Consider the following 63,122-nt stretch of genomic DNA (forward strand, 5'->3'; position numbering starts at 1 on the left):
GAAACCTAAAATAAACGTAAGGGACCAAATTGATACTTTTTAAACGTAAGGGACCAAATTGAAACCTAAAATAAACGTAAGGGACCAAATGTATAGTTAAGCCTTTGTTTTATTTTGGATTTTAAATACGACATGCGTGTCGTGCCTTATCTCTCAATCTCTTGATGTAATTCTCTTCTCATCTTATTCCCTCGTATGTAAAGCGAGTATTCTTTATGTAATGTAAATATTTGAAGAAGAATTCAAGAACAAAGGAGGATGACCTTGGAGATCATGCTTGGAGAAGTATAGATCGTTATTAGGTTAGCTTAGGTTCTCTCATTGGCTTGAGAGAACAATTGCGCTAGGGGCCATAACTGTTTCATTTATTTATGTATGTTGATGCATGTATATCTATGTATGTTGATGCATGTGAGAGACGATTTATATGATAAATAAGCCGGTGAGATCAAACTAATTAAAATTCCCTCAAGGTTAATATTAAGTTTATGCTTTCCGTATTTTAGAACTCGTCAAGACTATTGTCAAATATTGTGGGTTCGTCCAACGCGAAGTGCATATTTTACATTAGTAAGGCGCGATGGGATAAACGTAATATCCAATTTCTAAAATATTGGGTCGAACTTAACTAAGCTAAAATATAATGAGATTATATATGTTTAGAAGCAAGAATTGGGAATGATCCATAAGATGGATTAGAATAAGGAGTTATTCACCCAATTGAAATATTCGAGAATTGTATAAGATACAATTGGAAGGAGTTCCTACCTAAATAGCTATGTTTTGGGTGATCAGCCAACGCTGACTCAAAAAATAGTGAAATATGGATCTCGATCCACTAGAAGATCTTCCAACGGGATTTTCTGAATCAAATGATGAGGGTCATTTGTTTTGAATAAAATAGTGGAAGCGTATTTAATTAAATGCCTAATTGAATATGTTAATGATACTTATATTTTTCACTTCTTTAAATGTAGATTACCATGACAACCAACACTTCTAACAACATTTTGCGATCAATCCTTGATAAAGAGAAATTGTCTGGGACAAATTTTCTCGATTGGCACCGTAACTTGAGGATAGTCCTCATGCACGAGAAAAAGCTGTATGCTATTGAGGAACCCCACCCTGATCCTGAGGAGGAACCTGCCCCAAATGCTCCTAAGGCCCAAAGGGATGCTTATCAGAAGCGTCTTGATGATGCCTTGGATGCAAAGTGTCTCATGCTGGCTACCATGACCTCTGAGCTTCAGAAGCAACATGAGGAAATGAATGCGTTCGATATGATCGAACATTTGAAAACGCTCTACCAAGAGCAAGCCAGAATTGAGTGGTTTGAGGTTTCCAAAGCCCTTTTTCAAGCTAAGTTATCTGAGGGATCTCCTGTAAGTCCACATGTGCTCAAGATGATTGGGTACGTGGGGGACTTGACAAGATTGGGATTTCCACTCGGAGATGAGCTTGCGACTGATCTTATCCTGCAATCGTTGCCGGAAAGTTTCAATCAGTTTGTGCTGAATTTCACCATGTCTGACATGGAGAAAACTCTACCACAATTGTTAAGCATGTTGAGACAGGCTGAACAGAATTTGAAGTCAAAAGGGAAGTCTAATCATGTCCTGATGATCGGCAAAGGAAATCACAAAAAGGGCAACAAAGTGAAGGGCAACAAAGGGAAGGGCAAAGAAGTTGTCAAACCCAAATCTGCCCCTCAAGCTTTGAAGCCTACTGGTGGCATTGCAAAGGAGGGTAAGTGCTTCCACTGTAACAAAACTGGACATTAGAAGAGGAACTGCCCAAAGTACCTGGAAGATAAGAAGAATGGAATAGAGAGTTCCAATTCAGCAGGTATCTTTGTTATTGAAATTAATTTATCTACTTTTTCTACATGGGTATTAGATACCGGATGTGGTTCTCACATTTGTACTTATGTGTAAGGGCTGCAAAGGAGTAGAGGATTGGCTAGAGGAGAAGTCGACCTACGAGTGGGAAATGGAGCAAGAGTTGCCGCATTAGCCGTAGGAGTTTATGTTTTGACTTTACCTAGTGGATTAATAATACAGTTAGAAATCTGTTTTTATGTACCTGCCATTAGCAGGAATATCATTTCTATTTCTTGTTTGGATAAACTTGGTTTTTCATTTATAATAAAGAACAATTGTTGCTCTATTTATTTGAATGATATCTTTTATGCCAATGCACAAATGAGTAATGGATTATATATTCTTGACCTTGAAATGCCAATTTATAACATTGATACAAAAAGGATGAAACCTAATGAGTTAAATCCTACATACCTTTGGCACTGTCGTTTAGGCCATATAAATGACAAACGCATTTCCAAGCTCCATAAAGATGGACTCTTGGATTCATTTGATTATGAATCTTTTGAAACATGCAGATCTTGCTTATTGGGAAAGATGACAAAGGTCCCATTCACTGGTAAAGGTGAAAGGGCTAGTGATCTCTTGGGTCTCATACATACTGATGTATATGGACCACTGAACACACTTGCCAGAGGAGGTTTTCAATACTTCATCACATTTACTGATGACTACAATAGATATGGATATGTGTATTTAATGAAGCACACATCCGAATCCTTTGAAAAGTTCAAAGAATTTAAAAATGAAGTACAAAACCAACTAGGAAAGAAAATCAAAACACTTCGATCAGATCGGGGAGGTGAGTATTTAAGCCTAGAATTTGATGACCATCTAAAAGAGTGTGGGATCCTATCCCAACTCACTCCTCCGGAACACCACAATGGAATGGTGTATCTGAGAGGAGAAACCGAACCCTTTTGGACATGGTGCGGTCTATGATGAGTCATGCTGATCTTCCAAACTCCTTTTGGGGACACGCTCTATTAACAGCAGCTTATACACTAAACCGCGTTCCTTCTAAAACGGTTGAGAAGACACCATATGAGATATGGAGTGGCAAGAAACCACACATGTCTTACATGAAGATTTGGGGTTGTGAAGTTTATGTGAAACGACAACTCTCAACAAAGCTTGAGCCCAGATCTGACAAATGCCTATTTGTGGGGCATCCTAAAGAGACAAAAGGGTACTACTTCTACAATCCTTCAGAGGGCAAAGTGTTTGTCGCTCGAACCAGAGTCTTCTTGGAAAAGGAGTTTATTTCCAAAGGAATCAGTGGGAGGAAAGTAGAACTTGAAGAAATTCAAGAACCACAAAGCATTGAAGAACCTATGGAGGAACATGAGCAGGAACCACAAGTAGTTGTGGAAGAACAACCTGCTCATGTAGAACAAGAACAGCGGAGGTCAAACAGGATACGTAACCAACCAGAGAGATATGGATATCTCATAACTGATCAAGGTGACGTATTACTCATGGATCAAGATGAGCCTGTGACATACCAAGAGGCTATAACTGGCCCTGAGTCTGAGAAGTGGCTAGAAGCTATGAAATCTGAAATGGACTCCATGTACACAAACCAAGTTTGGAACTTGGTGGAACCTCCTGTGGGAGTTAATCCTATAGGATGCAAGTGGGTCTTTAAAAAGAAGACTGACATGGATGGTAAAGTACATACCTATAAGGCAAGACTGGTTGCTAAAGGTTACAAACAAATTCAAGGAGTTGACTATGATGAAACCTTTTCACCAGTTGCCATGATTAAGTCTGTTCGGATTTTACTTGCTATCGCTGCATATCATGATTATGAAATATGACAGATGGATGTCAAAACAACTTTCCTTAATGGAAACCTCCTTGAGGATGTGTACATGATGACACAACCTGAAGGATTTGGCATACTAAAGGAAGACCATAAGATATGCAAGTTGCAGCGATCAATCTATGGATTAAAGCAAGCTTCCAGAAGCTGGAATATCCGTTTTGATGAAACTGTAAAACAGTATGAATTCATCAAGAATGAAGATGAACCTTGTGTCTACAAGAAGGTTAGTGGGAGCATGATCGTTTTCTTGGTCTTATATGTAGATGACATATTACTCATTGGAAATGATGTCCCTACCTTACAACAAGTTAAAACTTGGTTAGGGAAATGCTTTTCTATGAAGGACCTTGGCGAAGCAGCCTATATATTAGGAATAAGAATCTATAGAGATAGATCACAAAGACTGCTTGGCCTAAGTCAAAGTACATATATAGATAAAGTGCTAAGGCGCTTTAGTATGCATGATTCCAAGAAAGGATTCATACCTATGCAGCATGGGCTGTGTCTGTCAAAAACACAATCCCCTTCAACAAAAGAAGAAAGGGATCGCATGAATGAGATTCCATATGCGTCTGTAATTGGATCTATCATGTATGCCATGTTATGTACTCGTCCAGATGTCTCGTATGCTTTAAGTGCAACGAGCAGGTACCAATCTGATCCCGATGAGAGTCACTGGATAGCTGTCAAGAATATCCTTAAGTACTTGAGAAGGACTAAAGATTCATTCTTGATATTTGGAAACATGGAAGAGCTTGCGGTAGTTGGATATACCGACGCTAGTTTCCAGACAGATAAGGATGACTTCAGATCGCAATCTGGTTATGTGTTCTGCTTAAATGGTGGCGCTGTAAGCTGGAAAAGTTCGAAGTAAGAAACAGTTGCTGATTCTACGACCGAGGCCGAGTATATTGCCGCATCAAGTGCAGCAAAGGAAGCTGTTTGGATCAAGAAGTTCATAAGTGAACTTGGCATAGTCCCTAGCATTGTGGATCCCATTGATCTCTACTATGATAACAATGGAGCTATCGCACAAGCTAAGGAGCCTAGATCTCACCAACGATCCAAACACATACTCAGGCGTTATCATCTCATCCGAGAGATCGTTGATCGCGGAGATGTGAAAATATGCAAAGTACCTACACTTGACAATATTGCAGACCCACTGACAAAGCCTCTTGCTCAGCAAAAGCATGATGGACATACTAGATCTATGGGTATTAGAGGAATGCCTGATTGGCTCTAGTGCTAGTGGGAGATTGTTGGTGTAAGCCCTAGAGGCCAATACTTTTGATGCTTGTATCAATCTATTATTAATAAATAAAAGGCATTTCTTTATTATGTTTGTATGTCCAAAATGATAAAGTCCCTAGAATAGTTGAATCCATTTAACTATTCTTAAAGTATCCGTAGTCGAGTTTTATTATGAATTGGGATAATATTAAAACATAGAGACTATTATGAAGATAGACTGATGATCACATCTCATAGATCATAGGATAAGGAGTTATCAAGTCTTGACATAGGTATAAATATTAGGAGTAATATTTATACTGGATTGACCCGCTATGAGAGTACTACATATAATGTTATGCAAGATGTTATAAGTTGCTCTCATGGTGATAGTGGTGTATACCACCGTCCGACCTGAAACCACTATGGACCCTAAATGTAGAGTCAGGTACTTTGTTGCTGATCAAACGTTGTCCGTAACAGGATAACCATAAAGACAGTTAATGGGTACTTCACAAAGCATGCTGAGGGACATCAGTGACCTAGATGGAATTTGCCCGTCCTGCATAACAGGATAAATGTCTAAGGGCCCAATATTGAATCGAACAAGGGTGACACAGTGTATGCCTTGTGTTCAATATAGACATAGGGGCAAAAGGGTAATTATGCACATAAGCATTATCACGGATAAGGTTTGTCAGATCACAAGACAATTCTGTGACTTGGGTAGCAGTGATGTGTTGCTAAATACCGCTCACTGTTTGTTACAATTAAATGTATAACTGCCAACGTTACGGAAATCTACAAGGGTCACACACATAAGGACAGCCTAGTGTGAGATAAGAAACACCGTAAGGTACGGTGTACCTCAGAGGAATATGGAGATGTGATAAGGGTATCACGGTAATTAAATAAGCGGTACACCATATGGTATGGTGAGGGAGCGTCCATATGTACATGACACATGGGGCAATCGCCCTTTTGGTTATTTAATGAAAAGGGGTTTAGTGTAATTTGGGCCCAATGACAAGTGTTTTTGTCTTGGTGCACAAGACAAGGAATTCTATAAATAGAACCCTTGTGATAGTGAGAAAATGACTTGAAGCAAATTCTCTTACTAAACCCTAAATCATAATTCCTCCCACCTCTCACTAAAAACCTTCATCCTTGGAGCTAGCACTCTTCTTGAAGGTTGTTGTTCGTGTGGACTAGCTAGAGGCGTTGCCGTTCATCTTCAACGCTCGTGATCAATTTTGATTGTGAATCAAATCTCATCCTTCACAAGAGGTAGAAGTTCTTAACACGAATCATGCTCATTCGTAAGGATTAACAAAGGAAAATTTTAAATTCCGCTGCCCCTTTTAATCACTATTTTCCTTCACATATGTGATGTAATTCAATTCTAACTAAATTTTGTGCTATTTTTTAAAATGAAGTATTTTGAAGACCACAAATGTCGAACACTCTAAGGATAAGTTGCATGAAGTGAAGGAGGAATGGACAGATTATATGGTCACAAATATTCTTCCTGGGGCTAAATGTTTAAGGTAGGAAACAGAAACTTGCAAAAACGCATTGTTATCTTATATGAGCTTGTTTCTGTTAATATTTTGGTATATTTTCTATTCATATATATGGTTCCTTACTTAAAATAGAGTTTCCTTGAATCAAGCTATTCATATATATGTTATAGGTTGTTTCAAGTGATTTTAATTTACTTTAAGGAATTAGTGTCCGTAGATTCTCTCTATGCATTGTCTCTTAATTGATATTAGAGCATTTGGTTGTTAGTTACTTTATGTTTTTCCCCTTTCCTTTTTATTCTATTATGTTAATTATTTTTGTTTTTGATTAGTTTGTTCTTGATTGCGAGACCGCGCCCTTCAAAGTTCAAACCCTCTCAGCGAAGTTGCTCCCCTTCAGTTTGTTCTTTTTTCTCTGCTCTGTGGCAAATTTTCTGCTCTGTTAGACTATAATTTTCGCAGGTGTTTTGATGGAGTTTGTGGCTGTCAATAATAAATCATGGTCTAATGGACATAGGTATTTGAGTTGTTGGCCTCTGTAACGACCCAATTTTCAAATTATTAATTTTTATGTGTTAAAATATTTTATTAACGTAGAATTTTAATTAAGTTAATAACTTGAGTTATTTATCGAGTACTTTAGTTATTAAGCGAGTAGTGAGAGTTAACGTGTTATTGGGCCAAGCCAATTGGGCTTGAGGCCCAATGGGCCTTGTGTGTGTGAGGGGCGCCCGTATGGGCATAGTGAGGAAGAGAAATTCATTTTTCTCATGTTCTTTGTGTTCTTGAGAGAAGGGAAAGCTTGGGAGCTAGGGCAAGAAGAAGAGCTAGAGATTCGAGATCTTCGTCGTGTTTTCTTCGAATCCAGGTATGAGAGTAGGTTCCTTAATCGTGGGTGACTCGAGGAAGGGGAGAATGTCGATTTCTCCTCACTCGAACTTCCTCCACCCCATTTTCGTTTTAGCTTAGAACGGATTTTCTTGATGGAAATCGTTCCTAAGGTTCTTAATATGTTTAACATGCTTTTAACATGATTAATGAACGAAAATAATGGTTAAAAACGAGTTTTATGAAAGCTTAAACTCAAGAACTTTGTGTTCTTGAGAGTTTTGATGAAAAAGTGTTCAATCTTTACTTTTTCGATGTTTATGATGTAGATATGAGAAATGAACTGTCCTTTTGTGTTTATCCATGTTTGTTATGTTTGAATACAAACTCTTTTGGGATTTATAACATGAAAAATGGGATTTTTGGGTGATTTGGCGTAGAAAACGCAGGTTTTGAACTGTCCTGACAGGAGACACTCGCTAGGCCTTCGCTCAGCGAACGTGTGGCGAACAGCTCGCCACAGCTCGCTGCAGCTCGCCATGAGCAGGTGATCCCCTGGTGAGGTTCGCTTAGGCTCGCTGAGCCTTCGCTCAGCGAATAGTTCGCTAATGCTCGCCGTGAGTCAGTGACTTCCTGACGTTGTTCGCTGAGGCTCGCTGAGCCTTCGCTCAGCGAAGGCCACTGGGAACAGCAACTTTTTGTTGATGATTGTAAGTGTAATTAGACACTTGTAACATGGTTTAATGGTATTCTTACATGATTGTTGATGCTTGTTGATGCTTGTTGATGCTTATAATGATTGTTAATCATGTATGAAGTTGTAAATGACGAATATTAAGGTTTTGTTAATCTTAATAATGACGTATGTTGGATAGTGTTCCACATAGTAAATGACGAGCTTTATGCTAAATTATTGTGAGTGAATTCATGAAAAATATATACATGCATTCATGAATTGTTGTTGTATATTGGATATTCCAATAAAGACGGATATCGTATTATATTTATCCGATAAAGACGAATATTAGAGGTGAGATACTCTAATAAAGACGAAACGGTACCACATGCATTAGATATGTCTAGGGTGACATTGCATGAAGTTGAAGCATTAGAATGCATTAGGTTATGTGTACATTTATGTGATAAGTGATATGTGACACATACTTGGATAATTGATAATTGATTGTGTGAGTATTCGATTATATGTGTTTATGTACTTATAATTGAACGGTAGATTGTTGATGAATATGTATGAGTGTATGATATATGCATGATTATTGAAGAAGTGTTTAAGTACTCTTTTACTTGCACTTGTATTTTGATTATGTGATCTAACTCTCATGCTTTGTGTTATGTGCTGGACCGTTGGGGGTTCAGATTCTCAGGTTGAGGATCCCGATCAGAGTTAGAGGATTGCTCGTGCTCGTGGTAGTGCGCTTTTTGGTGAGGAGTTTAGCTTAGACTACTCCTTAGATATATTTTGTATATCTTTTTGATTGGGTTGTATAGAATTGCTCTGATTAGGTATTTACCGGGTCGGGTTATTCGTTTGAATTGTATTAAGCCCGTGATGGCATATTTGACCTTGCTAATCCTTTACTTTTTGTTGTAAACATAATATCCTTGTTGTTGATATGGCCTAGAGCCTAGAGATATTGTGTGAACAATTATGATATTGTATGATATACACTATGATCGATATTGCTTTTAATCTCCGCTGTGCTAGCATGATTTTAATTATGCCGTGATTTTGTATTATAACATGTGACGCCTAGATTTTCTTAAGTGTTTTATTTATTTATATTCAATAAATTCGCGTTAAGGGGTTTGGGTGTTACAATAGTGGTATCAGAGCAAGGTCGGTTCATGTGGAACCAATTAGGATTAGTTGGCCATATATTCAACTTGTGTAGAGATAATACTGTTGATATTACCTTTCTAAGTCTGTTCTTGGATTGGTTGGTTGTTCAGGATCATGGCTGGAAGAGGTAATGGAAGGGGTAACAATCAGATGGCAGATGCGATAGCTACTTTGACCAACATCGTGGCTAGAGATCATCAACCCGGGAGGGAAGATGAGATGAGGTTGGAGCGGTTCATGAAGCATAATCCGAAGCTTTTCACTGGAGGCTATGCTCCGGAAGCTGCTGTCAAGTGGATAGAGGAAGTTGAGATTGTCTTTGAGGCTATGGGGTGTACCGAGGAGAGTAAGCTAACCTTGGGTACCTATGTACATCGTGAAGAAGCTAAGAAGTGGTGGAAGAATGCTAAGCTGAGGATGGGAGCTGGTGGTGTGGTAATCACTTGGGAGATGTTCAAGGGAGAGTTCTTGAGGAAGTACTTTCCGGCTGATATTCGGAACAAGAAAGTGGTGGAGTTCATGGAGCTCAAGCAAGGGAACATGTCTGTGGCGGAGTATTCCGTGAAGTTTGAAGAGTTGTGTGCGTTTAGTCCACACTACAACACTGTGGAAGCTGAGAATGACAAGTGTGTCAAATTTGAAAGTGGGTTACGCCCAGACATCAAGCATCTTATCGAATTTTCTCAAATCCGAGACTTTGCAACTTTGGTGGATAAGTGCCGTATTTGTGATGATGATGGAAAAGCCAAGACTAACTACTACAAGGCTATGAGTGACAAAAGAGGAAGAGGTCAAGACCGTGGGAAGCCCTATGGTGACAAGGGAAAGAAAGTTGTTGAGACTAGTGGTGGGAAGAAGAAAGGTAGCGGTCAATGCTATAGGTGTGGAGAAGTGGGCCATAAGTCTTATGAATGCCCAAGGAAAGGAGACAAGTGTTTCAATTGTGGAAAGTGGGGACATAGGTCCGATGTTTGTCAAGTGAAGGTGACTTGCTTCAATTGTGGTGAAGAAGGTCACAAGAGTCCTATGTGCAAGAAGCCGAAGAAGACTATGGGAAAGGTGTTTGCTTTGAGTGGAGATGATGCAAATCAGGGGGATAATCTCATTAGAGGTATGTGTTTCATCTATAACACTCCTTTAATTGCGATTATTGATACGGGAGCAACACATTCTTTTATATCCGTTGATTGCATAAAGCGTCTTAGTATACCTGTGTCTGAAATGTCTGGTCGTATGGAAATAGAAACTCCTGCTAATGGTTCTGTAACTACCCGTCTCGTATGTCGTGACTGTCCCGTAATCGTGTTTGGTAGACACTTTGGAATGGATCTAGTGTGTATCCAACTTAGTGGAATAGATGTGATCTTTGGTATGAACTGGTTAATATTTAATCGAGTCCATATCAACTGTTGTGAGAAGACTGTTGTGTTTCCTAAACCGGAGGAAAGTTTGCATTTGATGAGTAAGAAGGAAGTAGTAGAATCGCTGAAGGAACCTGTAGAGGTGTATGCGTTGTTTGCATCCTTGAAGATGGAAGGTGAAGTTAAGATGGAAGAGTTACCGGTTGTTTGTGAATTTCCCGATGTATTTCCGGAAGACGTGTCAGATGTACCTCCGAAAAGAGAAGTAGAGTTTACGATTGATTTGGTACCTGGTACTAGTCCGATATCTATGGCACCATATCGAATGTCAGCGTCAGAGTTGAATGAGTTGAAGAAGCAACTAGAGGAACTACTTGAGAAGAAGTTTATTCGACCTAGTGTATCGCCGTGGGGTGCACCTGTGTTGTTGGTTAAGAAGAAAGAAGGAAGTATGAGGTTGTGTATTGATTACCGACAGTTGAACAAAGTGACGATCAAGAACAAGTATCCACTTCCGAGGATAGATGATTTAATGAATCAATTGGTTGGAGCTTGCGTGTTTAGTAAGATCGATTTGAGATCCGGATACCATCAGATTAGAGTGAAAACGGAAGATATACCAAAGACTGCTTTTAGGACGAGCTATGGTCATTATGAATATTCAGTGATGCCTTTCGGTGTGACCAATGCACCTGGTGTTTTTATGGAGTACATGAATAGGATTTTTCATTCATTCTTGGACAAGTTTGTTGTGGTGTTCATCGATGATATTTTGGTTTACTCAAAGTCTGAAGAAGAACATAAGGAGCATTTGCGGATTGTTTTGCAAATTTTGAAAGAGAAGAAGTTGTATGCCAAGTTGTCGAAGTGTGAATTTTGGTTGAAAGAAGTAAGTTTTCTTGGTCATGTGATTTCAAGTGGAGGAATAGCGGTTGACCCAACGAAAGTTGATGCCGTATTGCAATGGGGAACGCCGGAGTCCGTTTCTGAGATAAGAAGTTTTCTTGGATTGGCTGGTTATTATAGGAGATTCATTGAAGGATTTTCGAAGTTGGCTTTACCTTTGACGCAGTTGACTAGGAAGGATCAAGCGTTTGTTTGGGATGTGAAGTGTGAAGAAAGTTTTCAAGAGCTTAAGAAGAGGTTGACTACCGCGCCTGTGTTGATTTTACCGGATGCTAACGAGTCTTTTGTTGTGTATTGTGATGCTTCGAAGATGGGACTAGGAGGTGTGCTTATGCAAAAAGGTCAAGTGGTAGCGTATGCGTCGAGACAATTGAAGGTTCATGAGAGGAACTATCCGACACACGATCTTGAATTAGCCGCAGTTGTGTTTTCATTGAAGGTGTGGAGGCATTACTTGTATGGATCGAAGTTTGAAGTCTTTAGTGATCACAAGAGTTTGAAGTATCTATTCGATCAAAAGGAGTTGAATATGAGACAAAGAAGATGGCTCGAATTTTTGAAGGACTATGACTTTGATTTGAGTTATCACCCCGGAAAAGCTAATGTGGTGGCCGATGCGTTGAGTAGGAAATCGTTGCACATGTCATCACTAATGGTGAAGGAGTTGGAGTTGATTGAAGAGTTCCGAGACTTGAGTCTAGTGTGTGAAGTGACTCCTAAGAGTGTGAAATTGGGAATGTTGAAGTTGACGAATCCTTTTCTAGAGAATATCAAAGAATGTCAAAAGACGGATAAGAAGTTAATGGAGAAGTTGGCACTAGTAGTTGAGGAAGGAAAATAAGCTAATTTCAAAGTTGACGAGAATGGAGTTGTGAGATTTCATGGAAGAGTGTGCGTGCCCGATGTGCCCGAGATGAAGAAGATGATTTTGGAAGAAGGTCATAGGAGTGGAATGAGTATTCACCCGAGAGTAACCAAGATGTATCAAGATTTGAAGAAGTTATTTTGGTGGCCATGAATGAAGAGGCAAATTTCTGAGTTTGTTTATGCTTGTCTAGTTTGTCAGAAGTCAAAGATTGAGCATCAGAAACCGTATGGTTTGTTGCAACCTTTGTTTATACCGGAATGGAAGTGGGATAGTATCGCAATGGATTTTGTGGGAGGTTTACCCAAGACTACGAAAGGTTATGAAGTGATTTGGGTGGTAGTAGATCGTTTAACGAAGTGTGCGCATTTTGTTGTTATTAAGAAAGGTACCTTGGTGCCTAAGTTGGCCGAGATTTATGTGGAGCAAATTGTGAAGTTGCATGGTATTCCGTCGAGTATTGTTTCGGATCGAGATCCGAGGTTTACTTCGAGATTTTGGGAAAGTTTGCAAGAGGCTTTAGGGACTAAGTTGAGGTTGAGTTCGGCTTATCATCCTCAAACGGATGGCCAATCGGAAAGGACAATACAATCTTTGGAAGATTTGTTGAGAGCTTGTGTTTTGGAGCAAGAAGTAAGTTGGGATTCGTGTTTGCCGTTGATCGAGTTCACGTACAACAATAGTTTTCATTCGAGTATTGGAATGACACCTTTTGAGGCTTTGTATGGAAGGAGGTGTAGAACATCGCTTTGTTGGTTTGAATCCGGAGAGAGTGTGATTCTTGGTCCGGAGATTGTGCAAGAGACTACGGAAAAGATTAGAATGATTAGAGAGAAGATGAAAGCGTCTCAGAGTCGTCAAAAGAGTTATCACGACAAGAGGAGGAAGGACATTGAATTTCAAGAAGGTGATCATGTTTTCTTAAGAGTTACATCGACTACCGGAATTGGACGTGCTTTGAAGTCGAGGAAGTTGACGTCGAAGTTTATTGGTCCTTATCAGATTTTGAAAAGAGTGGGGAAAGTGGCGTATAGGATTGCTTTGCCGCCATCATTGGCGAATTTGCACGATGTGTTTCACGTGTCACAATTGAGGAAGTATGTAAGAGACCCGTCACATGTGATTGAGTCGGATGATGTTCAAGTGAGGGATGACTTAACGGTCGAGACTGTGCCTTTGAGGATCGAAGGTAGAGAAGTGAAGAGGTTGAGAAACAAGGATATCGCCTCGGTGAAGGTGGTATGGGGAGGACCTGCTGGTGAGAATGCGACTTGGGAATTGGAGAGCAAGATGATGAGTTCGTATCCAGAACTATTTCCAGGTAATTTTCGAGGGCGAAAATTCTGTAAGGAGGGTAGAGTTGTAACGACCCAATTTTCAAATTATTAATTTTTATGTGTTAAAATATTTTATTAACGTAGAATTTTAATTAAGTTAATAACTTGAGTTATTTATCGAGTACTTTAGTTATTAAGCGAGTAGTGAGAGTTAACGTGTTATTGGGCCAAGCCAATTGGGCTTGAGGCCCAATGGGCCTTGTGTGTGTGAGGGGCGCCCATATGGGCATAGTGAGGAAGAGAAATTCATTTTTCTTTGTGTTCTTGAGAGAAGGGAGAGCTTGGGAGCTACGGCAAGAAGAAGAGCTAGAGATTCGAGATCTTCGTCGTGTTTTCTTCGAATCCAGGTATGAGAGTAGGTTCCTTAATCGTGGGTGACTCGAGGAAGGGGAGAATGTCGATTTCTCCTCACCCGAACTTCCTCCACCCTATTTTCGTTTTAGCTTAGAACGGATTTTCTTGATAGAAATCGTTCCTAAGGTTCTTAATATGTTTAACATGCTTTTAACATGATTAATGAACGAAAATAATGGTTAAAAACGAGTTTTATGAAAGATTAAACTCAAGAACTTTGTGTTCTTGAGAGTTTTGATGAAAAAGTGTTCAATCTTTACTTTTTCGATGTTTATGATGTAGATATGAGAAATGAACTGTCCTTTTGTGTTTATCCATGTTTGTTATGTTTGAATACAAACTCTTTTGGGATTTATAACATGAAAAATGGGATTTTTGGGTGATTTGGCGTAGAAAACGCAGGTTTTGAACTGTCCTGACAGGAGACACTCGCTAGGCCTTCGCTCAGCGAACGTGTGGCGAACAGCTCGCCACAGCTCGCTGCAGCTCGCCATGAGCAGGTGATCCCCTGGTGAGGTTCGCTTAGGCTCGCTGAGCCTTCGCTCAGCGAATAGTTCGCTGATACTCGCCGTGAGTCAGTGACTTCCTGACGTTGTTCGCTGAGGCTCGCTGAGCCTTCGCTCAGCGAAGGCCACTGGGAACAACAACTTTTTGTTGATGATTGTAAGTGTAAACACTTGTAACATGGTTTAATGGTATTCTTACATGATTGTTGATGCTTGTTGATGCTTGTTGATGCTTATAATGATTGTTAATCATGTTTGAAGTTGTAAATGACGAATATTAAGGTTTTGTTAATCTTAATAATGACGTATGTTGGATAGTGTTCCACATAGTAAATGACGAGCTTTATGCTAAATTATTGTGAGTGAATTCATGAAAAATATATACATGCATTCATGAATTGTTGTTGTATATTGGATATTCCAATAAAGACGGATATCGTATTATATTTATCCGATAAAGACGAATATTAGAGGTGAGATACTCTAATAAAGACGAAACGGTACCACATGCATTAGATATGTCTAGGGTGACATTGCATGAAGTTGAAGCATTAGAATGCATTAGGTTATGTGTACATTTATGTGATAAGTGATATGTGACACATACTTGGATAATTGATAATTGATTGTGTGAGTATTCGATTATATGTGTTTATGTACTTATAATTGAACGGTAGATTGTTGATGAATATGTATGAGTGTATGATATATGCATGATTATTGAAGAAGTGTTTAAGTACTCTTTTACTTGCACTTGTATTTTGATTATGTGATCTAACTCTCATGCTTTGTGTTATGTGCTGGACCGTTGGGGGTTCAGATTCTCAGGTTGAGGATCCCGATCAGAGTTAGAGGATTGCTCGTGCTCGTGGTAGTGCGCTTTTTGGTGAGGAGTTTAGCTTAGACTACTCCTTAGATATATTTTGTATATCTTTTTGACTGGGTTGTATAGAATTGCTCTGATTAGGTATTTACCGGGTCGGGTTATTCGTTTGAATTGTATTAAGCCCGTGATGGCATATTTGACCTTGCTAATCCTTTACTTTTTGTTGTAAACATAATATCCTTGTTGTTGATATGGCCTAGAGCCTAGGAATATTGTGTGAACAATTATGATATTGTATGATATACACTATGATCGATATTGCTTTTAATCTCCGTTGTGCTAGCATGATTTTAATTATGCCGTGATTTTGTATTATAACATGTGACGCCTAGATTTTCTTAAGTGTTTTATTTATTTATATTCAATAAATTCGCGTTAAGGGGTTTGGGTGTTACAACCTCTGTTTTAGGCGCTAGATCTTTCTTTTACAGGTTCATTCAGCATCGTTATGATAGAGTGTTTAAGTACCGTTTTACTTACACTTATACTTTGATTATGTGATCTAACTCTCATGCTTTGTGTTATGTGCTGGACCATTGGGGGTTCAGATTCTCAGGTTGAGGATCCCGCTCAGAGTTAGAGGGCTTGCTCGTGCTTGTGATAGTGCGCTTTTTGGTGAGGAGTTTAGCTTAGACTACTCCTTTAGATATATTTTGTATATCTTTTTTATGGGTTGTATAGAATTGCTTTGATTAGGTGTTTACCGTGTCGGGTTATTCGCTTGAATTGTACTTAAGCCCGTGATGGCATATTTAACTTTGCTAATCCTTTCTTTTGTTGTAAACATAATATCCTTGTTGTTGATATGGCCTAGAGCCTAGGGATATTGTGTGAACAATTATGGTTATTGTATGATATGCACAATGAAATATATTTGCTTTTAATTTCCGCTGTGCTAGCATGATTTAACTCTGCCGTGATTTTGTATTATAAGGGGTTTGGGTGTTACAGCCTCTGTTTTAGGCGCTAGATCTTTCTTTTACAGGTTCATTCAGCATCGTGGCGAAGATCTTGTGTATGGTTTGCATAGCTTTGCCTGGTTGTTGCTAGTTCTTTGTATCAAGTAATCTTTATCTTTAAGCTTCTTTTTATTTGAGGTGTAAGGCCAAAGGCTTATGTTAAGATTCTTGCTTTGTTTCTTCTTTGGTTCCTGTTATTGCAAGTTTCTACTTGAATCAATTGAAATGTTTATATTTTGAGGTGTTTTTGTGATGCTCCCAGGGATGATATAGTCAAATGGACAAGAAAATTAAAGAACCATTACGCCTGTTTTAGACATGAACATAGAGGAGAAGGAGAGATCTTGTATATGATGAATTTGTGATGCTGCAAAGTCCATACCGTGTTCAATCAATTTTTTCTTTTTATTTTTTTTTTGTGATGTTAAGTGCTTGATAGGGTGGTGATTATGTCTGTGATTAGTGGCATGCTACTTAACTTGTGTCATCATACAAGTGTTGTAATATATATTAATTTATATTGTTTGAGAATTTTAACCAAAATTTTGTATGGTACATTGTTTGAATGACTTATGTAGTGTGTTTTATTTTCTGATTAATAAAATTTGTGCAGCTCTTTTTAATTAAAAACGATTGGATAAGCATTATATAAAAAAAAAAAACGATTGGACAAAAATAAGGTTTTTTTTTTTTAAAACAAAAAGGATCTTTAATAGCGCTTGTTTGAAAAAGCGCTATTAAACGTAGACCTATAATAGCATTTTAGAGCACGGGCGCTATTAAATGTTGTTTACATGAAGATTAATAATCGCGCTTTATGCTCGGGCGCTATTAAAGATACGACAATAATAGCGTTTTTAAAATAAAGCGTTATTAAATCCCATTTCCGAAGCACTCTCTGGCAACGGCAGTTTACATATGACAGCGTTTTTCAAGAGAAGCGCTATTAAATGTCCATATTTGATAGCATTTTAAAGCGCTATTATAGCCACTCAGACATATAATAACGGTAGCAGTAATAGCACTTTTAAGCGCTATTAAAAGCCAAAACAAGCGCTATTAAAGACCTTTTTTGTTGTAGTGGCCCTTGATATATTGTTCTTTTATTTAGATTTAGATGAATGAGATTTAGGCTCTGTTTGGTAAAAATAAGCTATAAGCTAGCTGATAGCTGATGAGCTAGCTTATAGCTGAAAAGCTAGTTTATAGCTGATAACTGATGGCTGGTAGCTTATAGCTGAAAAGCTAGTAGAATAAAATTAAAGTGTTTGGCAAATTTAGCTGTTGTAAGTACAAAATGACATAAAAATACATGGTTAGTGGGTAGTTTTTGTTTTTGGTAAGTGTTAGTGGGTAGTTATTATAATTTTTAAAAAATAAATAAATAAAATTAATTAGGGTAAATATGGAATAAAATGAAAAGACTATAAGCTATAAGCTCATACGCTACTTGAAATAGCATCTCAAAAAACGCTATAAACTAGTTAGAGAAGCTCGTTATCAAACACTTCACATTTTTTTCAAACAAGCTTATAAGCTAGTTCAATAAGCTATAAGCTAGCTTATTGGACTTGTTGAGGCAAAATCCACTTTTGATGTTTTAAAGATTACAAACATCTTTAATTATATTTTAAATGATTCTGATCATTTTGTTATCTAACAAGTGCTTTTGAGTGGCATAAGATTAAATAGATTCTAACAAACCACTTGCAAAGTAAAAATCCTGCAAAGCTGTTTCAAGACCATTCTAAGAACATTCTTAGCAGACAGACTGCAGTTTTGACAAATAAGCACGTTTTGGAATAAGTGCTTTCTGGTTTTTCAAGTCAACTAAGAACAAAACAAATAAGCACTTTACAATGGATTTATGGACCAAATCACTACAGGAGATAATCTCTTTTGGGATCAACAACATGTGATGGAATTTAAGTATATGCTTTCCTAGTCACATATCATGAAGAAAACCATGAGCTTGATCAATTATGGTATTGGCCACCCAATGAATACATCTGATATAATATCATGGACCAATCACAATGGAACAACCAGAGTTTAAACTATGAGTTGTATTGTACTTATGAAAAGTACACAAATGGAACATTCTTCCATGGTTTGTCATAGAAGTACAATTTTGTCTTATATACTTTGTACAAACTCCAGCTGGTTTTATTCTCAAGCTAAGGCTACTACTGATCAGCCCTTAGAGCTATTATACAGCTGCACACCACAAGGAAGGAAGGATGAAGGTTCATCACTTTGGCTGGTGCAGTCAAGACTGTTCCAAGACTGAACAGAGAATCTGCACATTATGCAGAAGTTGTCTGCTGAAGGTAGAGCACTGAGTAACAGCTCTATTTTGCCCTCTAACTGATATACTTGAAGGCCAAGTTTCAATCTCAAGCAAGCATCTATAAAAGGCAATCAAGTCCAAGGGAAAGAGCAAGAGTTTTCAAGCAATTCAAGTGATATAAATCTCATTCAATCTCTTTAGCTCATAGTCCTTTTGAAGTCACTCTTTTGTATCATAATCTGAGTTCCAATCTCTTTAGAGTGCTTTCATCTAAGCTTCTCTTTTATAGTGAGTCTGAAATTAAGCTTAGAAACAAATCATCTATATTGTAATTGCTCAAGTCAATACGTGACTATTGATTGAGTGTTGATTGGTCAAGGTGACTAGGAAAGTTCAAAGCTCTAGGAGCTTTGTTAAGTTGTTGATCTTAGGTCAAGATCAAGGTGAATTTGTAAGTATTGGATCTGTAACTTTTAAGTGATTCTAGTGGACAAACTCACAGGAGGTGGGGACTGGACGTAACCCAAAGATTAGGGGTGAACCAGGATAACTCTTTGTGTTTATCTTCTTTCCCTTAAACTTTTATTTTCTGCAACTGTTTTTACACAGCACAGATCATTCTTAGAACGATCTCACTAAGCACAAAAATAATTTTATCACTAACTATTTATTTTGTGACTTGAGTTTAAATTTTAAAAGGGTCACAATTCAAACCCCCCCCTTTCTTGTGAAAAACTTTGCTACTTCAGGACTTACCAAACAATGCCTTAATTCAGTGTACTAGTACGTGCTATTCTAGTTGTTTGATTCCGCATACCCATGTCAGTTTGGTCATACTTGATTACAACTTCTGTTTTCGTCAAATCTAAACATATGTAGGTGGGTCGGGTCAGTTAGGGGTGCTCGCGATTCGGTTTGGATCGGTTTTGTGGCAAAAATCCATCCGATCCAAAGTTAAAATTACTCGCGGTTCGGTTCAGTTTTGGATGGCTAATTAAAAAAATCCAATCCAATCCGATCCAATTTTGTGCGGTTTAATTTGGATCGGTTTTTGGATATCCAAATTACAAGTTAAATTTTATTTAATTAAATATTAATATTATAAATAGATGGTAAAATAATATATTTGATGTAAAATATAAGACATAATATGTTAAAAATTAATATTTTGCAATATATCATACTAATAAATTGTTAAATAGCTATTAAAAATTATGTATGCGGTTTGCTTCGGTTTGGATCGGTTTTGAAAAATCAATCCAAAATCTGATCCGATCCAGCGGTTTTCACAAAATGACATCCAAACACATCCAAAAATATTCGTTTTTTTGCGGTTTTCGATTTTTTTGGATCGATTTGCGGTTATTTTTTAAATTGGTTTGGATTTGAGCACCCCTAGGGTCAGTTGACGGACAGAAGAGAGTTGGGTCATATACGGGTTTATTTGTATCATAGCTCATATAATGTTTTCTTGCCGTGCCCAAAAGCTATTAAATTATATAACTTTTTAAATTAATTATAAAATTTTAGTCAAAAAAAATTAATTATAAACTTTAGGATTAAATATATTTTTAATCTTCGATATCAACTTTTCATTTTTTGTCCCCTAATTTTTTTGGTCATAAAATGGTCCTTTAAAATTTTCTATCATCAATTTTGATCTTGTTGTCAAAAAATTTTGATCACTAATATTACTCCTTCGGGTCACTATTATAAAAAATAAAATTATTTTTTAAGTTCATTAAAAAAATTCATGTATCTACCAACTGTTGGAACAAAATTGATTTAAAAATGTTTGCCCCTAAATCTATAAAGGTTTTGATGATAACAAAGTATTAATAAACAATTGGAAGGACTAAAAATTTATTTTAAGTGCGCAGATATAAGCATCAGATAAGCTCTGAGTGAAGCTCAGAGGATGTGAATTCAGAAGTTCACAAGCGCTCAGAAGATGTTGGACTTCAGAAGTTACAACCTTCAGATGATGAAGTCTTCAGAACTTCTCGAGTGACTAAAGCTTCATCAACCTCTGAAGATCTTTTTGAAAGCTGTAAAGATTCCCTTTGCAAGTCAACTCTTCTACCAATGAAGAAAAGGACCTTTCAAGCCTGATCAGAACAGCTAATCTCGTTTTGTCTGTCCTTACTTGAGAACGTGGGTCTTCAGACTTGTTAGCTGAATAAGGAAAGTCTACTCTGCAGTAGTCAAAGTATCTGAAACTCTTACTCAGTTTAGATACAAACAAACTGCATCAAGACAGGCTGCTTGAAGACAAAAGATTATCAACTCCAACGGTTCTTTTTGCAACGACTCTTTTCTGGTGGTATATATACTAGAAGGATCAGTTGCATAAAAATAACAATTATTAAGGATTGAACGTGCGCTGAACAAACTCTGAATTCTGTGTATACAAGCTCTGAACCTCTTATCAAGTGTTTTTGCACTTTAGTCAAATACTCTGTACTCTTTGTATTTGCTCTCGTTAGGTTCTTCTAAGAGCATCTGTATACTTTCATATACTTTACAATTACTTGAGGAAACTTAAGCTTGTGTGCTTAAGTGTGAAGTCTTAAGCTTGTGTGCTTGAGCATTGTTGTGAAGTCTTAAGCTTGTGTGCTTGAGCATTGTTGAGAAGTCTTAAGCTTGTGTGCTTGAGCATTGTTGAGAAGTCTCTTGCTTGTGTGCTTGAGCAGGTGTAATCTTGTGTGATTATAGTGAAATCCCTTGGAAGTGCAAGGGGACTGGACTACTCTCGTTTTGTGAGAGGAACCAGTATAAATTGCTTGTGTGATTTCTCTCTCTCTCTTAACTTGTTTTATTGTGTTATTTATCCGCTGCTATTGTAGTTAAGTTAAGAACTTGAAAAAGTTTTAAACTTGGCTAAAACACAATTCAACCACCCCCCTTCTTGTGTTTTCACACCTTCAATTGGTATCTAGAGCACTGGTCTGTTACTTTCACCTAACAGTGAGACAGTAAAGATCTTGTGAGAACACTATGTCTGGAGGAGACGATAGTAGTACTAGAACTACCGGTGAAGCCGGTGAGGCCAGTGGTGCTGGTGGTGGTCCAAGAAATGCCTTTGGTTTTGACTACTTAAGTAATGAATCACATGAACATAGTGGCAATAGAAAAGCCCCTATATTCAATGGTGATGCATCATTATTTGAGTGGTGGAAGGAAAGACTGTATAGCAATATTACTGCTATTGATCATGAGTTGTGGGATTTGGTTGAGCTGGGAGTAACTTTTGAAAACTTAAATGAACATGGAAGATTGTCCATTGAGCATAGAAAGTTACTCACACCAGCTAACTTAAAAACCTACACTAAGCATCATAGAGTAAAGGATATTGTTGTTGGTGCTATTAGACATGAGGATTATGTCAGAATAGAGAACAAGTCTACTGCTAAATCTATCTTTGACTCTATGTGTGCTACCTATGATGGTAATGAAAAGGTTCAAGAGGCTAAGGCTAGTCTCTTGATAAGGCAATATGAACTATTCACTATCACTACTAGAAAAATCTTAAATACCGACGGGCAAAATCTGTCTCTAAAATGCCAATATTCCGTCACTAAGCATGTTAGAGACAGAATTAGAGACCGATTTGATTCTGTCTTTAATTTCCTCGTCTCTAAACTATCAGAGACGGATTTTATATTCCGTCTCTGATTGGAGACAGAATTTATCTGTCACTATCAAATAAACATCCGTCTCTAAACATTGAATTCAAAACATAATAAATCCGTCTCTAATGGAGACAGAATTGTCCGTCTCTAAATTCAAATAATTCTGTCTCAAAAATTTTGTCTCTAAGCATAGAATTCCGTCTCCATATTGACAAAACACATTTATACAATTAAATGCTTATACAATTTTTCAAATATTAATTTTTATCTACTATATGTAATTTATATAATTCTAGAATGTGAGAAAATCAAATTTCGATTGACACCAAATGTATGTCATTCTTACAAAGTATCAAGTGCACCACTAATGCACTAATTAAATATAATATCAAACCTAAAATTGTCATAGACACAAAAATTCATATAATTGATTTAACAAAAATACATAAAAGAAAGTAACTAAAGCTAATCTTCATCATCCATCACATCATTTTCATTAGCATCGATCTCATAATTTTCCTTATCACCTTCTCTTTCAAGTTGAACCGGAGAGTTTTGATTAATATTAGGCACAAACCTTCCAAAAATCTGCTCACAATGCTCCATCTTTTGTTTTAACATTTCTTGTTCAAGATTATTTTGCTCAAGTTCAACGGTTAATGCTTCAATCTTAGCCTCCGTAGCAGCAACTTTATCTGATTGTACCACATCAGTAGAAATTGAAGGAGAAAATTTCAAAGATTCTTTGATAGTGGCAGCTTGAGATCCCAATCCAAATATGTGTCCCTTCTTGTTAATGCCTCCAACAACTTCCATGTATATACTATCATCAGATTGTTGGTTACTACCCTCACCTATTTGAGAATTTCTCTCAAACAATTTAGTTTGGAAACTTTCCTGAAAAATTGTAACTATTAGTATATTATTTACATTGCTAAAAGTTATAACTTAAACAAGATTAGTTTATACTTAGAGCTATAAGAGCTTGTTCTTTGTTAAACCACTCATTTGATTTTTCCTTTGGTTTATGCATTCTCTGATAAACATCAAAACATGTTGGCTCTCTATTCAATTCCATCCTCTAAAACAATAACCAACATAAATTTAGTATAATATGTTTAAATTGAAATTCACTAAAGCAGATTTACTAACCATTTTTTTGGCATGTTCTCTGGCAGAAATGGATCCTCCACTGTGCACATTATGTCTAGCTTGAGACTTTCTGTTTTGTGTATTAATCTTAGAAATATTTTGCCAAGTTTCACCGTTCCATTGATCCCTTAATTCTTTTAACATATCTTCATCAATCCATTCACTTTTATCTTTACCACTACGAACCTTGAACAAAGCATTTTTCAGGGCCAATGTTCCCCTACTATTAAAGCTTTTTTAATGCTAGCTTCATCCTTTTCAAGCCATTTGTATTTGGCCTACAAACAAACAATACAAATAGTAGTGTAAAAGTTGCAAACACAGTCTGTCATATGATAAGCATAGCCTGTATACAATTTTAATAGCATATATACAAATCTACACTCCAATAGAAACAACGATAAATTTAATAGCATATAAACACAATCTGTAATATGACAAGCATAGCCTGTAATGAAACAATAAACAATATTATCAATTGGATCCCATAATGAAACACAACCAGCACACCTCAATTACTTAATAAAATGACCTTAAAGTCTTCAAATAAAAAATCTCGTGTGGTCGAATCAACAGCACTCCAACATGACCATGCACCTTGAAAATTTTCTTTGAAGATTTTCGTAATAGCACCCCTCACTGTAGATTTGGGTTCGAAGCTGAAAGTATCAGAAAAATTACAATAAGATGCAATTTCAAACATATATGGATATAATTATATGTAATTTCAAACATAAATCATGTAAACTAATTCAAGTTCACAAGCCTCGTTTCATACACATTTTTATTTAATAATCAATAGAAACTAACTTAGAACAGAACCAAGAAACTAATAAAAGAAATATAACCATAATATAGCATTAGATACACATACTAAACATAATTTCTTGTAGACAACATATACCCAAAAAAAAAGGGCTAAATGTAATCCATTAAAATTCAAGTGAACACAACCATAATAACACATCATTGATAAGTTACTATGACTCAATTACATTTTCTCTTCTAAAATCAAGTGGAATATCAAGCACAACAACAAAATCATATACATGTTGATTGTTCAGCCAAAGTCGAAATTTAAATTGTAAAACTATTTTGAATGACATGGTAACTGAAGTATAAACAATCACTCTTGCAATAAGTTACCAATTACTTGTAGCTAAGCAAGGGATATGTGAACTCTTTTTCCTCCTATTGGTAGCTTTTGAGGCTCGTACATTAACTTAACCTTAGATAAACTGCTCAAAAATAGAATCAAAACCAATAAAATACACATAAACTAAAAAGTGACATACATGACGGATCAATCTAAAAAATGACTGATATGGCAGTCCAGGTCATGGATTTGCTAAAAAAATAATCAGCAATTAAACAAGGAAACACTAGGACTGATATGTGGTGGCTGAACCTAAGTTATGTTCATGCAAGTCCCTTGGCTTTAAGTGAACATGTATGCTCCAACCCTTTTCTTTATAGTTGTATGTCATTTTTAAATTGGAGGTTTCAAGGGTCTACATGGACTTTGTTTTCACATTCTGCATTTTTGTCATAATCTTTCTTATTGTATACCATCTAATACAGGTCTTGTATATCTTAGTCAAAATTTCACTCTGAAAGTAAGACCTAAATTATACTCAACAGTTCAAGTATAAAAATTTTACATTCTGCATTTTTAGATTAGCAAATATCTTAGTCTTAACTCTTAAAATAAAACAATTTAAGAGAAATTGAAGACAACATCTCACAGAACAAGTGATGTTTAATATGTAATGGGAGAGTTGAGGTTCATGTGTTCTGTATGGTGGTACTAAATTCAATTGAACTCAAAAACCTAACTAAAAAGATTAACCAGAAAGAACCCATGAATCAAACCCTAAAATGAAGAATACATAAATTGAACCCATAAACTCAAAATCCTAAATCATAGTAATCAAAATATCAAAAAACTAACATAAACCCAGAAATTGAAGACAAAAATCAATTAACAGTTGAAGAATCCACATCCAAATTGCGACTAACACACATACACAGAGAGAGAGAGAGAGAGATGTAGAGGGAGAGAAAGAGCGAAAGAGAGCAGTGAAACCTACGATGAAGAGCAGCAAGGGCGGCGATGAGAGTATCTATGGCGGCGATGATAGACATGGGGCTGCGATGATAGACATGGGGCGGCGATGATAGTTTTTTGTTTTTGACTGAAATAAAAAGGGGAAAATATTTGAGGGAGATAACAGAGGGAATGAAAATTTCGGTTCCCTCTCCTTTAAGACTTTCTTTGTTTTCAATTATCCCTCTCGTTTTTTTTATAGAATTGTTCCTCTGTTATTACTATTATTATTATTAATTATTAATTATTTATTATTATATTAAGAGTTTCTCTCTGTTTTCAATCGTCCCTTTGTTTTCAACATTTCACTTGTTTGAGAGGGAATTCAAAGGATAATGGAAAAATCAATTAAAATTATTTCAAAAAAAAAAAACAAAAATGTATTCCAAATTATCATGTTTTAATTTTTCTTAATAAGTATGATTTTTATTTTTTCGTTTATAATTTGGGACAAAGGGAAAAGAAAATATTTGAATTTAACAAGACAGACGCTAAGTTGTATTTTTTTTATTTTTGCAAGGCAAACACCTTGACAGAGTGAGGATTAGTGAGCGATAACTTGACATAATGGTCGTGACGGAGCAATGGTGTGAAGGGTGAAAACGAGAGGAAGCGGTGGACTGGTGTGAAGTGGGCAAAAAGTGACTTAGGGTTAAAAAAAAGAAGATAATTTTGTCTAATGAAATAATATAATTAGTTTGGCCGGACAATGAAGAAAAAATCTCTTAAAATTCTAAATAAATGTCTAGGCGGCAAAAAATTGGCGCAAAATGAAATAGTATTGTGTTAATTTAATATAGACAACAATATACGGAGACAGATCTTTTCCGTCTCTAACAAAATTTTCACTATTTTAATAACAAGTTGACCGATTAGAGACAGATACAGAGACGGAAAACATTAGACACAACTAAAGTTTGTCTCTAAAATCCGTCTCCAACTATTGTTATCTATTTATAATTAAAGAAATAATCAAGTAGAGACGAATTTAGAGACAGAATGATTTAGAGACCGAATATTCCGTCTCTAACATCGGTCACTAGTACATATATTTTATTTTTCGTCTCTGATTGTTTTTTTTGGTCTCTAATTTCGTCTCTAATAGAGAAGAAATAAATTTCGTCTCTAAATTCCGTCGGTATTTGAACTTTTTCTAGTAGTGTATGCAACAAGATGAAAACATTGAGACTATGTTTACAAGGTTTCAAATCCTTGTATCTGGTCTTAAAGCTCTTAAGAGGAGTTATTCCACCTATGATCATGTTCAGAAGATTCTGAGAAGTCTTCCTATTGCTTGGAGACCTAAGGTCACTGCAATAGAAGAAGCTCAAAATCTCAAGACTCTGAGTCTTGAGGCTCTGATAAGCAATCTCAGAAGTCATGAGATGGTTCTGAATGCTGATTCAGAAGCTAAGAAGAAGTCCAAGTCTGTGGCTTTACAGTCAACTAGGACTCCTTCTAAAGCTCTTAAGACTCAGCTTCTTGACATTGAGGAGGAATCTTCTGCAGATGGTCAAGAGGAGGAAATGGGTGAAGATGAGTTTGCTTTATTCACCAAGTTTCAGCAATGGAACAGATTTAACAAAAGAAATTTCAGAGGTAACAGCTCCAGAAATTTTGTCAGCAAAAAGGATGATCAGAAGAACTGCTTCAACTGTAAGAAGCCAGGACACTTTATTGCTGATTGTCCAGAAATGTCTGCTAAAGACAAAAGCAAAAGATACAGCTCAAAGAAGCAACAATTCAAGAGCAAATTGAAAAAGAGTCTGATGGCTACTTTTGAAGAGCTATCATCTGAGGAAGAAGTTGAGGAAGAAGAAGAGGCAAATCTAGCCCTGATGGCTTCAACTGACTCAGATGCAGACTCAGAGGATGAATCAGAATCAGAATCAGATTCTGAAGTAACAGATGAGGTATTTTCTGACTGTTCTAAATCTCAACTTATAACTGCACTTAACAAGGTCATTGAGAAACATCTCAGAGTGTTAAGTAAACAAAAAGTTTTACAAGAAAAACTTAACACTCTGACTGAACAAGCAGAACATTTTCAAGGTCTATATCAAGAAACTCTGAATAGAGTAAATGACTTTGAAAAGGGTTGTGCTGTTTGTCACAAACCTATTGATGAGCAGGAAATAGCTCTTCAACAGTTTGTGCATCTCAACCTTGGGAAGAGCAAAGCTGCTAGTAGAATTTATAATGTTTTGAGACATAGAGGAGAAGGACTTCGCTATGAATATGGTAGAACATATTCAAAGCTAAAAACCTTTGCCAAAAAGGTTGGAAAATCTTGGGTTTATTATGTTGTTCCACCAAGTGAAGAGGGAAAGAATCCTGGTATTGTTGAAAATGACAATGATGATCTGAGTGATTCAGAAGCTGACAGCTCAGAGGAACCAAGTGCCTCAGGATCTGGAAAGAAAAGTTCAGAAGATAGAAGTTGTTCAGAACCTGAAAACATTAGTTCAGATGTTCTGAAAGCTTCAACATCTGAGACTTCAAATTCTGGATCCAAAGGAACTTCAGTACCTGAAGCCAGTCAATCTAAAAGATCAGAAGTTTTTAAAAGAAAAAATTCTAAATCTCAGATGAATTACAGGACTCAGATTATTTATGATTCTAGAGTCAGTAGATATAATCAATCAGAACATGAGATTGGTGATAAATACAAACCCTGGAATCATAAACAATCCAAATCCTGGAATAATAACAAATTTCAAAAGAAAAGGTTTCAAAAAGGTCATTATTCCAAACCAAGATCTTTCTCTAACACTAGACAACATAGTAAGCATTTATGGACTAACAAGCATGGACCCAGAAGATGGGTACCAAAAGCTGAAATAATGTATCATTCAGATTTACCAACTAGGAAAGGATATGTCCTACCTAGAGTATGGAAACAAGTCCTATGCAAAGGAAGAAGGGCTTATGTCCTAGACAAATGGCTGACAAGTTCTCAAGTTAACAATCAGAACTTGAAAAATGAAGAGGAAGAATACTGGGATGACTTTATCATTAACCTTGATGAAGAGTTCTATCGCAATGATTAAAGTTGTTTCTCATACAGCATGCCACTCAAAGAAGTATCATGAAACACTCATGGTATCTGGATAGTGGATGTTCAAGGCATATGACTGGTGACAAACAACTATTTTCTAAGCTGACTATGAAAGAAGGAGGATCTGTTGGCTTTGGAGGTAATCAAAAAGGAAAGATAATAGGTACAGGTACAGTAGGTAATTCTTCCCTATCCATTAATGATGTTTGGTTAGTTGATGGACTCAAACATAACCTATTGAGCATAAGTCAATTTTGCGACAATGGTTATGTAGTTGTCTTTAATAAGGAATCATGTACTGTGTCTAAACAATCTGATAACTCCATGGTATTCAAAGGTCTGAGAAAGAATAATGTTTATAAAATTAATCTTTCTGACTTGAATGAACAAAAAGTGTTGTGTCTTTTGACCTTGAGTGAAGAAAAATGGATCTGGCATAAGAGGTTAGGCCATGCTAACTGGAGATTAATCTCTAAGCTTAGCAAGCTTGACCTTGTCAGAGGTTTACCTAAAATCAAATATCACTCAAACACACTTTGTGGTTCATGTCAAAAAGGAAAGATTACAAAATCATCTTTTAAACCTAAGAACATTGTCTCTACCTCAAGACCATTGGAACTTCTTCACATTGATCTTTTTGGGCCAGTTCACACTGCCTCTATCAATGGAAAGAAGTATGGATTAGTGATTGTTGATGACTACAGTAGATGGACTTGGGTAAAATTCCTAAGAACAAAAGATGAAGCTTATGATGAGTTTAGCATCTTCTGCAAACAAATTCAAAATGAAAAAGGCTGCACTATTTTAAAAGTTAGAAGTGATCATGGTGGAGAATTTGAAAATGAACCTTTTGAAAACTTTTGTGAAAAATATGGCATTCTGCATGAATTCTCTTCTCCTAGAACTCCTCAACAAAATGGGGTTGTAGAAAGGAAGAATAGAACTCTGCAAGAAATGGCCAGAACCATGATGCATGAAACAAATGTAGCAAAGTTTTTATGGGCAGAAGCTGTAAACACAGCATGTTATGTTCAAAATAGAATCTATATCAGATCTAAGTTGAACAAAACTGCTTATGAATTGTTCAAAGGAAGAAAACCTGATATTTCTTATTTTCATCAGTTTGGATGTACGTGTTACATCTTAAATAACAAAGTCCATCTAAAGAAATTTGATGCTAGAGGTTATAAGGGTATCTTTATAGGATATTCTGAACGCTCAAAAGCATACAGATTGTATATTTCTGAAACACATACTGTGGAAGAAACCATGCATGTCAAATTTGATGACAAAGAGCCTGACCAAGTGTCAGAGCTTGTGGAAGGTTTGTCTAGATTTCAAGTATCAGAAGATCAATATTCAGATATTCCAAACTACTCAGAACATCCATTCTCTGAAGAACCTCTGAACATAACAGTTCCTACAGACTCTGAACAACAAAGAACTGAAGCAACTGCTGAACCTGATGTTGATGAGTCTGAAGATGATGAGCCCCCAAGAAATACCTTCAAATACAAATCATCACATCCAGAGGAACTGATCTTAGGCAACAAGGATAGTCCAAGGAAGACAAGATCTCAACTAAGAAATGAGGAATCTTTAGTTGGTCTTATCTCAATGATGGAACCTTCAAAGATTGATGAAGCTCTGAAAGATGATGCTTGGATTGTAGCAATGCAAGAAGAGCTGAATCAATTTCAAAGGAATGATGTGTGGACTCTAGTGCCTAAACCTTCACACAAGAACATTATTGGAACAAAATGGGTATTCAGAAACAAGCTGAATGAACAAGGTGAAGTGGTAAGAAACAAGGCTAGATTGGTCGCACAAGGTTATAGTCAGCAAGAGGGGATTGACTATACTGAAACCTTTGCACCAGTTGCTAGACTTGAAGCAATCAGGTTACTTCTATCTTATGCTGTTAATCATGGAATAACTTTGTATCAAATGGATGTTAAGAGTGCCTTCTTAAATGGTTTTATTTCTGAAGAAGTGTATGTTAAGCAACCCCCTGGTTTTGAAGATATCTCAAATCCAGAACATGTTTTCAAATTGAAGAAATCACTGTATGGTCTGAAACAAGCTCCAAGAGCTTGGTATGATAGACTCAGTAATTTCCTTCTTGAAAAGGGTTTTGAAAAAGGGAAGGTTGACTGCACACTCTTTAGAAAAACAACTAAAGAAGACATTTTAATCATTCAAATTTATGTTGATGATATTATTTTTGGTTCAACTAATGCTTCCTTGTGCAAGAACTTTTCTAAGATAATGCAGGATGAATTTGAAATGAGCATGATGGGAGAATTGAAGTTCTTTCTTGGAATTCAAATCAATCAGAAGAAGGAAGGAACTTATGTTCATCAATCAAAGTATACCAAGGAACTTCTGAAGAAATTCAACCTAGATGATTGCAAGATAATGAACACTCCTATGCATCCAACTACCAACATGAGCAAGTCAGAAGAAGAAGGAAAAGTAGATCAAAAGGTCTACAGAGGTATTGTAAGACCTCGAATTTCCACAAGCTTATTTACGTATTTTATCGTTTAAATATAGGTTATTAATCGTTAAAAATAATTATGTGCTTGGTGAAATTATATGTTGTTGAGTCTTGGCGCAAGTTGATTTATGTTTGTTTGGTTGAAGTAGGAACAGATATGTGTCTTTTTGACCCCTTTGCGTTTTGAATTGGTTTTTATGGCCAACATGAGAGTTGTAGCCCTTTTTGCTTGGTTTTTCGCGTAGGTTTCGATTTCGAGAGTCGTTTGTTGTTGAGAGTCTTACCTTGTATCGTAGGTTGGTTTGGGAACCTTGAGTTTTGGTAGGTTGGATTCGAGTTTCGTTTAGTTAGTTCGAGTATCGTCGATTAACGACATTATTTGCTGAGATCGTGTCTGTTTCTCGCTCGAGTGTCAGAATTGTTTGGGGTTTGTTTTGTTGGTCTTCTTTTGAGAGAGCGAACGTTCCTGTGTTTTTAGAATTTCATTTTTCGCGTTAACCTATTTTCTTATAAAACGATCTAAAATTTGTCCGACGTTCCGAAATCTTTCGAACTCGGAATTCTTTTAAAATTTAACCCGAAGTTTTATATATCGGCGTGAGTTAGGAAATGTCTTTAAAATATTTTTAAGAGTTAGGGTTGAGAATCACAATCGAGGAAAAATATTTCGAGTAACTTTTCGTAAACCATTTTTAACGGACATTTAAATTCTTAATTTTCTTATTTCGCGACTTTTGTCCGTGAGCGTAACGCGACTAGTCTGTGGAGGGTTCTAATCTCTAAACTTTATGAAAATTATCTTTGTCACAAAAGTAAAAGATCTAATGGTGAGGATTCAATTTGCTTTTTGATCCAATGGCTAGGGAATGCCTAGGCTTTACTTGTGAAGGAAGGTCACATTGCTTTTTGTACTTAGCCAAAATCAAAAGATCACTTTTTCTTTCTCCTTTCTTCTTCTCTTTGCCGTGGCTTCTCCTCTCTTAAACCCCATCTTCATAAATTTTTCCTTTCCACCATTTTCATTAAAGATCAAGCTTGCTTTCCATTAGTTCTTTGCTAGCTCATTTCCTTCTTGAGGTATATCATTCTTTCTCTTCATTTCACTAGTTTTTCTCATGATTTTTTTCTTAACTCTAAACTCTATGAAAAATTTCTTAACTTGTGAAAAAGAGTTTTAATCCATGGAAAAGCTTCATTGTTGTTAAACTAACATGGATTAGGCTTTGTTTCTCTTGATTCCTTTAGCTATTGAATTTTTCATGGATTTCTCTCTAGTCTAGGGTTTTCGAAAATTCTCTTGATCAATGAGTAGTCTAATGACATTTTGTGCATAGGAGAGAAGTGTTTAGAATGTGTTTGTGAGCTAGAAAACATTGTCAAAAATCATTTGTGAGAAAAATAAAATTTTTGTCATAAAACACTTAGTGAATTTTATGAAAATTTCATGAATTTTGGGTGTGTTTGGAAAATGTTTTGGGTATGCAAGAAAATTATCTTAAGAGCTAGGTGATCAAGGCTATGGTTTTAAAAATGAAAATTTGTGGGAGAATGCCTTGATTTCTCAATTCTGGACAAACTGTGCAGGGGCATTTTCGTCCATTTAAAATTGTTCCAGTTCCAAAAAAACTTAACCATTTGATCCGTCTTTTCGAGACGAAGAGTTTGGCGTATGGTTCGTCTCGATTGGACAAGAATTGAATGTGTTATGGTCATTTTAGTTTGAAAACTATTTGGTCGAAAATTGTGTTTAAAAGAGTTTTACTTGAATTGGTGATCAATTAGGGAGGTCTCGAAAACACTATCCGAGAGTGTTAGAACGTATCCTTAGAACCCCTTTCGATTGTGTAGAATAGGTTCGTTCCTTTGGTTTTGTCGGAGAGTGACTTATGGTATTATGTGTATTATTTTAGGAAACGAGTAACGGTGTTTAATTGCGCGTTCGATTGTGTGATTGGAAACTTTTGCCGAGGTAAGGGAATCTTCTATCCATGACTTTAAATTATGTCAAAAGCCATGAAATATTTGATGTTTGAATTTGTTTGAAATGCATGTGAAATGTATTCATTTTTGGATGGTTTGTAGGGTTGCATTAGCATATGATGTGAAGTTATATGTTCATGCATTCATTGGTAGACATGTGCGTACAGTGAATGGCGTTACTAAATGTCTTTTGTATTTTTGAGTATTAGACTCGTAACGCACAGTGAATGACGTTACACAAGAGTCTCTTATCTATTTCTTTTAGTAAGCTTGTGATGTACAGTGAATGGCATTACTAGAATGTTTACGACTCCCTGCGGTGAGGTTAATTTCCGGAAATCATGCATGTGACGTACAGTGAATGGCGTCACGGTGACGTACAGTGAATGGCGTCCCAGTGGTGCACAGTGAATGACACCACCATTCATTAGAGTTTTGCATTAGGCTATGTGCGCATTTTATTTATTATGCTTGTGTGCGACTTTGTGGTAATTGCCTAATATTTGTATACATGTTAATTGCTCAATACTTGTATTTATGTTAAATGCTATTTGCCTATTTGTTACTGTTGGTGACCCTTACTTTTGCATGTATACATCGCGGGCTCCTCCCACCCCTAGATGACATTCATGAGCGTGGTGCCGTCGGCCACGAGGATGAGATTGATTTGGAGCGCTCTTAGGATTGTGGTGTTTGTGATGAGACGTTCTCCACCACATCCATTTGATCAGACCTAGAGTCTTAGTTCATTTTGCTTACGTTTCTAGTTTATTTTGAGATGTAGTACCTTGACAGACTATTATACTTATGGTGCCTTAGTGGCCTTGCGATACATTAGGTTCACGTAACCGTCTTTGTGGTTCGTGAACTAATTGTATCCCTTTTGATATGTATATTATTCAGGTGAACACTTGCTTCCCGTAAGCCCTATATATATATATATGATGGTTGGTTGTATATTATATTTTGTCTTGTGTAATTTAATTTCTTGAGCCGATTTCGAGTTACGCGCACTCTGATAAATTTTTAAAAGGCGTGTTTTATTTCGAAAAAAAAATATGCCCTTGTTTGCTTCCGCATTGTTTTTATTTGAAAAATCGGGCTGTAACATTTTTGGTATCAGAGCTCAGGTTATTAGATTATCAAACAGGGAAAGTGTTCACATGAATAGATAGTCTGGAGTCGGTCGGTCTAGAGTTAGAGTTGTGTCAGTTTCGTGAGTGTTAGAGTGTCTCCTTGATTTAGTCGTGTCTTTCACCAAACATAGACTTATATATTTAACGTTTGATTTTCTTGGACGTGGAACTCTGTGGAATTGGAAAAGGAGTAAATTAACAATTTGGTTATTTCTCCGCTCATGTTTGATCTAAATGTTTCAACGCCTGCAAAAGAATTAATGGTTAATACTGCATGTCTGCATTGTCCGGTAGTAATTCAAAATAGGGAGTTTTTGATTAATCTGATCTGTATGCCCCTTAAGTCTCTCGAGATCATTCTCGGGATGGATTGGTTGTCTTACCATTACGTTATTCTGGATTGTGCTCGTAAGTTAGCGTTCTTTCCCGAGCCGGGAGTTGCTAAATATTTGTCTGCTAATAGGCTTGTAGTGTCTTTGAATAATGGAGAGACTGAGTTTGTGTCACTTGCTAGTATGGAAGTAAGTTCGGAAATTCTTGTGGGAGAAGTGCGTGTGGTCCAACAATTTCAGGATGTTTTTCCATCAGAGATTCCGGGTTTTCCACCAGTCAGAGAAGTGGAGTTCTTTATTGATTTGCAACCGGGTACCGGACCAATTTCTGAGTCTCCTTATCGTATGGCTCCAGCTGAGTTAGTAGAGTTGAAAAGTCAGATTGAGGACTTGTTGCAGAAAGGTTTTATTAGGCCGAGTGTGTCTCCGTGGGGAGCACCGGTTTTGTTGGTTAAGAAGAAGGACGGGAAGTCAAGGTTGTGTGTGGATTATCGGAAGTTGAACAAAGTGACCATTAAGAATCGTTACCCTTTGCCTCGAATTGACGATTTAATGGATCAATTGAAAGATGCATCGGTGTTTTCCAAGATTGACTTGAAGTCGGGTTACCACCAGATAAGAGTGAGGAATGAAGATATTCAGAAAACGGCTTTTCGTACGCGTTATGGACATTATGAGTATTTGGTAATGCCATTTGGAGTGACGAATGCACCTGCAATTTTTATGGATTATATGAATAGAGTATTTCATCCGTTCTTGGATAAGTTCGTGGTGGTGTTTATTGATGATATACTTGTGTACTCGAGGAGTGAAGAAGAGCATGAAGAGCATCTTCGGTTGGTTTTGCAAGTTTTACGCGACCGTGAGTTGTATGCTAATCCGTCAAAGTGTGAATTTTGGATGGAAAAAGTGAATTTTCTTGGTCATGTTATATCTAAAGAGGGTATAGCTGTGGATCCGGCTAAGATTGATACTGTGCTTTCATGGAAACAACCCGAAACTGTTACTGAAGTGAGGAGTTTTGTTGGTCTTGCGGGTTATTATCGGAGATTTATCGAGGGTTTTGCAAAGATTGTGGCACCTATGACGCAACTTACTAGAAAAGATCAACCTTTTGCTTGGACTGATAAATGTGAATCTAGTTTTCAGTTGTTGAAAGAGCGTTTGACTACATCACCAGTGTTGATTTTACCACAGTCGGACGAACCGTATGAAGTGTATTGTGATGCGTCGCATCAAGGGCTTGGTTGTGTGTTGATGCAACATAGGAAAGCGGTGGCTTATGCATCGCGTCAGTTGAAAGTGCATGAGAAGAACTACCCCACTCATGATTTGGAATTGGCTGCGGTGGTTTTTGCTTTGAAGATCTGGAGGCACTATCTGTATGGTTGTACTTTTGTGGTGTTCAGTGATCATAAAAGTCTGAGGTATCTGTTTGATCAGAAAGAATTGAATATGCGACAGAGACGTTGGATGGAAACGCTTAAGGATTTTCACTTTACTTTGGAGTATCACCCCGGGAAGGCTAATGTGGTGGCAGATGCCTTGAGTAGAAAGAGTGTATCGGCGTGTTCAGCTGTAATGGCAAGTCAACAAGAGTTACTATAGAAGTTTCGAGATTTGCACCTTTCGGTTAAGTTTGCACCTGGAGTTCTAAAGTTCGGTATGATTACAATTTCAAGTGGATTTTTGGAAGAGATTGCAAATTGTCAAGATGACAAGTTGCTTATGGCGAAGAGAGATTTGATAGTACGAGGAACGACCACATAATTTAAAGTAGGGCCGGATAATATTCTGAGATGTAATGGGCGAGTTTGTGTGCCAGATGTTAATAATTTGAGAAATACCGTTTTGGAAGAGGCTCACAAGAGTAAGTTAAGTATTCACCCTGGAGCTACCAAGATGTATCAGGATCTGAGGAAAGATTTTTGGTGGCCGAGTATGAAAAGGAATGTTGCGGAGTATGTGGCATCGTGTTTGACGTGTCAGAAAGCGAAGGTGGAACATCAGAAACCTGCTGGGTTGTTACACTCATTGGATATTCCGGAATGGAAGTGGGACAGTATTTCAATGGACTTTGTCACGGGTTTGCCTAAGACAAAGAAAAAGAAAGATTCGATTTGGGTGATAGTGGATCGTTTGACGAAATCCGCTCATTTTCTAGCTGTCAAGATTACAGATACTACGGAGAAGTTAACTGACCTCTACATTGCAGAGATTGTGAAATTACATGGAATACCTACGAGTATTGTTTCGGATAGAGACCCAAAGTTTACTTCACATTTTTGGACAACACTTCATGAAGCGTTGGGAACTAAGTTAAGATTGAGTTCGGCTTATCATCCACAAACAGATGGTCAAACAGAGAGAACTAATCAGTCATTGGAGGACTTATTAAGAGCTTGTGTGTTGGATGAACAAGGAAGTTGGGACGACGTGCTACCATTGATAGAATTTACCTACAACAACAGTTATCATTCGAGCATTGGTATGGCTCCTTATGAGGCACTTTATGGGAGGAGATGTCAGACACCGTTATGTTGGTATCAAGGTGGAGAAAGTATGATATTAGGACCTGAGATGGTGCAACAGACAACGGATAAAGTGAGGCAAATCCAAGCGAGGTTGAAAGTTTCTCAGGATCGCCAGAAAAGTTATACGGATAAACGTCGTAGACCTTTGGAATTTGAAGCGGGAGAGCATGTTTTTCTTCGAGTTACACCTACCACGGGCGTGGGGAGAGCTTTGAAAGCAAAGAAGTTAACACCAAAGTTTATTGGACCGTATCAGATTACGGAGAGAATAGGAAAAGTGGCCTACCGTATTGCTTTACCACCGGTTTTATCAAGGATTCATGACGTGTTTCATGTGTCGCAATTGAGGAAATATATTTCGGACCCTTCACATGTTATCACACCAGACGATATTCAACTTAAGGAAAATTTGTCGTTTGAGGTTCCACCAATTAAGATTGCGGATAGAAAGATGAAGAGTTTGAGGACGAAAGAGATACCGTTAGTCAAAGTTATTTGGAACGAGGTTACCGGAGATGCGACTTGGGAGCTTGAGAGCAAAATAAAGGAGCAATATCCGGGATTATTTATCGACGTTTGAGTTTCGAGGACGAAACTTCTTTTTTGTTGCGGAGTAATGTAAGACCTCGAATTTCCACAAGCTTATTTACGTATTTTATCGTTTAAATATAGGTTATTAATCGTTAAAAATAATTATGTGCTTGGTGAAATTATATGTTGTTGAGTCTTGGCGCAAGTTGATTTATGTTTGTTTGGTTGAAGTAGGAACAGATATGTGTCTTTTTGACCCCTTTGCGTTTTGAATTGGTTTTTATGGCCAACATGAGAGTTGTAGCCCTTTTTGCTTGGTTTTTCGCGTAGGTTTCGATTTCGAGAGTCGTTTGTTGTTGAGAGTCTTACCTTGTATCGTAGGTTGGTTTGGGAACCTTGAGTTTTGGTAGGTTGGATTCGAGTTTCGTTTAGTTAGTTCGAGTATCGTCGATTAACGACATTATTTGCTGAGATCGTGTCTGTTTCTCGCTTGAGTGTCAGAATTGTTTGGGGTTTGTTTTGTTGGTCTTCTTTTGAGAGAGCGAACGTTCCTGTGTTTTTAGAATTTCATTTTTCGCGTTAACCTATTTTCTTATAAAACGATCTAAAATTTGTCCGACGTTCCGAAATCTTTCGAACTCGGAATTCTTTTAAAATTTAACCCGAAGTTTTATATATCGGCGTGAGTTAGGAAATGTCTTTAAAATATTTTTAAGAGTTAGGGTTGAGAATCACAGTCGAGGAAAAATATTTCGAGTAACTTTTCGTAAACCATTTTTAACGGACATTTAAATTCTTAATTTTCTTATTTCGCGACTTTTGTCCGTGAGCGTAACGCGACTCGTCTGTGGAGGGTTCTAATCTCTAAACTTTATGAAAATTATCTTTGTCACAAAAGTAAAAGATCTAATGGTGAGGATTCAATTTGCTTTTTGATCCAATGGCTAGGGAATGCCTAGGCTTTACTTGTGAAGGAAGGTCACATTGCTTTTTGTACTTAGCCAAAATCAAAAGATCACTTTTTCTTTCTCCTTTCTTCTTCTCTTTGCCGTGGCTTCTCCTCTCTTAAACCCCATCTTCATAAATTTTTTCTTTCCACCATTTTCATTAAAGATCAAGCTTGCTTTCCATTAGTTCTTTGCTAGCTCATTTCCTTCTTGAGGTATATCATTCTTTCTCTTCATTTCACTAGTTTTTCTCATGATTTTTTTCTTAACTCTAAACTCTATGAAAAATTTCTTAACTTGTGAAAAAGAGTTTTAATCCATGGAAAAGCTTCATTGTTGTTAAACTAACATGGATTAGGCTTTGTTTCTCTTGATTCCTTTAGCTATTGAATTTTTCATGGATTTCTCTCTAGTCTAGGGTTTTCGAAAATTCTCTTGATCAATGAGTAGTCTAATGACATTTTGTGCATAGGAGAGAAGTGTTTAGAATGTGTTTGTGAGCTAGAAAACATTGTCAAAAATCATTTGTGAGAAAAATAAAATTTTTGTCATAAAACACTTAGTGAATTTTATGAAAATTTCATGAATTTTGGGTGTGTTTGGAAAATGTTTTGGGTATGCAAGAAAATTATCTTAAGAGCTAGGTGATCAAGGCTATGGTTTTAAAAATGAAAATTTGTGGGAGAATGCCTTGATTTCTCAATTCTGGACAAACTGTGCAGGGGCATTTTCGTCCATTTAAAATTGTTCCAGTTCCAAAAAAACTTAACCATTTGATCCGTCTTTTCGAGACGAAGAGTTTGGCGTATGGTTCGTCTCGATTGGACAAGAATTGAATGTGTTATGGTCATTTTAGTTTGAAAACTATTTGGTCGAAAATTGTGTTTAAAAGAGTTTTACTTGAATTGGTGATCAATTAGGGAGGTCTCGAAAACACTATCCGAGAGTGTTAGAACGTATCCTTAGAACCCCTTTCGATTGTGTAGAATAGGTTCGTTCCTTTGGTTTTGTCGGAGAGTGACTTATGGTATTATGTGTATTATTTTAGGAAACGAGTAACGGTGTTTAATTGCGCGTTCGATTGTGTGATTGGAAACTTTTGCCGAGGTAAGGGAATCTTCTATCCATGACTTTAAATTATGTCAAAAGCCATGAAATATTTGATGTTTGAATTTGTTTGAAATGCATGTGAAATGTATTCATTTTTGGATGGTTTGTAGGGTTGCATTAGCATATGATGTGAAGTTATATGTTCATGCATTCATTGGTAGACATGTGCGTACAGTGAATGGCGTTACTAAATGTCTTTTGTATTTTTGAGTATTAGACTCGTAACGCACAGTGAATGACGTTACACAAGAGTCTCTTATCTATTTCTTTTAGTAAGCTTGTGATGTACAGTGAATGGCATTACTAGAATGTTTACGACTCCCTGCGGTGAGGTTAATTTCCGGAAATCATGCATGTGACGTACAGTGAATGGCGTCACGGTGACGTACAGTGAATGGCGTCCCAGTGGTGCACAGTGAATGACACCACCATTCATTAGAGTTTTGCATTAGGCTATGTGCGCATTTTATTTATTATGCTTGTGTGCGACTTTGTGGTAATTGCCTAATATTTGTATACATGTTAATTGCTCAATACTTGTATTTATGTTAAATGCTATTTGCCTATTTGTTACTGTTGGTGACCCTTACTTTTGCATGTATACATCGCGGGCTCCTCCCACCCCTAGATGACATTCATGAGCGTGGTGCCGTCGGCCACGAGGATGAGATTGATTTGGAGCGCTCTTAGGATTGTGGTGTTTGTGATGAGACGTTCTCCACCACATCCATTTGATCAGACCTAGAGTCTTAGTTCATTTTGCTTACGTTTCTAGTTTATTTTGAGATGTAGTACCTTGACAGACTATTATACTTATGGTGCCTTAGTGGCCTTGCGATACATTAGGTTCACGTAACCGTCTTTGTGGTTCGTGAACTAATTGTATCCCTTTTGATATGTATATTATTCAGGTGAACACTTGCTTCCCGTAAGCCCTATATATATATATGATGGTTGGTTGTATATTATATTTTGTCTTGTGTAATTTAATTTCTTGAGCCGATTTCGAGTTACGCGCACTCTGATAAATTTTTAAAAGGCGTGTTTTATTTCGAAAAAAAAATATGCCCTTGTTTACTTCCGCATTGTTTTTATTTGAAAAATCGGGCTGTAACAGGTATGATTGGTTCCTTACTCTATCTGACAGCCTCTAGACCAGATATTTTATTCAGTGTTTGCTTATGTGCAAGATTCCAGTCAAATCCCAGAGAATCTCATCTTACTGCTGTAAAGAGAATCTTTAGGTATCTGAAAGGAACAACTAATCTTGGACTTCTCTATAAGAAATCCAATGATTATGTGCTAAATGGATTCTGTGATGCTGACTATGCTGGAGATAAAATTGAAAGAAAATCCACAAGTGGCAATTGTCAATTTGTTGGTGAAAACCTTATCTCCTGGGCTAGTAAAAGACAAACTACTATAGCTTTGTCTACAGCAGAAGCAGAATACATTTCAGCAGCTAAGTGTTGCACACAACTACTCTGGCTAAAATATCAGTTAGAAGATTATCAGGTAAGCAGTAACAATATTCCTTTATATTGTGATAATACTGCAGCCATTCATTTATCTAAAAATCCTATCCTACACTCTAGAGCCAAACATATTGAAATCAAACACCATTTTATCAGAGATTATGTTCAGAGAGGCATTATAGATATTAAGTTTGTTGATGATGAAGAAGAAAGTGAAGATAGTGACTCCTCTGAATCTCAGTCTGATTCAGAAACTGAGTCTGATGAAGAAACTCTGAGTACCAGGATGCATCAGAAACCTTAGGATTCTTTGCACTTTATGTTTGTTTTTGTTTTTATCTTCTGAACTTGTTATTCATATTTTTCTTTATTTTGTCTGAACAATTTCTTATTTTGGATTTTTAACTTAGTTATGTGGTTTGTTATTTTTTTTTGTGTGCTAACCTTCTTTGATAAATAAGAACATAAGAACACAAGATGCTTTTAAACGAAATTTTTTATTAATGATCTAACAATGTTGAGTACATTGGTAAAAAGGAAAAAGAAAAAGACAACCTAATCCTAATCAGATGGATAATACTCAGAAGAAATCTCAGATTTCTCCTCAGCATCCTCTGATGAAATTACTATTGGATCTGGGTTTTGCTCTTCTTCTTCTTCTTGTTCTTCTTCTGGAACATAGCCAGCCAAGAACTCAACATAGTCAGCATCATCTTCATTCTCTTCAGCTTCAGAATCTGATGAGATGATTATAATCTCAGCTTCTTGTGGTTTCTTGTTGTCTTCTTTATCTTTCTCATCTTTTTCGCGCTTTTCGTCTTCTTTCTTTCTTCGAAACTCTGCGATGCATGAACTAAACCTTCTCATTCTTCCTAATCTCTCTTGATTTACTCGTTTATTCTTGTTTTTACGTGAAGAAGGCATGTTAACTCGTTCACCTTTTTATAAACTTTTTAGCGCGTTGTTTTTTGTAACGACCCAAATTTATTATTCACTATTTAAGTGTTTAATTATTTGGTGACGTGGTTTTTGAGTAAGATAGTAACTTTAAGTTATTTATCGAGAGTTTTAGTTAACGCGCGAGTTAGTGAGAGTTAACGTGTTATTGGGCCAAGCCAATTGGGCTTGAGGCCCAATGGGCCTTGGCATGTGAGGGGCGCCCATATAGGGCAAGGTAGAGAGAGAAATATCATTTATTTCTCTTGTTCTTGGGAAGTAGAGAGAAGGAAGAGAAGAGGAGAGCTAGGGCAAGAGCTTGGAGGAGAGATTCGAGGAGCAATCTTCGTGAGTTCGTCGATCTAAGGTAAGAGAGTAGATTTCATATTCGTGGGTGACTCGAGGAAGGGGAGAATGTCGATTTCTCCTCACCCGAACTTCCTCCACCCCATTTTCGTTTTGGTTTGGGAGAGTTAATCTTCGAGAAAATGAAACCCAATGTTAATAACATGTTTAATATACTTCTACCATGTAGTGTGAGCGAAATCATGGGTTAAATAATGAGAATTTGTATGTTTTGAGTGATTATATGTGTTCTTGAGCTTTTAGACTCATAAATGTTAAATCCTTGCTTTTTCGATGATAACGATGTAGATCGGGAAAACTAGCCGTCCTTTTATACTTAAACATGTTTGTTGCACTTGTATGTGAACTCATTTGGGATTTATAACATGAAAATGGGATTTTTGGGTGATTTTGAGTGGAAAATCGTATTATGGAACTCAAGAACAGATGTTCTTCTGGTGTGGTTCGCTACCTGTTCGCTACAGCGAATGTGTTCGCCAGATGCTCGCTACAGCGAACGTGTTCGCCACCTGTTCGCTACCTGCTCGCTAATTGGATTTTGGCTCTGTGTCTGTTCGCTACCTGTTCGCTACCTGCTCGCTAATTGGATTTTGGCTCTGTGTCTGTTCGCTACCTGTTCGCTACCTGTTCGCTACCTGTCCGCTACAGCGAACAGCTCTGTGACAGGATTATTTTGTTGATGTTTTGTTAGTGGAATTAGGCACTTGTAACATGGATTTAAGGTATCCTAACATGCAATTAGGTGTTTATAACCATGATTAATTGTATTGTGATGATAGTTGTTGATTATATTTGTGGAATATGATTGTGTTGATGATGTTTGTTTAAATGTCAAAAGAAGTATATTAAGGTGTTAATCAACTTAATAAAGAAGGATATCGAATTATGTTATTCGATAAAGACGTATATTAAGGTATAGTGTTATCTTAATAAAGAAGTAATGTTGGATAGTGTTCCACATTAGTAAATGAAGAGCTTAATGCTATTGATTGTGAGTGAATTCATGAAATACATACATGCATTCATGAATATATGTGATATTGGATATTCCAATAAAGAAGGATATCAGATTATATTTATCCGATAAAGAAGGATATTAGAGGTGAGATACTCTAATAAAGAAGATGGTACCACATGCATTAGAGGTGTCTAGAGGACATAGCATGAATGTGAAGCATTAGATTGCATTATGGATTATGTGTGCATTTTATGATAAATAATGTTTGACACGTACTTGGTAAATGTTGATTGTTAATCCGTATGTGAGGAGCAGAGTCCGTCATGACTATAAAATGAACAACGCAGGGTCCGTCATGACCATAATCTGAACAATGTATTTGTGATATTAGATTACATTAGGAACTTTATGTATATCCCTATTTGTAATTGAGTTATGTGATAATTGTTGATGTTTTGGTATTGTCCGAGACGACGTGAAACTATATGTTTGATGCATTTTGTGAATGATTGATTAGGTGATAAATGAAGTATATGCATGATATATGAATATGCATGAATGATAGTGATGTATATGTATAATGTATGATTATGCATGTTTCATGAAGAAGTGTTTAAGTACCCTTTACTTACACTTGTATATTTTGAGTATGTTATCTAACTCTCTTTTATGTGTTATGTGCTGGACCGTTGGGGGTCCAGATTTACAGGTTTTGTGGTATTCGATGTCGAGTCGTCGGTGAAGCTCTGCTCTGATTGTGACACGGGAAAGGGTTTTATATTGTATATAAAGTCTATTGTCTAGGTTGTTTTGTATAATCAATAAATACATTATTTGATTCAAAGATTTGTATAAACACTATTTTTACTAATTAATTACATTAGTATTACTTTGATAGAAGAATGTAATACTCGAACCGATATTCAATAAATTAAATGTGACTTTCCGTTGCGTATTTTGAAAAAGATTTTACTAAAGGTAGAAATATATAAATAATGGGTTTGGGTATTACAATTGGTATCAGAGCCCCGTTGTCTTCGGACTGTGTGGGTTATGTGTCGATCAGAGCAGGTCTGTGCAGTCAGACCAAGTGAGTATTGTGAGTCAGTCGTGTTTGTCTAACAATTTTGTGTTGTTTGTTTTGTGAAATCATTCATGTTGTTGATTTAGGAACTATGAGTGGTGTGAATTGGATTAATCGATCCATTCTTTTGTTGAGTAGTAGTGTGAGTGCTAAACTTCTATGTTTATGATAGTTGTATATGGTTAGAGTTTAATCTTTTTGTAGTTTAAACTTGATGGATTGATGCTTATTGCTAATTGTTGATGATCCGGCATGATGTAAAACTGCATGTGACGATCCGGCATGATATAAAACTGCATGTGGTAATGATTTGAAATAATTTTAAAAACTAATATTATTTCTTGAAGATTTTGGTGAAAATATAGAGTTATTTTGTTTTGGGTGAGTGAAAATTAATTTTCAAAATGGTGAGAAGAGTAGGATATTAATGTGTCCTGGTATGTGTTTGTTATATGTTTGTTTATAACATGTGTTAGATAATTACTAGGCATTTGAATTGCTATGCGTTTTATGAGTAAAAACATGAAGATCTCATAATCCTATGTTGTAATTGTGATGCATGATTCTAATTGTGCTTTCAAGTCTATAATGATGTTATATGCTTGATGTTTTGGATTTTGTGGATTAGTGAGTCGAGAAAACGAGAGCTTAGTGAGCGTAAGTTCAAAACCGTAGCAGAGCACCCAGATTTTTGGATGTGCTCGCTAGGCGAAGAATGAACCTCGCTGAGTCTCGCTAAGTCTTGCTAAGTCCTGTGAATGTTTTTGACTTGTCTCGCCGGGAGCTCGCTAGCTTTTGCTAAGCGAGGGAGCCAGACAAGAAATTTGTTTTGTTGATGTCTTGTTCTGAGTTGATTGAATGTGAGTATGAATTATTGCTATGCAATGTTCATTTTTCTTGTGTTGTTTTGATTTCCTAACTTTGAGAAGTGAGGGAAGTATAGGTTACTTGAATGCTTGCATGAATTGTGTTAGTGTTTAGGTATCGTGGGTTAGGTTTTGTCCCTTGTATGCGACATGCGTGTAAACGATGTCGATACTGAAGGTGTGAAAACACAAGAAGGGGGGGTTGAATTGTGTTTTAGCTAAGTTAAAACTTTTTCAAGTTCTTAACTCAACTACGTTAGCAGCGGATAAATAACACAAATAATAACAAGAGAGAGAGAGAGATCACACAAGCAATTTATACTGGTTCCTCTCACAAAACGAGAGTAGTCCAGTCCCCTTGCACTTCCAAGGGATTTCACTATAATCACACAAGATTACACCTGCTCAAGCACACAAGCAAGAGACTTCTCAACAATGCTCAAGCACACAAGCTTAAGACTTCACACTTAAGCACACAAGCTTAAGTTTCCTCAAGAATAGTAAAGTATATGAAGATATACAAATGCTCTTAGATGAACCTAAAGAGAGCAAATACAAATAGTACAAAGTATTTGACTAAAGTGCAAAAACACTTGATAAGAGGTTCAGAGCTTGTATACACAGAATTCAGAGTTTGTTCAGTGCACGTTCAATCCTTAATAATTGTATATGTTGTAGCTGATTCTAGCAGTATATATACCACCAGAAAAGAGTCGTTGCAAAAAGAACCGTTGGAGTTGATAATCTTTTGTCTTCAAGCAGTCTGTCTTGATGCAGTTTGGTTGTATCCAAAACTAAGAAAGAGTTTCAGTTACTTTGACTACTGCAGAGTGGACTTTCCTTATTCAGCTAACAAGACTGAAAACCCACGTTCTCAAGTTAGGACAGACAAAACGAGAGTAGCTGAACTGATCAGGCTTGAAAGGTCCTTTTCTTCATTGGTAGAAGAGTTGACTTGTAAAGAGAATCTTCACAGTTTCCAAGAAGCTCTTCAGAGTTTGATGAAGCTTGAAGTCAGTCAAGAAGTTCTGAAGTCTTCATCCTCTGAAAGTTGTAACTTCTGAAGTCCAACATCTTCTGAGCGCTTATGAACTTCTGAATTCACATCCTCTGAGCTTCACTCAGAGCTTGTCTGATGCTTATATCTGCGCACTTAAAATAAATTTTTAGTCCTTCCAATTGTTTATTAATACTTTGTTATCATCAAAACCTTTATAGATTTAGGGGCTAATATTTTTAAATCAATTTTGTTCCAACAATCTCCCCCTTTTTGATGATGACAAACATAAGTATTAATTGACAATTGTTGTTAAATTAACTTATCATGTTTCTCTTAGGTTTATGAGGTTTGCAAGCTCCCCCTAAGATTGATACTCCTTAAAGTCAAAACTTTAAGTTCTATCCATGATATTTAATTTAGTATAAGATTAAGATAATTTGAAATAAAACAAATTTCATATCTTTCTTCAGAGTAAGAGGTTTGCAAGCTCTCCCCCTAAGTCTCATAAGGCTAAGTTAAAATTGCACTCTTAACTTATCCTTACTTATGAAATTTATTTCAGTTTCAACTAACTTAGTCTCCACCTTGAAATACGTAAAACAACTTAAAAGTAACAACTTTTAACTTAACGGATAAAAGCGAGATAAAAGCATAAAAGCGTGGTTTCAGATTTTGAACTTATCACTTATCAATTAATGCGTAACTACTCCCCCTTTTGTCATTATCAAAAAGTTAAAACAAAGTTATGTAACCAAGATAGTCAAAGAAGAAGAGTGGTTGTTACAAAGGTGAATTTATTTCAAAACAAAAAACAACGCGCTAAAGAGTTTATAAAAAGGTAATCGAGTTAACATGCCTTCTTCAAGTAAAAATAAGAATAAACGAGTGAATCAAGAAAGATTAGGAAGAATGAGAAGGTTCAGTACACGTATTGCAGAGTTTCGAAGAAAGAAAGAAGACGAAAAACGCGAAGAAGATGAGAAAAATAAAGAAGACAACAAGAAACCACAAGAAGCTGAGATAATAATCATCTCATCAGATTCTGAAGCTGAGGAGAATGAAGATGATGCCGACTATGTTGAGTTCTTGGCTAGCTATGTTCCAGAAGAGGAACAAGAAGAAGAAGAAGAAGAACAAAACCCAGATCCCATAGAAATTTCATCAGAGGATGCTGAGGAGAAATCTGAGATTTCTTCTGAGTATTATCCATCTGATTAGGATTAGGTTGTCTTTTTTTCTTTTCTTTTTACCAATGTACTCAACATGGTTAGAGCATTAATAAAAATTTTCGTTTTAAAAGCATCTTGTGTTCTTATGTTCTTATTTTCCAAAGAAGAAAGGTGAATAATAAGTTAAAAAAAAAATACTCAAGCAAAACATAAACAACTTGAAATAAAAAAAATGAAATTGTTCAGAAGATAACAAGAAAACAAAAAAAAACAACAGCTTAAAACAGGTGCATAGAATCCTAGGGTTTCTTAAGGTAGGCTAAGAGTTGGTCAAATTTGTCATTCAAGGATCCCACATTGGAAACTAAACCATCCACCTTGGTTTCCAATGTCTGGTGAGCAGCTCTTTGCCTTTCCAAACCTTCCTGCTGTTCCCTCAGGGCTTCTTGAAAGATCTGCAACTGATTAACCACCACAGGAGCTTGATCTTCAACCATAGGCACTTGTTCTTCAACCAAAGGTGCCTTGCCTTTATCAGAGGGTTCACCTTCCTCTGGATAGTCAATCATCAGCACATCCTCTTGGTTCTGAGAAGCCAGCACATCATCCTCTGAAATGTCCTCTGGTGGCAACTCATTTGCCAACTGGGCAACTCTTGCAGCAGCTTCTTCTAACCTTTCAGACTCAGACCTCTGAGCTTCAAGACTCTGAAACAGCTTGGAGTCTATCCAGATGACTTTGAAAGCGTTCAGACGTTGTTCAGCAGCAGCAAGAGCTTCAAGCTTAGCACGCTCAGATGCTTCATGATTGAAGCATGTCAACCTTTTCAACTCAGCCCTAGCCAGACTGTCCTTCATGAAGTTTATCACATCCAAGTCTCTTCGTCCAACCACAGCCTTAATTTTTTCAGCAGCACCATCCAAAGCATTACAGATCCTTGCCTTAATTCTTGACACTTCTAGGTCCACATCAGAAGGACAAACTAAGAACCTGTCCTTTAACAGAGATAATCTAACTAAGTCATCATGAAACTGAGTGGATAGATTACTAAAAGGGTTAGATGGTGAGGGTGAAGGATTGGGAATGGTAGAGAGATTTGGTGATTCAGTAGCAGGGTTGTCAATAATAACAACTTCTGCCTCTGAAGGCTTAGGGGCACAAGTATGAATACGCTCAGGAGAAGCGTGTCCAGCATTTGGGTTAGGATTAGGTTCAGGGGTTGATTCAGATGATGAGATGTCAGAGGTTGATTCAGGATAAATGTGTTCAGGGGATGGTTCAGGAGCAGTTTGTTCAGGGGTTGGTTCAGGAGCAATTTGTTCAGGGGTTGGTTCAGGAGCAATTTGTTCAGGGGTTGGTTCAGGAGCAATTTGTTCAGGGGTTGGAATATCTGGTTGAGGTTCAGATGGTGAAATGTCAGATGGCTGTTTTTGTGATTGAGGTTGAGGTGATTTGTGGGTTTCATGAGAAAGAGGTTGATTGTTGAGAGGGTCAGGGCTGAGGTGTTTTTCTAGTTCAGAAAGTGGGTTATCAGAAGGTGAGATGATTGTGGATTCAGGAAGTATGGTCCTAAGTGGTTTTGTATAACCTATTCCAATCTCAGCTTCATTAAAGATGTACTTAGGAGTCTTACCTTTAGGATCAGGAACATGTTTCTGACGCAGCCTAGTATTGAGAGTTTCTTCGTCAGATTCAGTTTCTGATTCAGAGGATTCACTCTCTTCACATTCTTCTTCATCATCAACAATGATAGGCTCCTTTGATGATGTTGCAGCAGCTTTTCCAGACAAAGCTTCATGTTTCCTCTTTGTTCTTTGCTCAGCAACAGCTTCTTCTACCTTAATCTTCTTCTGAACCAGAAGATCTGGCTTATCTTGTTCAGCTTTCCTCTTAGGTTTCCTTTTTGGATTATACATGTTTACAGGAGCTGGAGGGACCATACTCCTATCAACAGTAAATCCTTCTTTTCTCAGAACTTCCAGATAGTCTTGGATGATGTGCTCAGCATCCATTTCAGAAATTACTGGATATCCATCCACATACAGACGATCTTCAAGACTGGCTGTAAACTCTTGTGGAGGTGGAACCACTTTGGATGAGATGAGACGCATCTTGGTGAGAAAGCTGGCATTCAGAATCTCAGGAGTGAATTTCTTTTCAACAAGTTCTGGATGGAACTTCTTCAGATTCTCAACAACATGACCTTGATATAGAAGGTCTGAGATTAATCTTGGATAGGCTATAGCTGTCTTCCTCTGAGATTTGCTTAAGAAGATTGCTTCACAAATCCTCTCAAAGAAGTATTCTCCCAGATTCACCTTCATTTCTTTCAGAAGAAAGTAGATCAGATGACGATGAGTCCAGGAAATTGTATCAGTACCACCAACTCTTGGACTAATAGCAGCTAGTATAATTTTGAATAGCACTCTGCAGACGTCAGTCAAACCCTTGACTTTACCCTTCAGTTTCAAATCAGTACACATCAGAGCCAGAAAATCATCTCTGTATCTTGTGTCCTTCTCAAAAACATCCAACTCTATTCCAGAGTTATCTAGACCAAGCAACGCATTAAAATGAATAGGTGAGAAAGCTAGGTTCATACCACAGATGTTAGACCTAATTTGTTTTCCAGTGAATTCCAATAAACCCATTTCTTTCCTAGATTTACCTTTTAAACTAGGATTTCTCTCAATAGCAGCAAGTTCTTCTTCCTTAGCTTCATGCTTGTCAAAGACCTTAGCTTTCATCTAGAATTTCTTCATGAGATCTGGGTAAATAGGACCATTTAGCATGCTGAAGTACTTATCCCAACCTTGAGCGGAGAAGTAATGTTTCACATCAAACCCATTTGCCTTAATACTGTCAAAGTCGATCATCTTTTCAGAAAGAAATATGAGCTCAGATTCTGGAAACTCCATCTCGTTCCCAACGATTTGAAGATTTTTGAACATGAACGGTGGAATCTTTGTTGAAGAAGATGACGAAGGTCCAGCCATTGTTGGAGATTAGGGTAGGGTTTGGAAACTAACGAGAGAGAAAGAAAGTGTGTTGGAGGTTTAGAGAGAATATGAAAGTGTAGGTTGTGAAAGTGAATAGTGTGCAAGTGTATTGTGTAAGTTTATTTAAATGTGTACAGTTAACATAAAAATGGCAAATTTGGGAAGTTACGCTAATTGACAGAAAGTTGAATACCAAAAATCATCATTAACCACCCACTACCTGACACTCGTAGACCACGTGCAGAAATTTACTCGGTAACTGCTATTTTAATGGACAACTGTTCAGCAGTGAATACTAAACGTTTCCCACTTAAATAGTTCAGAGCCTCTGAGATATTTAAAATTCTCTATCATAGTTAAGTACTTCAGAGCTTGTGTTTCAGATGTTCTGAGTCATAAGTTCTGATATACTTAACCTCTTACACTTTAATTGCCAAAAAAAAAATTTTCATTCAGAGATTGAAAACATGTTCAGATGTTTCTTAATAAAATCAAAACTTTCAACAGGTAAGGCTTTAGTAAATATGTCAGCCCATTGATTTTCAGTATCAACAAACTTAATATCTATAATGCCTCTCTGAACATAATCTATGATAAAATGGTGTTTAATTTCAATATGTTTGGCTCTAGAGTGTAGGATAGGATTTTTAGATAAATGAATGGCTGCAGTATTGTCACAATATAAAGGAATATTGTTACTGCTTACCTGATAATCTTCTAACTGATATTTTAACCAGAGTAGTTGTGTACAACACTTAGCTGCTGAAATGTATTCTGCTTCTGCTGTAGACAAAGCTATAGTAGTTTGTCTCTTACTAGCCCAGGAGATAAGGTTTTCACCAACAAATTGACAATTGCCACTTGTGGATTTTCTTTCAATTTTATCTTCAGCATAGTCAGCATCACAGAATCCATTTAGCACATAATCATTGGATTTCTTATAGAGAAGTCCAAGATTAGTTGTTCCTTTCAGATACCTAAAGATTCTCTTTACAGCAGTAAGATGAGATTCTCTGGGATCTGACTGGAATCTTGCACATAAGCATACACTGAATAAAATATCTGGTCTAGAGGCTGTCAGATAGAGTAAGGAACCAATCATACCTCTGTAGACCTTTTGGTCTACTTTTCCTTCATCTTCTGACTTGCTCATGTTGGTAGTTGAGTGCATAGGAGTGTTCATTATCTTGCAATCATCTAGATTGAATTTCTTCAGAAGTTCCTTGGTATATTTTGATTGATGAACATAAGTTCCTTCCTTCTTCTGATTGATTTGAATTCCAAGAAAGAATTTCAATTCTCCCATCATGCTCATTTCAAATTCATCCTGCATTATCTTAGAAAAATTCTTGCACAAGGAAGCATTAGTTGAACCAAAAATAATATCATCAACATAAATTTGAATGATTAAAATGTCTTCTTTGGTTGTTTTTCTAAAGAGTGTGCAGTCAACCTTTCCTTTCTCAAAACCTTTTTCAAGAAGGAAATTACTGAGTCTATCATACCAAGCTCTTGGAGCTTGTTTCAGACCATACAGTGATTTCTTCAGTTTAAAAACATGTTCTGGGTTTGAGACATCTTCAAAACCAGGAGGTTGCTTAACATACACTTCTTCAGAAATGAAACCATTTAAGAAGGCACTTTTAACATCCATCTGATACAAGGTTATTCCATGATTAACAGCATAAGATAGAAGTAACCTGATTGCTTCAAGCCTAGCAACTGGTGCAAAGGTTTCAGTATAGTCAATCCCCTCTTGTTGACTATAACCTTGTGCAACCAATCTAGCCTTGTTTCTTACCACTTCACCTTGTTCATTCAGCTTGTTTCTGAATACCCATTTTGTTCCAATAATGTTCTTGTGTGAAGGTTTTGGCACTAGAGTCCACACATCATTCCTTTGAAATTGATTCAGCTCTTCTTGCATTGCTACAATCCAAGCATCATCTTTCAGAGCTTCATTAATCTTTGAGGGTTCCATCATTGAGATAAGACCAACTAAAGATTCCTCATTTCTTAGTTGAGATCTTGTCTTCCTTGGACTATCCTTGTTGCCTAAGATCAGTTCCTCTGGATGTGATGATTTGTATTTGAAAGTATTTCTTGGGGGTTCATCATCTTCAGACTCATCATCAACAGGTTCAGCAGTTGCTTCAGTTCTTTATTGTTCAGAGTCAGTAGGAACTGTTATGTTCAGAGGTTCTTCAGAGAATGGATGTTCTGAGTAGTTTGGAATATCTGAATATTGATCCTCTGATACCTGAAATCTAGACAAACCTTCCACAAGCTCTGACACTTGGTCAGGCTCTTTGTCATCAAATTTGACATGCATACTTTCTTCCACAGTGTGTGTTTCAGAAATATACAGTCTGTATGCTTTTGAGCGTTCAGAGTATCCTATAAAGATACCCTTGTAACCTCTAGCATCAAATTTCTTTAGATGGACTTTGTTGTTTAAGATGTAACAAGTACACCCAAACTGATGAAAATAAGAAATATCAGGCTTTCTTCCTTTGAACAATTCATAAGCAGTTTTGTTCAGCTTAGATCTGATATAGATTCTATTCTGAACATAACATGCTGTGTTTACAGCTTCTGCCCATAAAAACTTTGCTACATTAGTTTCATGCATCATGGTTCTGGCCATTTCTTGCAGAGTTCTATTCTTCCTTTCTACAACCCCATTTTGTTGAGGAGTTCTAGGAGAAGAGAATTCATGCAGAATGCCATATTTTTCACAAAAGTTTTCAAAAGGTTCATTTTCAAATTCTCCACCATGATCACTTCTAACTTTTAAAATAGTGTAGCCTTTTTCATTTTGAATTTGTTTGCAGAAGATGCTAAACTCATCATAAGCTTCATCTTTTGTTCTTAGGAATTTTACCCAAGTCCATCTACTGTAATCATCAACAATTACTAACCCATACTTCTTTCCATTGATAGAGGCAGTTTGAACTGGCCCAAAAAGATCAATGTGAAGAAGTTCCAATGGTCTTGAGGTAGAGACAATGTTCTTAGGTTTAAAAGAAGATTTTGTAATCTTTCCTTTTTGACATGAACCACAAAGTGTGTTTGAGTGATATTTGATTTTAGGTAAACCTCTGACAAGGTCAAGCTTGCTAAGCTTAGAGATTAACCTCCAGTTAGCATGGCCTAACCTCTTATGCCAGATCCATTTTTCTTCACTCAAGGTCAAAAGACACATCACTTTTTGTTCATTCAAATCAGAAAGATTAATTTTATAAACATTGTTCTTTCTCAGACCTTTGAATATGATGGAGTTATCAGATTGTTTAGACACAGTACATGATTCCTTATTAAAGACAACTACATAACCATTGTCGCAAAATTGACTAATGCTCAATAGGTTATGTTTGAGTCCATCAACTAACCAAACATCATTAATAGATAGGGAAGAATTACCAACTGTACCTGTACCTATTATCTTTCCTTTTTGATTTCCTCCAAAGCCAACAGATCCTCCTTCTTTCATAATCAGCTTAGAAAATAGTTGTTTGTCACCAGTCATATGCCTTGAACATCCACTATCCAGATACCATGAGTGTTTCATGATATTTCTTTGAGTGGCAGGCTGTATGAGAAACAACTTTAATCATTGCGATAGAACTCTTCATCAAGGTTAATGATAAAGTCATCCCAATATTCTTCCTCTTCATTTATCAAGTTCTGATTGTTAACTTGAGAACTTGTCAGCCATTGGTCTAGGACATAAGCCCTTCTTCCTTTGCATAAGACTTGTTTCCACATTTTAGGTAGGACATATCCTTTCCTAGTTGGTAGATCTGAATGATACATTATTTCAGCTTTTGGTACCCATCTTCTGGGTCCACGCTTGTTAGTCCATGCATGCTTACTATGTTGTCTAGTGTTAGAGAAAGATCTTGGTTTGGAAAAATAACCTTTTTGAAATCTTTTCTTTGTTTGAAATCTGTTATTGTTCCAAGATTTGGATTGTTTATGATTCCAGGGTTTGTATTTATCATCAATCCCATGTTCTGATTGATTATATCTACTTACTCTAGAATCATAAATAATCTGAGTCTTGTACTTCATCTGAGATTTGGAGTTTGAATTTTTTCTTTTAAAAACTTCTGATCTTTTAAATTGACTAGCTTCATGTACTGAAGTTCCTTTGGATCAGAATTTGAAGTTTCAGATGTTGAGGCTTTCAGAACTTCTGAACTTATGTTCTCAGATTCTGAACAACTTCTATCTTCTGAACTTTTCTTTCCAGATCCTGAGAAACTAGGTTCCTCTGAGCTGTCAGCTTCTAAATCACTCAGATCATCTTTGTCATTTTCAACATTACCAAGATTCTTTCCCTCTTCACTTTGTGGAACAACATAATAAACCCAAGATTTTCCACCCTTTTTGGCAGAGGTCTTCAGCTTTGAATATGTTCTACCATATTCATAGCCAAGTCCCTCTCCTCTATGTCTCATGACATTATAAACAAGATTAGCAGCTTTGCTCTTACCAAGGTTGAGATGCACAAACTGTTGAAGAGCTATTTCCTGCTCATCAATAGGTTTATGACAAACAGCACAACCCTTTTCAAAGTCATTTACTCTATTCAGAGTTTCTTGATACAGACCTTGAAAGTGTTCTGCTTGTTCAGTCAGAGTGTTAAGCTTTTCTTGTAAAACTTTTTGTTTACTTAACACTCTGAGATGTTTCTCAATGACCTTGTTAAGTGCAGTTATAAGTTGAGATTTAGAGCAGTCAGAAAATACCTCATCAGTTACTTCAGAATCTGATTCTGATTCTGATTCATCGTCTGAGTCAGCATCTGAGTCAGTTGAAGCCATCAGGGCTAGATTTGCCTCTTCTTCTTCCTCAACTTCTTCCTCAGATGATAGCTCTTCAAAGGTAGCCATCAGACTCTTTTTCAATTTACTCTTGAATTGTTGCTTCTTTGAGCTGTATCTTTTGCTTTTGTCTTTAGCAGACATTTCTGGACAATCAGCAATAAAGTGTCCTGGCTTCTTACAGTTGAAGCAGTTCTTCTGATCATCCTTCTTGCTGACAAAATTTCTGGAGCTGTTACCTCTGAAATTTCTTTTGTTAAATCTGTTCCATTGCTGAAACTTGGTAAATAAAGCAAACTCATCCTCATTCATCTCATCCTCTTGACCATCAGCAGAAGATTCTTCTTCAATATCAAGAAGCTGAGTCTTAAGAGCCTTAGAAGTAGTCCTTGTTGACTGTAAAGCCACTGACTTGGACTTCTTCTTAGTTTCTGAGTCAGCATCCAGAACCATCTCATGGCTTCTAAGATTGCTTATCAGAGCTTCAAGACTCAGAGTCTTGAGATTTTGAGCTTCCTCTATTGCAGTGACCTTGGGTCTCCAAGCAATAGGAAGACTTCTCAGAATCTTCTGAACATGGTCATAGGTGGAATAACTTCTCTTAAGAGCTTTAAGACCAGATACAAGGATTTGAAACCTTGTAAACATAGTCTCAATGTTTTCATCTTGTTGCATAGTGAATAGTTCATATTGCCTTATCAAAAGACTAGCTTTAGCCTCTTGAACCTTTTCATTACCATCATAGGTAGCACACATAGAATCAAAGATAGATTTAGCAGTAGACTTGTTCTCTATTCTGACATAATCCTCATGTCTAATAGCACCAACAACAATGTCCTTTACTCTATGATGCTTAGTGTAGGTTTTTAAGTTAGCTGGTGTGAGTAACTTTCTATGCTCAATGGACAATCTTCCATGTTCATTTAAGTTTTCAAAAGTTACTCCCAGCTCAACCAAATCCCACAACTCATGATCAATAGCAGTAATATTGCTATACAGTCTTTCCTTCCACCACTCAAATAATGATGCATCACCATTGAATATAGGGGCTTTTCTATTGCCACTATGTTCATGTGATTCATTACTCAAGTAGTCATAACCAAAAGCATTTCTAGGACCACCACCAGCTCTACTGGCCTCTTCACCGGTTGTTCTAGTGCTACTATCGTCTCCTCCAGACATAGTGTTCTCACAAGATCTTTACTGTCTCACTGTTAAGTGAAAGTAACAGACCAGAGCTCTGATACCAATTGAAGGTGTGAAAACACAAGAAGGGGGGGGGTTGAATTGTGTTTTAGCTAAGTTAAAACTTTTTCAAGTTCTTAACTCAACTACGTTAGCAGCGGATAAATAACACAAATAATAACAAGAGAGAGAGAGAGATCACACAAGCAATTTATACTGGTTCCTCTCACAAAACGAGAGTAGTCCAGTCCCCTTGCACTTCCAAGGGATTTCACTATAATCACACAAGATTACACCTGCTCAAGCACACAAGCAAGAGACTTCTCAACAATGCTCAAGCACACAAGCTTAAGACTTCACACTTAAGCACACAAGCTTAAGTTTCCTCAAGAATAGTAAAGTATATGAAGATATACAAATGCTCTTAGATGAACCTAAAGAGAGCAAATACAAATAGTACAAAGTATTTGACTAAAGTGCAAAAACACTTGATAAGAGGTTCAGAGCTTGTATACACAGAATTCAGAGTTTGTTCAGTGCACGTTCAATCCTTAATAATTGTATATGTTGTAGCTGATTCTAGCAGTATATATACCACCAGAAAAGAGTCGTTGCAAAAAGAACCGTTGGAGTTGATAATCTTTTGTCTTCAAGCAGTCTGTCTTGATGCAGTTTGGTTGTATCCAAAACTAAGAAAGAGTTTCAGTTACTTTGACTACTGCAGAGTGGACTTTCCTTATTCAGCTAACAAGACTGAAAACCCACGTTCTCAAGTTAGGACAGACAAAACGAGAGTAGCTGAACTGATCAGGCTTGAAAGGTCCTTTTCTTCATTGGTAGAAGAGTTGACTTGTAAAGAGAATCTTCACAGTTTCCAAGAAGCTCTTCAGAGTTTGATGAAGCTTGAAGTCAGTCAAGAAGTTCTGAAGTCTTCATCCTCTGAAAGTTGTAACTTCTGAAGTCCAACATCTTCTGAGCGCTTATGAACTTCTGAATTCACATCCTCTGAGCTTCACTCAGAGCTTGTCTGATGCTTATATCTGCGCACTTAAAATAAATTTTTAGTCCTTCCAATTGTTTATTAATACTTTGTTATCATCAAAACCTTTATAGATTTAGGGGCTAATATTTTTAAATCAATTTTGTTCCAACAGATACTAGTTTCTTCTTAGGAAGAATATGTTTAGAGACGATAGAATAGTTAGGTGTGAGCACCGGAAGTTCTAGTGGAAGAGTAGGAGTGGGTTTGAGATAAGTGGGGGAGAAGGTTATATCCCTCCGAGATGTTTCAAACGTGAGAAGATGAGATGAGTAGAGATGTTCTTGAAGCGGAATATTCAGGAATTGGCGACGTTGTTCGAAGTGGAATGAATGGGAACAACAAGTTGTGAGAAACTACTAGAAGGGAAGTTTTCAGACCAAGTGTTTCGCCGTAGGGGCGTTAGTGAGATTGGTTAAGTGAGATGAAGAGTATTCGGAATGATTGGAGATCATGTGTTGCACTAAAAATATGGAGGCGTGTTTTGTGGACCAAGTTGAAGTACCTATTCGATTAGTGTGAGTCGAATATGAGGAAGAGGAAGTGATTAGGATTCTTGAGAGGATGATTATTTGAAGTAAGTTGTCATCCAAGTGGACCGAATGTTGTAGCGGATGCTTGAGTAAGAAAGTTTACATGAGTCGTGCATATGGTAGTGTGTTGAATTGGTTGGACAATTTGGAATTCTAAGTCTAGTGTGTGAAGTAATTTTCATAAGAGATGTGAAGATTAGTGAACCGTTGGTGTTAATTAATCGAGGAAATTAAAGGAAGTAGGTTTTAAAATAGATGAGAATGGAATTGAGAAATATCATAATAGGATTGGTATGCTTGTTGAATCGTTGGAAGGAAGGATTGTATGAATAATCGAGTTTATTCGAAGATGGAAGTAGGATAACGATTCAAAGGATTTTGTGAGAGGCTTGTCGAAGAGTGATTGGATTTGGATAATGACAGGGCAATTTGTGTCGAAGTTGAATGAGATCCTAGAAGTGGAGATGAAGCTAAAAGAGAGGTATCATTTTTGAATGATGAAGAATAAGAAAGTTAGCCGTTGGAGAACGTGTTGAGAATGAGTAGTATGAGGTCATGTTGGAAGTGACTTGTGTTAAGTGAGAGTTGCGAAAAGGATTACCGCACACATGAGTAGATGTCGTGTTTGAGCACATATAGTGAGGAGTTGAAGGCGATGCCTAAGGTAAGTGTCGGAGAGCATTTTGTGGTGCCCAAAAGATAAGAGTGAGTAAGTATTTGCTAAGGAATTTGGATTCATGGAATGGAAGAGTCGGTAGAGACTAGTTTTGTTAGATGCATCGTGGATGTTGATGTAGTATGGTCACAATCGGTGACAATGAAGTAAAAGATTTTGAGTTGTTTCATCATGGATGATGGGACGGTAGTGATTTGGTGTATAAACTTAAGATGTATTTTGGACAAGAATTTTTAGAAATTTTCTAGGAATGTCATGTTGGGAGTAGACAAAGAGTTGGTATTGGAAGACCTTGTACCTTATATTAGAATTTAATGGATAGAGTTAGATCGTATGGCGAATATTTGGAGCTTTGTAGATTTAATTCAAGAGTTTGATTTTGGTATCGAATGTACTAAGGAGGAGTTTAAAGATAGCTATCCAAAGAGAGATGATGATTGGTAGAGGTCGGAGGTGAATAAGAATTCGATGAGTGAATAAACGGAGAAGAGTGTGCTTGTTGCAATGCAAGATGATGAGGAACATTGATAGATGGATTATGGGCGAACTGAAGATGTCGTTTGGAATCAACGAGATAGAAGTTATGATTGTTTGGAGAACCAATTTTAGGCGGTAGCCTGATTTTGAAGTAGCAAATTGCTAAGGGATTAAGGAGAAGTGGTATTGGAAAATGTTTGCGTTAAGGAATGCAAATATTGGTTGAGAGATTACGTGGGGACAGAGTAGTCGTATTGGATTCGACTCAATGTGAGAAAAGGAATTTGACGGTTAGAGACGGTAGTTTTTAGCATGTGTCGAGGAAGATTTGAGAATGTGGGTCATCAAGTGATCGTTGGAATTGAATTATCGAGTGATATGTTGGAATAAGATTCGAATATGAATAAGTGATGTAACACGGTTAAGTGACTCATGAGGGAATCAGAGACTTATAGGATTTGTGGGGTTGTGGAGTATTCCACGGGAGTATCTTTCGGAGTGTGTTCGATTAGTTGTACTTGTTGTGGGTAGCATTATACGTACCGTAGAATGTGAGTTTATGGATGTTTCGTACGAAGTGGATGTTTTAGCGGTTTGATAAGAATGGTTTGTGCCGATATCATGATCGTTGAATATTTATCGACAAATTGAGGAACTGGCCGTCCTTGATCTCTTGTTGATAAATAGACAAAAATTGTGTTGGATGGGATAAACTAATTTTGTCAAACTTGGTAATGTGCAGTGTTTTGAACGTTTCGTTGGAGGGTCGGATACATGAGTTATCCGGAGTTGTTTTAGTCGCGTAATTTTCGAGGGCGAAAATCTTTTAAGTGGGGGAGAGTTGTAACGACCCAAATTTATTATTCACTATTTAAGTGTTTAATTATTTGGTGACGTGGTTTTTGAGTAAGATAGTAACTTTAAGTTATTTATCGAGAGTTTTAGTTAACGCGCGAGTTAGTGAGAGTTAACGTGTTATTGGGCCAAGCCAATTGGGCTTGAGGCCCAATGGGCCTTGGCATGTGAGGGGCGCCCATATAGGGCAAGGTAGAGAGAGAAATATCATTTATTTCTCTTGTTCTTGGGAAGTAGAGAGAAGGAAGAGAAGAGGAGAGCTAGGGCAAGAGCTTGGAGGAGAGATTCGAGGAGCAATCTTCGTGAGTTCGTCGATCTAAGGTAAGAGAGTAGATTTCATATTCGTGGGTGACTCGAGGAAGGGGAGAATGTCGATTTCTCCTCACCCGAACTTCCTCCACCCCATTTTCGTTTTGGTTTGGGAGAGTTAATCTTCGAGAAAATGAAACCCAATGTTAATAACATGTTTAATATACTTCTACCATGTAGTGTGAGCGAAATCATGGGTTAAATAATGAGAATTTGTATGTTTTGAGTGATTATATGTGTTCTTGAGCTTTTAGACTCATAAATGTTAAATCCTTGCTTTTTCGTTGATAACGATGTAGATCGGGAAAACTAGCCGTCCTTTTATACTTAAACATGTTTGTTGCACTTGTATGTGAACTCATTTGGGATTTATAACATGAAAATGGGATTTTTGGGTGATTTTGAGTGGAAAATCGTATTATGGAACTCAAGAACAGATGTTCTTCTGGTGTGGTTCGCTACCTGTTCGCTACAGCGAATGTGTTCGCCAGATGCTCGCTACAGCGAACGTGTTCGCCACCTGTTCGCTACCTGCTCGCTAATTGGATTTTGGCTCTGTGTCTGTTCGCTACCTGTTCGCTACCTGCTCGCTAATTGGATTTTGGCTCTGTGTCTGTTCGCTACCTGTTCGCTACCTGTTCGCTACAGCGAACAGCTCTGTGACAGGATTATTTTGTTGATGTTTTGTTAGTGGAATTAGGCACTTGTAACATGGATTTAAGGTATCCTAACATGCAATTAGGTGTTTATAACCATGATTAATTGTATTGTGATGATAGTTGTTGATTATATTTGTGGAATATGATTGTGTTGATGATGTTTGTTTAAATGTCAAAAGAAGTATATTAAGGTGTTAATCAACTTAATAAAGAAGGATATCGAATTATGTTATTCGATAAAGACGTATATTAAGGTATAGTGTTATCTTAATAAAGAAGTAATGTTGGATAGTGTTCCACATTAGTAAATGAAGAGCTTAATGCTATTGATTGTGAGTGAATTCATGAAATACATACATGCATTCATGAATATATGTGATATTGGATATTCCAATAAAGAAGGATATCGGATTATATTTATCCGATAAAGAAGGATATTAGAGGTGAGATACTCTAATAAAGAAGATGGTACCACATGCATTAGAGGTGTCTAGAGGACATAGCATGAATGTGAAGCATTAGATTGCATTAGGGATTATGTGTGCATTTTATGATAAATAATGTTTGACACGTACTTGGTAAATGTTGATTGTTAATCCGTATGTGAGGAGCAGAGTCCGTCATGACTATAAAATGAACAACGCAGGGTCCGTCATGACCATAATCTGAACAATGTATTTGTGATATTAGATTACATTAGGAACTTTATGTATATCCCTATTTGTAATTGAGTTATGTGATAATTGTTGATGTTTTGGTATTGTCCGAGACGACGTGAAACTATATGTTTGATGCATTTTGTGAATGATTGATTAGGTGATAAATGAAGTATATGCATGATATATGAATATGCATGAATGATAGTGATGTATATGTATAATGTATGATTATGCATGTTTTATGAAGAAGTGTTTAAGTACCCTTTACTTACACTTGTATATTTTGAGTATGTTATCTAACTCTCTTTTATGTGTTATGTGCTGGACCGTTGGGGGTCCAGATTTACAGGTTTTGTGGTATTCGATGTCGAGTCGTCGGTGAAGCTCTGCTCTGATTGTGACACGGGAAAGGGTTTTATATTGTATATAAAGTCTATTGTCTAGGTTGTTTTGTATAATCAATAAATACATTATTTGATTCAAAGATTTGTATAAACACTATTTTTACTAATTAATTACATTAGTATTACTTTGATAGAAGAATGTAATACTCGAACCGATATTCAATAAATTAAATGTGACTTTCCGTTGCGTATTTTGAAAAAGATTTTACTAAAGGTAGAAATATATAAATAATGGGTTTGGGTATTACATTTTTTGTCTTTGAAATAAATTCACCTTTGTAACAACCACTCTTCTTCTTTGACTGTCTTGGTTATATAATTTTTTTTACTTTTTGATAATGACAAAAGGGGGAGTAGTTACGCATTAATTGATAAGTGATAAGTTTCAAATCTGAAACCACGCTTTTATCTCGCTTTTATCTGTTAAGTTAAAAGTTGTTACTTTTAAGTTGTTTTACGTATTTCAAGGTGGAGACTAAGTTAGTTGAAACTGAAATAAATTTCATAAGTAAGGATAAGTTAAAAGTGCAATTTTAACTTAGCCTTATGAGACTTAGGGGGAGAGCTTGCAAACCTCTCACTCTGAAGAAAGATATGAAATTTACTTTATTTCAAATTATCTTAATCTTATACTAAATTAAAATGTCATGGATAAAACTTAAAGCTTAGGCCTTAAGGAGTATCAATCTTAGGGGGAGCTTGCAAACCTCACAAACCTAAGAGAAACATGATAAGTTAATTTAACAACAATTGTCAATTAATACTTATGTTTGTCATCATCAAAAAGGGGGAGATTGTTGGAACAAAATTGATTTAAAAATGTTTGCCCCTAAATCTATAAAGGTTTTGATGATAACAAAGTATTAATAAACAATTGGAAGGACTAAAAATTTATTGTAAGTGCGCAGATATAAGCATCAGATAAGCTCTGAGTGAAGCTCAGAGGATGTGAATTCAGAAGTTCACAAGCGCTCAGAAGATGTTGGACTTCAGAAGTTACAACCT

The 63,122-nt window shown here is 36.7% G+C and overlaps 2 protein-coding genes and 3 long non-coding RNA genes across 6 annotated transcripts in view; 4 read left to right on the forward strand and 1 right to left on the reverse strand.

Moving 5' to 3' along the window:
- Positions 1-1,784, forward strand: part of LOC123886462 — a 6,621-nt gene extending 4,837 nt beyond the window's left edge. Inside the window, exon 6 of the mRNA XM_045935777.1 lies at positions 978-1,784. Within this exon, the coding sequence (XP_045791733.1) occupies positions 984-1,784 (801 nt within the window). The 5' untranslated portion in view covers positions 978-983. The remainder of the gene's footprint in view (positions 1-977) is intronic.
- A 2,477-nt stretch (positions 1,785-4,261) lies between these two features.
- Positions 4,262-4,675, forward strand: LOC123885667 (secreted RxLR effector protein 161-like). Its single transcript, XM_045934968.1, has one exon. The coding sequence runs from the start codon at positions 4,262-4,264 to the stop codon at positions 4,583-4,585; it is 324 nt and encodes a 107-aa protein (XP_045790924.1). The 3' UTR covers positions 4,586-4,675.
- An 18,546-nt stretch (positions 4,676-23,221) lies between these two features.
- Positions 23,222-25,682, reverse strand: LOC123884787. 2 transcript variants are annotated; one of them, XR_006800924.1, is made up of 4 exons: positions 25,495-25,682; positions 23,915-24,063; positions 23,405-23,682; positions 23,222-23,333 (listed from the first exon to the last, which is right to left on the reverse strand). It is a non-coding gene; the product is annotated as an uncharacterized LOC123884787 (long non-coding RNA). The 2 variants fall into 2 exon arrangements; XR_006800923.1 differs by having other exon boundaries at positions 23,240-23,333; positions 23,937-24,063.
- A 6,307-nt stretch (positions 25,683-31,989) lies between these two features.
- LOC123885223 lies at positions 31,990-33,968 on the forward strand. Its single transcript, XR_006801107.1, has 3 exons — positions 31,990-32,146; positions 32,980-33,038; positions 33,670-33,968. It is a non-coding gene; the product is annotated as an uncharacterized LOC123885223 (long non-coding RNA).
- Positions 33,969-38,690: 4,722 nt separating this feature from the next.
- Positions 38,691-40,566, forward strand: LOC123885247. Its single transcript, XR_006801111.1, has 3 exons — positions 38,691-38,744; positions 39,578-39,636; positions 40,268-40,566. It is a non-coding gene; the product is annotated as an uncharacterized LOC123885247 (long non-coding RNA).
- The last annotated feature ends 22,556 nt before the right edge of the window (positions 40,567-63,122 follow it).

The sequence above is a fragment of the Trifolium pratense genome, linkage group LG5, assembly GCF_020283565.1.
Source record: "Trifolium pratense cultivar HEN17-A07 linkage group LG5, ARS_RC_1.1, whole genome shotgun sequence".
Taxonomy (NCBI): Eukaryota; Viridiplantae; Streptophyta; class Magnoliopsida; order Fabales; family Fabaceae; genus Trifolium; species Trifolium pratense.

What these genes read in the sequence shown, in the direction of transcription:
- LOC123885667 (XM_045934968.1), top strand. Translation starts at nt 4,262, where the DNA reads ATGAATGAGATTCCATATGCGTCTGTAATTGGATCTATCATGTATGCC.